Genomic DNA, 60948 nt, shown 5'->3' with positions numbered 1-60948 from the left:
ATTGGCAGACGTCACTATATGTCTTGTAGTTATACAGCAGATATACTATTGTACATCCCCTGGACGTTTTAATAGGGCTTGCAGATGCATTTCACTTTCAGTTTAAATGCATGTTATATCTGCGTCTCATTACCAGCTTTCCAGAATTTTCACTGTCAACTAAACCTTCACTGAACTCCTGGGACATGTGAGCTCGATGAAGCGTTTGCTTATGTTCTTTCTGTTATTGCACTCTGTCCTAGACAAATTTAAGATGTAATCATTTGAGCAATGTTGATCTGCAGAAACAGGATGTGACAGAGATAGGGATTTCCTGACACTGTGACTGCTTGCTCAGACGAGGTCTGTAGCATTTCCAGCCCAAACCAATCCATGATAGGCCCTAGGAGAAGTTAAGCACCACATGGTATCATTTGAAAAGCAATTGGATGCTTGGAATAACTTGAACGAAATGGAAAAAATAATAATAATTTCAACACAAATAGATATCTGTAGTTTTTATCTTTGGCCACATAAATATGCCACATGCCACATTTCATTTTTGTTCGTATTTATGAATAACTCATAGTCATACACTAAGACTTAGACATACCCTCTCACTAGTATTTCCTTTCCTAGAGCCACGGGAAAGAGAGTGTGAAAATTTTTTCCTGTTGTTTTAAAAGACAGTAATTTACATCTAATATCTAAATCTAATTTAAATATTACCAGGTGGAGAACAATTATCACAGTAAGGATATTATAGCTTTTGTGAATGAGATTAAGACAACAAAAACAGACCTGGGAGACAGCATAACAGCAAAGGTTCAATTGTATTTTGCAAAAGTACGTGTCGGGCAGGTGCTGTCTGTCTAGGAAGCTAGAGTCGGGTGTTACTGGGGGCAACTCTGCTTGCCTGCCCTCAGTCTGGTGTATATATAACTTGGTGTAATTTGTTGTTCAGCCCCCTTTACCCAGACGACCTGTTCCCCAGCCAGATCACTCCATTGTTTTTAATGAGTGGCTTAGCAGGCTAAGTCCCCGTGCCCGTGATCAGAGGGTTGCCAGTTCGAATCCTAACCTCAGTAGAACAACGACATGTCTGTGGGCCCTTGAGCAAGGCCCTTAACCCCCAGCTCCAGGGGCACAGCTTGATGGCTGACCCTGTGCTGTGACCCCTGAGGTATGAAGAGCAAGAGGTCAGCAAAGAGAAGAGTCCCTGTGTACCTGTAATCAAAGCTGTGCAATGGCCAATAAAGGATTATACTTAGAATGTTTTGCTAGAACGCCCAGCCATGTCCCATCAACAGGGATCAACACCATCGCAAATTTGATGGACATTTTGATCAAAGTCCTCAAAAACCAAGTTGTTCATCGGTTACGCCTAATTGCAAATGGCATTTAGTTAGATATCACCTTGCAGCAGGCAAATACAATTCGAATTACGGCTTTGCAGAGACATTTCGAAGGGCAGGTGCTTAAAGGTTAAAGAAGAGGCACTCAATACTCAATAGCTCACTCACAGGTTCACGTTAAATTATTCTGGCCAAACGGGCACCCTCACATGTGCCTGTATTGGACTATATTTAGATTACACACTTGGATTACGTTCGTGCTTCTTTACAGCAAACCTCTGAATACCATATTTACTGTCCTGAAAAACTGGGAAACTTGTTTGCCTGTGAACGAGGCATCGCGTGCAGACACCTGCAACCTCAGCAGCCGCAGGATCCCTACTGATGTTTCATTTCTGCAAAGCATAAACTGTGACATCCTGTGCATGTGCCAGCGCATCGCTGTGTCTCTGCTGGGGGGTGGGGTAGCTTTCACTCCTCAGCTGTTAATAATTCAGCATAACTTATTTAACGTTACATGTTCTAAACTGCACTAAAATATCATCCATCCACCCCTCCATCCAGCACACACCCGCAGGGTACACTAAAATTAATTTGCTTTAAAATTCACTAATAATCAGTAGCAGATTCAGGGAGCCATTCTGCAGGGCCCCAATATCTAACATTGGGAGCCTGTTCTGCAAAATCTACCAAGGGGAACCCCCCCCCCCCCCACACACACACACACATCCCACCCCAGGGCCAGAAAAATCTACCAAGCAGTTGGAGGGCCCAAGGTGACATTTGGTTATGGGTCCAGAAAGTCTATATATAACCCCAGTAATAATAATAATAATAATAATAATACATAACTTTTTAAAAAATGCAGAGGAAGAAGAGCAAACAGGATTTTATTGGATTTATCACAGACTTTGATAGTGCTGTCTGAGAGACTATATAGATTATTACTGCAATTTCTGCAAAGAGAATAAAAAGTGGTTAAACATTCAGCATTAATCGTTTGTGCCTGAGTATGTCAAATCCTGCCTTAGATTGTTCTGTGACATTCTGAAGTGAACTCAAGTCTGACGGCCAGAGAAAAGCAGCCGCTGTAGCGTCTGAAGGCCAGGGGAAAGCATCCACTGCAGAGTCTGACTGCCAGGGGAAAGCAGCCGCTGTAGAGTCTGACTGCCAGGGGAAAGCAGCCGCTGTAGCGTCTGAAGGCCAGGGGAAAGCAGCCGCAACAGAGTCTGAAGGCCAGGGGAAAGCAGCCGCTGTAGCGTCTGAAGGCCAGGGGAAAGCATCCACTGCAGAGTCTGACTGCCAGGGGAAAGCAGCCGCTGTAGCGTCTGAAGGCCAGGGGAAAGCAGCCGCTGTAGAGTCTGAAGGCCAGGGGAAAGCAGCCGCTACAGAGTCTGAAGGCCAGGGGAAAGCAGCCGCTACAGAGTCTGACTGCCAGGGGAAAGCAGCTGCTGCAGAGTCTGAAGGCCAGGGGAAAGCAGCCACTACAGAGTCTGAAGGCCAGGGGAAAGCATCCACTGCAGAGTCTGACTGCCAGGGGAAAGCAGCCGCTGTAGCGTCTGACTGCCAGGGGAAAGCAGCCGCTGTAGCGTCTGACTGCCAGGGGAAAGCAGCCGCTGTAGAGTCTGAAGGCCAGGGGAAAGCATCCACTGCAGAGTCTGACTGCCAGGGGAAAGCAGCCGCTGTAGCGTCTGACTGCCAGGGGAAAGCAGCCGCTGTAGAGTCTGAAGGCCAGGGGAAAGCAGCCGCTACAGAGTCTGAAGGCCAGGGGAAAGCATCCACTGCAGAGTCTGACTGCCAGGGGAAAGCAGCCGCTGTAGCGTCTGAAGGCCAGGGGAAAGCAGCCGCTGTAGAGTCTGAAGGCCAGGGGAAAGCAGCCGCTACAGAGTCTGACTGCCAGGGGAAAGCAGCCGCTACAGAGTCTGACTGCCAGGGGAAAGCAGCTGCTGCAGAGTCTGAAGGCCAGGAGAATGCATCCACTGCAGAGTCTGAAGGCCAGGGGAAAGCAGCCGCTACAGAGTCTGAAGGCCAGGGGAAAGCAGCCACTGCAGAGTCTGACTGCCAGGGGAAAGCAGCCGGTACAAAGTCTAACTAGTCTGACAAAGAAGCAGTTCTATTCATCCATCCATTTTCTGAAACCACTTATCTTATTCAGTGTGGTGGGGGGTCCGGAGCCCATCCTGGAGGCTACAGGCACAAAGCAGGGAACAACCCTGGATGGGGCACCAGCCCATCACAGGGCACACTTCAGCATGCACACAGCTTGGGGAAGATGGCGTTTGCCAGTGTTGTGCCTAGGCAGTGCATACTCACGTAATGTGTGACAGGTGGTGGGAGGGCAGCAGTTCATGGCTGGGGGGCATATTGTCCTTGATGATCCACTGTGCTGTCTTCAGTCTCCATTTACTGGTGACACTGATGTTCGGGGGCTCTGTACCAATGATGTAGAGGTTTTTAACCATTCCCTGTAAAGCCTTGTGGTTGCAGAGCAGTTGTCATGCATTTGGGCTTCCTTTGCAAGATCAGAAGTATGAACAGTCCACAGCATTACAAATTTTCATATGGAATTTTTCCTGCGTTCCCTAACCCCCTTTTGAAGTTTTATTGCTAGTGCTTGTTCATTTTATATTTTATTTAAACAGGAATAGTGGACAATAAAACATTAGCCTTGTATAACAGGGACAGATGCATTGTACCAGGTTTTACCAAACATCGCTATTTACCACCCACAGTCCCTGAGTAGGTAAATGAAACAATAAATCAGAAACAGAGTAAGATGTAAACGATGTACACAATACAGGTCATAAAACCATCTGCCATTACAACCCCATATCCTATACATTGATAATGTAAAGTGCAGGTCACAATTTAACATTCTAATACAGACACTTCACACACCCACATCCACACCAACTCATCATTGTGTGTCTGCTTTGGTAATACCCACCTCTTTGTTAAACTAGAATAAGATACAAAATTTGTAAATGAGATAAGGTCAGTTAGAAATTTATTCCATTGATAGCTGAAAGAGAGAAAGATTATTTACCAAGAGGTTTTATGTTGTATGAGGTGATTTAGGTTTTATGTTGTGTTTATGTTGAGGTGATTGAGTGGCTGGTATTATTTTCTCAGAGCAGAGTATAAAGCATTTTCTCAAAGGAGGTGTTTGATGGTGTTGAAGTCGCCTGCATCATGTGACCTCAAGATGTCTGCAAAACATATACAGTCTGCTTTATAAGGACTCCAGATTATTATCAATGCCTCACAAGCACTCACACGGAAACTCTACATTTTCATGAACTAGCTGGAGATCCAGCTGAGAACTTGGCCTGAACTGTGTCATGGTCTAAGTGGTTTCCCAGGCAACTATCTGCTGTCCTCAGAGGTCACAGAAGGTGGAAAAAAGTAACAGTGAGTAATTTGCCAAACCACTGATTAAAAAAATGTGGCTTCCTGCTGCTTATCAAGAAAGTGAGAGACAAATCTTTAACACACAAAGGCAGAAAATGAGCTGATATTAAACATTTGCAGCACATCATTGTAAATGACCGTATATTTAATGATATCCACAAAAATACAAGAAATGTTATGTGGGAAATAATGATTTTCTACTTATAAAATGCTCTGACCAGCTTTTACAAATCTCATTTGCTTGATAGTTGTTTGATATGTATGATGCAGCTGATGAATAAGCCAGGCCCCCCAATTCTGGTCCAGAAGGTCCACAGTTTACACAGATTGTCCTACTCAAACATCATAATCCGCTAATTGACAGGTTTTTTAGATGGGTCTGAGAAGGGAAATCTGAAAACTGCGTTGCAAACTGACCATCTAGGACCGCAATTGGGGAACCCTCTGACAATCCTCTCCTTTCCTGGATTCACACAAGTCCTTTGAAGGCGCCGGAAAAAAACCCACTGTAAGTATTTGATGACACCTAGTGGATACTTTTGTATTTGTTTATTTTGAGAAAGGTGGACGTCAGCGTTCAAGCATGAAATACTTCGTAACGCATCGTAAAGAATTGCTTATACAGCTGATCAACATACTGAAAGGAAAAAGATGATTTCCCCTTTAGGAGAGACTGTTCCACACTTTGACATATTTATCAGCAAAACAAATATACATTTTAAATACTACAGATTTAACGTGGGATTGATGGTGGGTGTTTCAGAAAAAAAATCTTACACTGAGTTGATTGTAAGCCAATATGTTTTTACATGTGTTAGAGGCGACACGTGTGTCTCACGATCAATGCGTGAGACTTGAGAGCCTTGTGAATCTTACAGGAATGGGGATGTACCTTATTTTAACGCCTTTAGTGAAAAGTACATCAGTCCAGAATGCACCACCGGACTAATGGGGTTATTGACCGGAACAGACATATAATCCAAGGACTGGAACAGAAGAATCGAGGGCACCAACCAAGAGAAGCTTGATGTGAAAACTGGTTCTGATAGAGGTACAGTGGCTGAATGGGTTGAGGTTCAAACCCATTGAACCCATCTCTACTCTGTGTGTGTAGACTTTGCATGATCTTCCTCTGCCAAGCCGCTTTCCTCCAAGTACTCCGGGTTTCTCCTGCAGTCTAAAGACATGAAGTTACGCTGATTTACGATCATTTACAACAATGAATTAAATATTTATATTTTAGTTAGATTAAACATTGTATTAAAGTTGAAGCACATTTTATTTCACATTCAGTAAGACATTCAAGAGAAATACAAATTGCTTTTATTTGTACTGGACTCTTTAAAAATGATGAATATTTGGTGTCCTTTCATTGGCGTCGGGTACCGTTGCTCACCTGTGATTGGTTCTGCCCTTTCCCTGGTTTGTACAGACCGTAAGCTGATTGGATAACGGAATGTCATCAAACGTTAGGCTTCCTGCTCGCTGCCCCAAAGTTTCGTAGAAGAGCCATGACGGTGAATTCGTAATGATAAAGACGCAGGAAGTTTTTCCTTAGGCATAGCCGGTTAATTAAACCAAAATGCCATATAAGTGCTCTTGGTGTCTGATCGCGGTCATTTATGTTACTTTTCCTGCAAACTGCGAATTTCCGACCTTAGCGCACCTCAGACCGCAAGCCAGCGATGAGACCCAGACGAAAGCGGTGACCGACCTGGTCAAGCGGCTACTCGGGAGCAGGGGTTCGGAGTTCATCTTGCTAGTCAACAGGTCGCTGGCCAAGGATGATCTGGACGTATGCGAACTGCGGTCTGCAGAAGGCGGCAAGATCGCGGCCACGGGCAGCTCGGGGGTGGCCGTCGCTGCGGGCGTCTATAGCTACCTGAAGTACTTCTGCAACTGTCATGTGTCATGGTCCGGCAGTCAGCTGAGCCTCCCGAGTCCGCTGCCCTCAGTGTCCGGGGTGCTCAGACTCAGCACTCCCCACAAGTAGGTACTACGCAAAAACTAAAGGCGTGCTAGCTGGGAATCTGACGTTGCAGGTATAACACAAGAAAAGAAATACAACCCAATACACTTTCTGTGTCTGCTATTTAGAGTAAGGTGCTTTGATTGCAATTATGGTGCTACACCGCGAACAAGCATTTGGTAGCCTTTGTCACTTGCAGTTTATGTAGTGGCAAAGATATTCTAGTGATGTCATACATTTTTAGGAGAAACTTTAATGAATTAACGGCCTGTGCCAAAAGTTTACAAATTCAAGAACCCAAGAAAGTGTATGTTTTCCAAAAATCTGTTAGTGTTTTCTGTTAATGTATTTTTGAGCAGGAGCTATCCCTCTAAAATATTTAATGTTTTTGCAATATCTAAGAGTCAAAAATTATACTGCCAAATAAGACATGCAGACCAAGACATTTTGGCCAATTCTATGCTTCCAACTTGGTGGAAGTTGGAACAGCCTGGGGAAGGGCCTTCCTCTTCCAGGAAAGGAAGGTCCATGAAGACATGGTTGGGTGAGTTTGGGGTAGAAGAACTTGACTGGCCCACACATAACCCTGACCTCAACCCCATCTAGCACCTTTGAGGTGAACCTGGAATGGAGGTTGTGAGTCAGGCCGTCAAGTCCAACAGCAGTGCCTGACCTCACAAATGCTCTTCTGGATGAATGGGCGAAGAGTCCCACAGACACACTCCAAAATCTTGTGGAAAGCCTTCTCAGATGAGTGGCAGCTGTTATAGCTGGAAAGACCGGGGAGAGGGGGAGGGGCAACTCCTATGTATTTAGTATCGGGTATCAAAAAAGTTCCTGTAGGTTTAATGGCAAGGTGTCCATATAGTTATATCTACCAACAGAGTCTATAAAATAAGATGGTGGTATTGCAGTTAGTTATGCCAACAGACACAAAGCAGTTCTGACAAATCACTTGCTTTTGCTCAATATTGTGTGGAAAGAGGAACACGAATGTTTTTTCGATACAATGTCTTTTTGTGACCAGTCCCCTACACTTATTTTTGTTTAATTTCTCACAAACGGTATATGAGTGAGTCACACGGCAGACGACAATGGTTATGATTGCCTCACAGAGCGCATGCAGCACTCGTGCAAAGGTGGTAAACTTTACAGCTCAGCTCTCGCTTTGCAATGACAGAACAGTACAGTGTCTGCATAATTGCCGACGCAGCACTGATCCGCCAGTCAGTCAGTCTCCGCTCCCTTCCTCTCTCACTCATGAATAAGAATCCGATACTAAAACTCCTGTGCTTGAGGCAATAACTCATCCCCAACCTGGATGAGAAATCCACCCTTTTCTGCTTGAGAATCAGGATCTCAGTCATGATTTCAATTAAGGAAAATATTTAGCAACAATGAATCAGGTCAATAACATTTCTTTTGTTCTGTCTGTCTGTTTGGCTGTGTGTGTTTCATATAAGATTTTGCCAGACTAGTTGAAAGGGTGTTTCATGGAGCATTTCACCTTTTTAAAGCAACTAATTCTTTGGTACAAAGTTTTCATAATGCTCCTCTCAGCTCCATTGCTGTTGTCTAACGTAGTGTTTTGTTTTTTTCTGAGCACAAAAGAGACATTTCTGAAGTGCCACCTTAAATATTCATTGTTATCTGCGGGGATGGACAGTAATCGATGAGGTGTGATTGTACTTGATTTTTCGTTGTACTCCAAGCCTGCATTGCTCATTTGTTTTTGCCTTTGTTTCATCAGGTTCAGGTATTACCAGAATGTCTGCACCCAGAGTTACTCCTCTGTGTGGTGGGACTGGCGCCGATGGGAGCAGGAGATCGACTGGATGGCACTCAATGGCGTCAACCTGCCCCTGGCCTTTACCGGGCAGGAAGCTTTGTGGCAAGAGGTCTATTAACTATGTTACAAAATCAAATACTGTAAATGACTGTAAAGTGTGATATTTTATTTGTAGCCATTGTGTGGATTATGAGAAGATCTGTGTGCTTTGTGTTTTGATATTTTTGATGGTTTGAGTGGTACCAGGTGTTGAGAGTGAAATTTCTCCCCGGCCCAGGTGTACCTTGGGCTTGGCCTTAACCAGACAGACATTGACAGCTTCTTCACCGGCCCTGCGTTCCTGGCCTGGAACCGCATGGGTAACCTCGTTCGGTGGGGTGGCCCGCTCTCCTCTTCTTGGCACATCAAGCAGCTCTACCTCCAAGTACTGACCCAGTGTTTCCTTCAGTGGCTTTATTACTCATGTTAGAAAAAAATGACTCATTTTTGATTTTTGCTCCATCCTTTTGCTCCAGTATCGAATCCTACAGCGAATGAGAGCACTAGGAATGATGCCGGTTTTGCCTGCATTCTCAGGGATTGTGCCAGAAGCTATTACTAGGTAATGTTGAGCATATATGTACAGTGTCCTTCAGGTGAAAATCTCTGTGCCATTGTACTGACTGTATTTCAGCATATGCTTTTAGAAACATGATTTGATAATCAGTTTATAGTGCGTAAACAAATCTAGACTCTCCTGTGCCGTTTTCTCAATGACCTTGCTGGCTTTCATCTCTCTGTCTTTTTGCTTGGTTCCAGACTGTTTCCTCAGGCAAATGTGACCAAGTTAGGTCCTTGGAGCAACTTCAACTGTAGTTATTCCTGCGCCTACGTCCTGGAGCCCAGTGACCCCCTTTTTGAGCGCATCGGTTCTTTGTTCTTGTCCAAATTGCTGGCAGAGTTCGGGACAGACCACATATACAACACGGACACCTTTAATGAGATGACTCCTGGGTCCTCAGACCCCGTCTACCTGTCTGCAATGAGTCGTTCTGTATTTGCCTCTATGACCTCAGGTAAAAATGATACCTTCATTATTATCTTACAGTCAATGGGACTATAATTTGGCTATAGTTTTGACACTATACCCCAACACCCTTTTATTACCTGTCGCTTGAACTTGGGTTGGTAGTCGTCCCTTCAGCATTTGCAGCTTTCTTAGCCTTTCTGTAGAAATTAACGCTACTTTTCTCATCACTTCATTTTTTCCCCACAGTTGATTCCCAAGCCATTTGGCTAATGCAAGGTTGGCTCTTTGTTAACAACCCTACATTTTGGAAGCAGGAGCAGATTAAGGCACTTCTGCATGGTGTTCCCATTGGCAGGATGATAGTCCTGGACTTGTTTGCTGAATCCATGCCGGTCTTCTCATCAACCAGCTCCTTTTATGGCCAGCCATTTATATGGTGCATGCTGCACAACTTTGGGGGCAATAGTGGCCTCTTCGGTACAGTGGAGAACATCAACATGGGCCCTTTTGAGGCTCTCCGCTACCCCAACTCCACTCTGGTTGGACTGGGCATGGCTCCAGAGGGCATCGAGCAGAACCCAGTGGTCTATGAGCTGATGAGTGAGCTGGCCTGGCATTGGGAGCCCATCGACCTATACAAGTGGGCCTCGCTATATGCAGCCCGTCGCTATGGCGTCAGTCACGAAAACCTGACTGACTCCTGGAAGCTGCTCTTCCGCAGCGTGTACAACTGCACTGTGCTGAAGTACAAGAACCACAATCACAGTCCACTTGTCCGCCGGCCCTCCATGCACATGAATACTGATGTGTGGTACGATCCCAGGGATCTCTACGAAGCTTGGAGGCTGATGTACTCGTCTGCTCAGTCTCTGATGTCTGTGGAGACCTTCAGGTATGACCTAGTGGATGTCACCAGACAGGCCCTACAGCTTCTAACCACACAATTATATCTGGAGATCAAGGATGCCTTCCAGAAGCAGAATCTGCCCAAGCTACTCACCGCTGGGGGACTTCTGGTGTCCGACCTCCTACCGGAGCTGGACCGACTTCTCTCCAGTGAGAGTCACTTCCTGCTTGGGTTGTGGCTGGAGCAAGCCCGCGCCCTCGCCCAGGACAAACACGAGGCAGAACAATATGAGGTGAATGCTCGGAATCAGATCACTCTTTGGGGACCTGAGGGAAACATTTTGGACTATGCCAGCAAGGAGTGGGGAGGTCTGATGGAGGACTACTACACTCAACGCTGGAGTCTTTTCGTCAACACCCTCGTTCAGTGTCTGGACAGAGGGAAGCCCTTCAACCAGGATGCATTCAATCAGGCTGTCTTTCAAGTGGAGAAAAATTTTACCACCAACCAGAAGAAGTACCCCTCTAAACCGCGAGGAGATACCTATGACATCGTCACCAGGATATTCCTGAAATACTACCCAAAGGCTTTGAAAAGACTCAATTGACTGGATTCCGTGTTGGAGTTAAGTATCCACTGGTCTTTTTATATGTGGTATCTCCAGCGGTCCAAATTCTGTGGAAAAAATTGTATTCTCAATGAACCATTTTGTTTCATAGTAACACTTCATACTAAATATCCCCTGAAGTGTCTGGCTTCTGTTGGGAAGCTTTGTATACATTTATACTGGAAATATGAGAGTGCAAAAGTAGAAATGTTTACTGCCAGTCATACTGTTGACAGTCATGAACTGGTCTGTGATAAGGGATTTAATACCTCTGCAGCTGGGCACTAATTTTATACTTGGTACTTTGGCACTAGAAGTATCTTACGTGGCAAATGTCATGAAATATGTATATTTTATATTTGGTTTCTTAGCAGTTTACGTTGACATTGACGATGTCTGCGATACCATTTTTCCTTTTCTCAACACAAGGTGGCGCCCTGTGACCTCAAGTCCATATTCATATTTCTCGTTTCTGTAAATTACTTAGTTACACATGATTTCACTTCTCTGCAAATTAGCAATAGTTTTATAGCTGAAACGGAGTATTTTGTGTATGGTCACTTTGATATGATATGTGATACTAAATTTCATTTATTTTGATTCTTGGAAAAGTAGTTGATTTTTCTGTACATAAAAAAAATCTATTTTTAATTTATTTTGATTTTCTTAAGATTCTTGGGTAAATGACTATTTCTGACCAGTATTCTGTGACTGCTGAATTTAGAAACAATGTACAGTGTAAATGAACAGTGTTGTACAGTTGCTGCAGAACGTGTTTATGCTGTACGTTAAAAGTGGTCTTTTTTGAATTCATTTCAGTTTCTTTTTATATAGCACCTTTCATAACAGTTGCCCCAAGGTGCTGTCATGGGTGTGTTGTGATATGTTCCTGCATCCTTTATGCAAATTCATTTTTAAAACTTTGAAAAGGGGAAATAAAGTACAGACGCTCCTCTACTTACGAACATTCAGACATACGAACGAAGAGAACTGTAAGTCCAAATTATGTTCACTGTGCTCCTGTTTCCTGTCCGCAACATCAGTTTTTTTCTGGGTGTCACTTCCGCCTAGTACGACTTCTGGCCGCTACTCCCGCCGCGCAGCAGCGTAGCGTGCGTACTCAAAGCATCCTAGTTCTTAGTACTTGCGTATACCCTTAAAATGATGTTGAATAATGATTTATGAACATTTCAAGTTACGAACGGTTGTTCAGAACGTATCTCGTTCGTAAGTAGAAGAGCGTCTGTAATGAAAAAAAGTTTGACGCTCGTAAATGGAGAGGAAGGAGCAGTAAGTATGTATGATTATTGGTTGTTGCTGAAGGTTTCATGAATGATTGTGACAAAAGCACCATGGGTTATCTGCTTTGGCGCCTGTAAATCCATGCCTGGGAAAGAAGTTTGGATTGAATTTATTAACTGTTCTATTTAAATGGTGTATAACAATATCAAGGTCACACAGTTTGTTCTTTCAGAAATGAAATATTCTATTGACTGTCCCCCTTGATATTTAGTACGCTGCTCATATAGAAAGCCAGCAATGTAGCCAGAAAGCCAGCAATTTTTTATATTTCAAACATGACTGATTTTTTTGTAGGATCAAACTTCCTGATGTATTTTTGTATTTTAATAAATCGTTATTGTTAATGACACTGTGTTGTGCATCTGTGCAAATACATGTAATGCGGAATGATGAAAGTTAATTATATTGTATTTGTAGAAATGAAATTGTCGGATCTCCCCGGTCTCCATGGCACCCGACCCCTATGGTTCCCCCTGCAGGTGGTGGACCCAAAGGAGGCCGGACCCATGTTACACCTTTGAGCTTCTGCCCCAGGCCTGGCTCCAGAGCGAGGGTCTCCCTAATCCAGGTGGGGTAATGTGGGCCTTATTATCGCTCATCATGGGGGTCTCCCTGGGGCAGCATTTTAGGCATGTCCAACTAGGAAGCGACCCCGGGGCAGACCCAGGACACGGTGGAGAGACTATCTCTCTCGGCTGGGCTGGGAACGCTGTGATATTCCCCTGGAGGAGGTGGCTGGGGAGAGGGAGGACTGGGCATCCCTGCTTAGACTGCTGCCCCCGTGACCCGACCCTGGATAAGTGGCAGAAAATGGATGGATGGATGGAAATTCCAAGCAACATATTTAATAGCTAAGACTGGCTTCCGTACTTTATTTTTTTATAGCAATGATTATATTTACTTTTATTTCTAAATTACATACCTGACTATAAACCACTCTCCCAAATACCAATACTATTATAATTGCTTGTTTAGAATCATTGAGTCTGCGTATGTACCAGCAAACTTCTCATTTTAATTTGAACCTATTTTTCTTAGGCAAAATATCCGATGAATTATTCTAATTAGCCTGGGATTGGATGATCCTCCTTAAGGTCACTGGCTAAGGAGCTTAGCAGTTATATAAGTAAAGCTGAAGCATGTTTCTCTCCTCTATTGTTCAAATGACACGGTTGGTTGAACAGAAACGGTCAGTGTTCTGCCTCCAACCTGCAAATGACGTTTCTGAGGAACAGCCGTTGTCTTATTAGGTATTGATGAGGACTTATACGTTTTATGGTAGAAGCACTGCATGGCGGGCAGAGTGATGTCACCACTGGGCCAAAGTCCCCCTCCCCAGATGATCCAGGGACTGGCTGAACCTCCTGTCTGAAATGTATGCCGCTGTCTGCTGGATAAATGCATGTGAATCTGACTCGGATTAAAAGACAGAGAGGCAGATGAATGCTATATTACCTGCTAAAACCTGTGAACAATACCGAAGTGATAGAGGTGATCCTGAAGAACAATATAAATAGCATATGTGTGAATTTGTTTGTGCTTTTCATTCATAAAAGTTTTCTACAGTTATGTAGGGAGTGAATGGAAAATATGTGCCCTTGAGAGGTAAAGTGGACTAGCTCACAAAAAAGTTTTGAGAAAATGAGCTCCAAAGTTGAAATTAAAAAAAAAATCAGTGCACATATACCCTACAATTGATATATATCATAGGCAGCACAGAGGTATGACTTAGATAATAACTTATCCAATTGAAAATATACAATAAAAAGGGGGTAGGGGTCAAAAATGTGGGATAGCCCACTTTACCTCTCAAGGGCACATATATTCAATTGTATAAAAACCCCTTTTGCCACAATGGAAACGTGCAGCTCATTATAGGTTCTGGAGAAATGTTTAAGGGCAGTGGCTGTAGCAGGAGGCTTGAAGGACATGGGGGGGTGAAAAGCAATAGGACAGAATGGCTAAGAGGCACGTCCACGGAAATCCTTGCTCAGTTGAATGGCATAAGAGAAAATAAAAGTACAAGAAAGCCGGTTAGAGGTGGGTGCATCAGACCTTTAAAAGACAAAGAAATCTATGATGTAAAAAAAAAGTTTTATTTTAGAATTCAATACAGCTAACAAAGTGGCCAGTTGGGTTCTATAGACACAAGTACAGAACCACCTAAACTGCAAAGTACACAACAGGACCTACTTCTGTCACAGTAAATATGGACTTTTGTTCTAGCCAAGAAACATGTCAGATACTGTTTAACCAGTGTCAATAAAAAATATCCACATAAAATTAAAAATTAACGTGACATGACTTTAAAAACATAAATGGCCTCTAGCTCAGTGTGCCCCGGTCTGGTCCTTGGGGACTGGAGACAGTCCATATATTTTCTCCATTCATTTCAAGGGAGCAAAAATATGGACTGTCTGACAGGGAGCTGGGAGGGAGCAGAATCGTGGGCTGTCTGTGAGTCCCCCAGGACCGGGTTGGGAAACACTGTGCTACTGAGGACACTGAGGACATTTATGTTTCTGAAGGCATGTCACTGGTTAATTTTTAATTTTATGTGTATCTTTTTTTTTTTTAATTGAAACTTGTTAAACTGTATCTGATATGTTTCTTGGCTGGACCAATGGCCCATTATCCAGGCGATGTTGCCTTATGAACTAATTATTTTTCTGTTCATAAATATCTTACCATCACTAGCTTTGATGGTATGGGGGCAGGCGGGCATTATTGCTGTCCATATATCTGTCATGCAGCAGTTGGAATCAGCAAACAAATACACAACCAAATTACACAGAATTATTTTTAATTATAGCAAAAATAAAATATTGTTGTACTACCTGAATATCATTTCTTTTCTGTGAGCAGTTGAACATTCCCTCATTTCTGTCATGTGACCCACACTGAGCCAGATTCTCACAGCCAATGCCTGCAATGACATGTGGTGCAGCTTCAGTTCCTATGGTGACATACCATATAACCAAGGGGAGAGGTGAGGCAGGATACCTCTGAAAGTTACTCTAGCTGTGATATTCGCTCACACACCCTACAGGAATTTTGGGGAAGTCAGTTCTCAATTGTGTCACAACTGCTACTCATTCTCTTGTACGTACAGTTATGTATCGTCTTTGTACCAAAACAATAACAGAGAAAAGGGTTGGATACAACTATGGGATGAAAGAAGAGATACTGAAGAAAATGTTCATTTTTCTCTTGTTTATTTTTATTTTTGTGTGCAGTCCTTCGTGCATTCACACAAAGCATTGTACATTTCAAACATATATAAATTACTGTGCGTTACAAGTAAACAGAAATTACAGGATGTAGATATAAATGACATGGGTAGAATGAAAGGAGCCTTTCTGTCATTTGACTAAATAACGTAAACCTGCGACTGCCGGCAAAAGACAAAAACACGCGGGAAATGACTCTAAAGTCCATGGCTCCCTGCTCTCATTAGTCCTCCCAGAGGTCCTTGGTGCTCGGTGGTCCTGCGTGGGCCTGCTGGCTCTTGTCGGGGAAAGTGAAGAATTCTGGAGCATTACGGTCAACATGCAGACCTTTGTCACTGAAGTAGGACTGTAGCGCTCGTAGGAACTGCAGAGGGATATAAGGTAGAGTTTACAATCAGCCCCAGAGGAACTAAAAACGTAAGTGATTATAATTCCAAAAGCAAACAGATCACCCACCCTTAAAAAAACTATAAAAAATGCATAAAGACTATAATAAAAACAAATACAAAAGCTTTTGTATCTGCTTTTGACTCTTTTAAAGTCCACTGTTACAGGTGTTTTGTAGTCCACGCCCTCCCCCCAAGGCAGAAGGTGTGGATCCTCAGACTGACCAGCTCCCTGTTCTTGGCTAAATCCAACGACCACGCTTTCCTCTCCTGATAGGGCCGGCCCCTGGTGGCCATTAGCAAGCAGCTGATCCATAACATAGGCAGAACGTGCGTCCGCAGCTTCATCGTGGACAGCTTTCAAGATGTTCAAAACATATCTTATACACATATCTTATAAAGTTTGCTTTTGGTCAACGTAATATTTTGAAATACTAATAACAATACGTAGTTATTCAAAGTAAAAAATGTTCAAAAGAGTATCTAAAACATTTAGAAATGAAAAACTCAATACAATTTTCCACTGTTCATCACACGCATTCATCTTGTCATGAAAATTCTCCTACCTCCAATATTTCGGTCTTATGCTCAAAAGGATGAGAAGCCAATGAAGGACATGAGATAAGAGAAGAGTGTGGCGATCTTTTATAGTCAGGCTATGGCCATGAAAATTTTATCCTCCCATTTTATGCGATATATTGTTACGAGCTGCAAACGCCAGTTTTTTTTTTTGTCAAAAACTCAAAAGGGTAAAGTGTGCGTGTTTGTTTGTATTTATAGAAATATACGTTTCAAAATGACAATGCATACTGCTAAATTGTAGTTGAATACTTGTAAATTTTAATGACCTAATTGTATGTTCATATGATGTATTTATGTTTTAGTTACATGAAATGTTTTTGATTATTACGCCTTTGGAAATATTTCTATATAATACATGGATGCGCACGGTGACTGTAGGCAGCGTTGTAGTCTAACACCTTCAAGTTTTGAGGGTTTAATCCTTGATCCGCTGTGCCTGCAGAGATGGTTTCCCTTCTCATGTAGTACGAAGGTAAGATACTCCTGTTAGCTCCCGCAGTTATAAGAATTTAATTTATTAAGTAGATGTCTCTAAATTACCCATAGTATATAGTTTCGGGTGCATGTATCTACCCTGGGATGGACAGGTATCCGGTCTAAGGGATTTTCCCATCCATTGTTAGAAAATAGCGACGTCAAACTCATGCCGACATGGAACTCTTTTCCATATCAGAAAATTAAGCATCTCATGCAGCAGTGCGAATCCATCCATCCAATTTCCATAACTGCGGTCCCACTGACTGATGACATTAATACAATTTTCACAAATTTAAAAAGCTGCACTATCTCCTGCGAGAAATAATAAGATTCTGAAAATATAAAGACGCATTTCATTGTAAATATAAGAGTAAAAGTTTAAATTCAGTTTACTGTTTAAAAATTAATAACACAACCCGTAGACTCAATTCTATCGCACGGCGTTAACATGCATCACAATCACAGTCCTGTATCGACGGAAATTTGGAGTCACGAAGTCAACCAGGCGTTTGATATAAAATCTACACAAACACTGGGTAGCCATGCAATCTCCACCGACGGATATGTAGACACGGTAATCTCAAATAATAAGTATCACATCGCAAGAGACTACATTTCCCGAAAGTGTCTACATTGTCACGTGGAACAGCATGTGAACCAATGGATAGGCAGGATGTAGCCCAATGGTTGGTAGTTGGTAGTTGAGTCTGTTCGCACTCCTGAACAGCAGGTGGCGATGGGCGCCCGTGAGCCGTCTATGTGACCAACATCGAGTCCATGGTAGAAGAAGACGGTGTGTCAGTCGTTAGGAATAGTGCGAGAGACAGTGGTAGTGTAAAGAATTGACGTTTTAAACATCCTGTTAGTTATGTTGTATGTTTAATTGTTTCTGGTATACACTTTATGGTGCGGTAGCATAGCATTGGGGCTTTTAACGCATTGAATATTTTTTTGTTTCTTAATGAGCTAGCTATTTAGCTCTTTAGCTAGCTTAGATGACTAGGCTGGATCTCAAGAGATCGAAGAACACTGCCCAGTTAAATACTTAATAAAAAGGTAGTTACCTAAAACATTTGGGTTTACAGAGGTTCGATTTTCATAAAACACGTTGTGAAGTGTGAAATTCATGTTATTTTTAGTGAACAGTAAAGCTTTTACGTTTCTTTTTAAAGAAACTCGGAGTTCCTGAAGGACTAGATATGGATTGACACTGTCAACGTACAAAATTTTGTATATTACGAATTAATCAAACGCCAAGTCACTTACAATTAACAGTGTTAATATAAGCCTCTTCTGTTTTTCCCCTTTGTTTTACTGAACATAACACAAAGTTCAAACCAAAAATAATGTATACTGTGACTGGTAAATATGTTACAGGTAACCTTTGTAAATTGGCTATTTAGTCCAGAACTATTTATATGCCCGTACTGCGTTTGAAAGTTGTTGCATTATGATGAAGTTTGTTTTGCGCGACTGAAAACTATGCACAATGTTGGACTAAGATTCAGTTAAAGTTGAGCTGGTTTTTTGTCCCTGATCTCCAGGCAGCTACGCTGTTGACACCAGCAGACCAGCATGTCTGTGTTCAGCACTGGCATCCTTGTGCTTACCACTCCGCTTCACACCTTGCCACTGCGCATCGCGCCCGTCCTAAGCTCGGCTGCTCAGGTGGTGGAGCGCATCCTCTATGTGCATCTGCATCCTGGGCTCAACCTGGGTAGCGTGAGTCAAGCCAGACCAGCCTATATTCCTGCTGTGGCAGATGTGTCCAGCCTCATCACAAGACTCTACAGCAATGCAGCAGACGTTTGTGGACATCTGGATGTTCGAGTGCTGCTGACGAACATTAGGGCCCAGCAGTGTCTGTTAGGACCAGGGGGAGCCAGTAACCCCTTCCCTTCCCCACAGACCCTCTCGCACTCCCCAGAGGTGGTGTTGACTGATTTTGCCTTGCAGGACCCAAACCAGTCCTCAGTGGTGGCCCAGTGCCTGCAGAAGTATGCAGGACACTGCTATACCTGCAGCCCAGGGCTGGCTTCGGTGCTCCTGCACTCCCAGCTGGAGTCTCTGGTGAATGAAGTGGAGCAGGGAGACGCTGAGACGGCACAGGCTGAGCCCCTGCAGACCTACAGCGACGTGGTGGTGGGAGGCACCTTCGACCGGCTTCACGGGGCACACAGGACGCTGCTCAATGTCTCTTGCCTGTTGACCAATAGGCGCTTCTTGATTGGGGTGTGTGACCAGGACCTGCTGAAAAGTAAGTGTCACGGTGGTGCACATGGAGATGGTGCTATTCTCTAAATGGTCATCATTATGACTGCATTGGAAAATTAGACATACGGGTAGTGGAAATGAGTAAAGGTATATACTGTCTTTGTATTCTAATCTAGGTTAAACCCTATACTTTCAGATCTCGAGGGTTCATTAGTGCCACTTCATCTATTATTACTGAGTTTCTTTTTTGCTCATTTATATGACTTTAGCTGTTTTGGAGTTAACTAACTCACCTCCAGAGCATATGATACTACTGGTTGTTAAGGTCTCACCATTATTGGAGTCATACAAGTCACAAAGTAACAAAGTGTGGAGAGTCACCCTGTAATAATCTGTGTTCCAGACAAGGTGTTGAAGGAGCTGATCGAGCCCTATTCTCGGCGGATATGGAGGCTCCGCGAGTTCCTACAAGATATCAAGCCCTCGCTGCAGTACGAAATTGTGCCCCTCTCTGACCCGTTCGGCCCCTCTGTCACTGACCCCCAGCTTCAGTGCATCGTGGTGAGTGAGGAGACCAGGAAAGGGGGTGATGCCGTCAACAAAAAGCGCCAGGAGAACGTGAGTAATGACTGATGGCGTAGCGGCTGGCCACGATAGCTGGGGTTTTTTCTAATTTTGTAAGCTCAAGCCACTTCTAATTGGGACTGAATAAATTACTAGTCAAATATTTTTTGCACAGACTGAGATTTTCTGTATTTGCATGTTACTTGCTTTACATTTACTAAAAATACACTCAGTATTCTTTGCTAACAAATTTACAGCATGTTCACCATTTGAGTAGCTTTATTAGCAGGATAATGTCATACCTTTGATTTGTCAAAGTAACAACCTCTAGCAGTTATAACGGCAGAGAAAATTCAAGGCATTCTTTGTACTATGGACATTTAATACTGCCTAACTAGGACAGCCTAGAATTTGATTATCCCATCACCACACACCCAGTTAATAGGATGTCAGATGTGCTGTTACATAATTGTTCCATGTTATAAAGGAAATTTGTTTTATTTGACTTATATGTTCATGTATAGTTGTTCTATCAACTTTCCAATGCTTAACAATAATAAAAATCACTGGCTACCTTCATAAGCTGTAATAATACTCATGTTTTCCTACCTGATTTGTTTTGTCTGATTTTATTGTTCTGTGAGTATTTGAAATGTTTGATTTTAGCCCAGTTTATTGCATATAGAACAGGCTAATTAGTTCATTAGTTGCTTTGTCTTGCTTGTTAGCTTGATAGTGATGTAGTTCTCTCTGTGGTTGATGTTCCAGGGTCTCCCCACCTTGGTGTTGCACGAGATTCAGCTGCTCAAAGATGCTCACCACAGCGAGATAGAGGAGGAGAAAATTAGCTCGTCCAGCTTGCGTTGTCGTCTCCTGGGCACTGTCCTTAACGCTCCTGAGGTACTAACATCTTATGTAAACAGATAGAGGGTAGCTGGGTTACTGCTTTTTTAACCCAATGGGGTCGACGGCATCGTCAGCGATGCTGCGTATCTTTCTCGTGTGTTTCAGTTCGTAACTCGCTGTAATCTTATTGAAGAAATATGAAAAAAACCTCTGACTAGATCCATAATTTGTCGTCTTTTCAAAACGTCCATTGTTGGAAGTATTAAAGTTTTTAAAATTAGGTTAAATCTTTTAAAAAGGGGGCGTGTAGAACCGCTTTCACCTGAAGATTGCTATTTGCATTATAAATAGCTGCATTACCGTGTATTCAAATCGCATTCGCATGGTAATTTGATGAACAATGCAACGGTGAAACGCGATCCAGGTACATCCCCATTAGCACCATAAAAGGGGGGGAGGGGAGTGGCCAGGTGAGAATGGCTCATGCATACACATGAGAGCTCCTACATATTCAATGGAAGGAGGCCAGAAATAGTGACATGAGTTAGGTTTCTCTTATTTATTTATCCAACTGAATGTTGCAACTACACCATTTAGTCATCTTCATGTAGCCAAGACTTTGGTGGTCAGATATTTATACTTTGATGTCAAATTACAAACTTCACATAAATCTGACGTATTTACAAAGTACGCTAAGATTAAGATGAGTTTAATGCCAAAACAAATATATAGCAAATAATTTATTTGCCATGAATTAAGTTTATGATATTGAATTAAAAGCTGTGACCATGCCCCAGTCAGTGAATGTGTGTTCCCTACCCCTAAACCCCAGAGAGTGAAAATGTAATTTCAGTTTGTCACCAGGTTTTTGTGTGTGAAGAGCCTCGCAAACAGCTTTTAAATTGTGGAAGTTATTTACTGATTGCAGAAGATATTTACTTTAACATTAAATCAAGCTTTCAGCTTTTTTTTTTCTTTTGAAGAGACTTTTGACTTGTTTGCTGAAGAAGCAGTATACAGAAAAAAGCTGAAATTGAACATCACAATGGTAGAAAGGTGGTGTGTGTTGGGTGGGGTGTTGGGTGTAGTTTGGAGCAGAATGGTGGAGCAGCAGTACTAGTTTGCATGTGTTAAAGTGGAGAATAATCCACAGCTGGAACTCGCAGCCAGTTCATTGGTTGATGATTTCATCAGGGACACAAAACCAGCGTAAGGCAGAGAAAGATGGACTTAGAGGGTAGAGACTGACTGGTACCTTGCAGATTCTGGATTGTTGAGGTGGATTGTTGCCCACTAGCAGCTTTTAACTAGCTATTAAGGAACTTGGGTTCCTCAGGGTACAATGGAAGATTTTTCATAGCATTTAAAGGAAGAAGGGCAAGAAGATGAGATGATTTATTTTTACAGAGGGAATGTGAGGCCATACCAAGGAGAAGGCCGGTGTATAGGAGGATAAGTGGATGAGAGAGGAAGTGAAGAGAAAGAGGAGGAGGCGCAGGCTGGAAAGGGCAAAAAGATTTCTGGTGCAAAGGGCATGTTCCAGTGCAGACTCTGCTGGGCTGATATTTTCACATACAATGTGGATCAGACCTTTCGGACCTGTTGAATATTTCTGTATATCACTTCATGAGGACTCAGACTTAAAATTCCCTCTATGTTGCATGTTCCAAATCACCAGAAATATGTTCCAAGTTACCACATAACACACATAAGTGAAAAGAATAACTTTTATTATATGATTCCACTGATCCTTCATCTACTTTTGAATGTCATTGCTTGCTTCAGTTAAACACTGTGTACTGTATGCATGTTTATTGAAGAAACTGTGATGTCATTCACCCAGTTCTAAGATAAATAGCCTTAGGAAGAGAACTTGTGCTTTTTATTGTCTTTGCGATGAGCCGGAAGGACGGTCAAGGCGCGCCATGACCTTTTCTTTCTCGCTGGAAGTGTGCATGCGTCACACCAGCGGCCATTCACATACCGTCAATGGGGCTGCATCACATGCTTTTTGGTTTTTTTTAAAAAGCATATGTGATTCATCAGATTCTCCTGGTTCTTCAAGGCCACAGTTACCTCCTGTTTCTGGACGAGTTAGAGAACACAAATGCTGGCTGTAACTTATTCGATTCAGTTCTCACTTAAGAAGAGTCCATTTAAGAAATGAATTCCGCTGCCTCATCCTTTGAGGTACAGCAGTTACTATGCTCTTTCAGTGGCAGTAGCACCATACCCAGCCTAGTTCTGGACAGCTGGGATTTAGCTAAAGGTTTTATTGATGAAAAATAACTACGGATTGTCTTCGTCCAGCCCTTTATCTTGCATTGCCTTGTGATTTATACCACCTGTACATATACCCACTTTTTGTCTCTCATGTTGCATCTTGGGCCTGCAGGAACAATGCCCTGCTCCACTCTACACGTTTTTATGGATGGTATGATAGTAAAGAACCACCTGACTTTAAAATGTGGACGAGGCCCATTAAAAACAGCAAACCAATAACACTTCACCTGGTCCCTTAAGTAAAGCTAATCTGGCCTGAACCGAAGAAGAAGCCATTCAGTTAGATTCTGAATAATCCTATTAAGGGATGTATAGCAATGCAGGTCAGTTGGGGTTTATTAACAGGCTTACTTGTGGCCCAGTGCTGGTGAACGTGTACCAGGACCACCTGCCAACTCACAATATACCGGTGGTTCCAGAAATATTTGAACAGTGGTCACTCTGACCCAAAGGCACAAGTTATTTGCTCAGATTATTTAACCATCTATTTTAATGCCGCATGCGTGTTGCAGTCACATTGAGTGTCAAAGTAGCTTTCTGAGATTCTGTCTTGTATACCACTCTGGGGTCATTTTCCCTTTCCTTTCCCTTCCCTTTGTTTTCTTGAAGGACAAGCCGTACCTTCCTCCCAACCCCTACGTAATTGGGCTGACGGGGGGCAGTGGCAGTGGGAAGAGCTCCATCGCCTGTCGTCTGGAGGCACTGGGTGCTGTCCGCATTGATAGCGACCAGTTGGGCCACGAGACCTACTGCCCCGGGACAGCAGCATACCAGAAGGTGGTGATGGAGTTTGGGACAGGTGCACGAAATTCTTTGACTTCTTTATGAGCAAATCGGTATACGCACATCGTGGCCCATTTCGTAAAGTATAATGAACTTATTGCTTTCGGAACACTAGGAGTATAAATGTTTCAAAGGTCACTGTGTTACTCAAATGTTCTGGCTTTTATGCATTTTGGTCATTTTTGCGCTATGTCCCCATTATAATTCTCAATGATGGACTGCTTTTCCCTGGTTAGATATTCTCAATGATGGACTGCTTTTCCCTGGTTAGATATTCTCAATGATGGACTACTTTTCCCTGGTTAGATATTCTCAATGATGGACTACTTTTCCCTGGTTAGATATTCTCAATAATGGACTGCTTTTCCCTGGTTTAGATATTCTCAATGAAGATAAAACCATAAATAGGCGATGCCTTGGCAGGAAGGTCTTTGGAAACAAGGTAGTTGATTGGCCCTTTAAGATGTTTAAATCTATTGACGTGATTTTCTGGCTCCCATCTGATAAAGTGTTGGTGTTACAGGACCGATTGAAAGCCCTCACTGACATTGTGTGGCCTGAGATAGCGCTTCTGGTGAAGCAGAAGATCCAGCAGGCTAGAGTGGAGGGTGTGTACATGGCTGTTTTTTCACGCACGTGCCCGTATTGGTGTTCTGGGTAGATAAGCTTGTGCTCTGCCTGCCTGCTTGATGTTTTCCCCTACGTTTCCCCCAGATAAGCAGGTGTGTGTGGTGGATGCCGCAGTGCTGTTGGAGGCTGGCTGGACAGACATGGTGCATGAGGTCTGGGTGGCCATGATCCCTGAGGAGGAGGTAACTACTGAGCTTATTTTGATCTAGCATGTTGTTGGATTTGTGCAAAGTTTTGTCCTGGCCCTTTACTCCTGCTGCTTGTCAGTGTCGCTGAATTCTCCCTCAGGCAGTGTCCCGGATCACAGCACGGGACGGGGTGAGCGTGGAGGATGCCCGCCGGCGGCTGCAGAGCCAGTGGCCGACCGTCCAGCAGGTGGCGCATGCCAATGTTGTGCTGTGTACTCTTTGGGAGCCTGATATCACGCAAAAGCAGGTAGGGACACCCTGATGTTGCTTTGTGTTCTCTTTGCCACACATACATGTGACCCATCACCACGAAATGAGTCTTAAGTCACACTGGTAGAATTACACCCATAAGACTCATTTCGTGGTGATGGGTCACATATGTTGCTGATATATTTTCCTGAATATTGTGAAATGTTGTTTATTAATTGTGGGGCAGCAAAGTTGGATTCCATCCTTGTGTACTTGTGGCTACTTGGGGCAGATAGAAATATAGAAAGGAAGGTAAATCGTAAAGTATTGTAACCTCTTTATCACAGGGTTTAAACCAAAAATAGTCTCAATTTTAATTAAGATGAATGGAAGTGTGCAGAGAAGCCCCTAGAGTTTCATGGTTGTACATTGATGTTAATCTGAATTGATTGGTGCCTTTTGAGCTCATGTTTGCGGGGGTTAATCTTTCATAGGTCCAGAAGGCCTGGGATCTCCTCCAGGAACGCCTCAGCCAGAGGGGCAAAGTCCGCCCTACACCCCCGGTGCTGTGAATTCATCCTGGTTCAGTCCAGCCCCTTTTCCTGAGCCCGGTCACATGTTGATGACAACTCAGTGCATATTCAACAGCATGAGGACCACGTGTGACTTCAGCATCAGTGCTGTCTGCAAGAAGACATGCGTCCACCGCATGGCATCACGGCTTTTTGTGTTCCTTCCTGTTATAATTCCTGATTTTCTTAGCAGGCTTTGAACGTCACGCATTTATACTGTTGAAAGTCTTGGACCTTGATTTAAGGTGGGTTAAGAGCCGAACTCTTCTGGTCACTGCGTCGGCTCTCCTTCAAGCTGCAGCCCGAATGGCTTGTGACAATGTGCCTGAACTTCAAAAGAGCTGATTAGTTTTCCTCTTTTTAATCAATAACCTGGAGGATTACCGTGCTTCAGGTTGACCATTGTTGTTCAGTTGTATTTTGTTATCCATTGTTTTCCCCCTTCTCTACAGTTTATATTTGAAAGAACATATATGTTACAACACGTCTACATCATGCTAAAAACACTTAAAATGTTTGGTAAATGTGAATGGTATATTGAATGTATTGCGTTACTTTTAGGTTGTATAACTGAACTGTATATGAGATTCAAATTCAGACCAGATATGACTGATCATATCTGGTCTTTGTAAATAACTATAATTTTAAAAGGATTACTTATTTCCGAAGAATACAGTACTAAATAAATTTAAGCTATTCTCCCATGGCTGATGTGGATTTGTCATTGCAGCCAGTGAGATTTACCTGCATGCAGCATCAGCAAATCCACAAACTTCCTACCATGGTCACTTCCTGATTATACTGCATACAGCGGAATATGGTGGAGAGCATTTTGAAATCTTGACAATAAAACTGGATGAGTGGCTTAGGGTTCCCATGATATATTTTGCAGGCTGCCGGTTTGTAAGTCAAAGTTTCTTTTCCAAATTCACATTAGGATGTGTATTTGTGCCAAATCCAAAAACACATTTGCAGTGCTCTTGGATTTATGCAACGCATGCGGCAGGTAATGCACCCAAGGTTTCTACAGTGAAATGCATGAAGGTGCTAACAGCTCTTTGAAGGGAATCCATCACGCATTCGTATACAAGTTTTCCCCACCTAGCTACCTCCAAGTCTGGTTCATTCTGTCTCCTTTGGGAACACCACTTCCTGACATCATTTAAGTGTTTATCATAACATTTTTAAAAGATCAGCTTAGGAAATAAGCTACTCTGCATGCAGGAGTGGACTAATTTCTCTGGGGGGGCCCTAAGCTGGCCCTTTGAGCTACTTTTTTGGAGCCGAGAGAGAAATGAGAGGGGTTTAAAAACGATGCAACGTCAATAATATGCTAATCAAAGCATGGGATGCTGGCAGAAAAACATACCGATGAAAGTGGGGGCAGGAGTGCCATCTGTAAAATGCCCTGATTGGGGGGAGGGGGCATCACATGGCCGGATCAATCGGCCATATTTAAGGTGTTTATTAGCGCCCGTTCTTGCCAGGGACCTACACCATAGCCAAGGACAGCACTTCTCAACCCAGTCCTCTGGGACCCCCAGACGGTCCATGCTTTTGCTCCCTCCCAGATCCTTGCCACACCTTCCACATTTTTGCTCCCAGCTCCACAAGGACAGGTATGAGAAACACTGGCCTAGGATAGACTATGCCTTACTCCACCCCTGAGCCTACGGCTAGTTTTGAATTTTATCATACCTTCATTAAATTTTGTTCTCTTCGAGTCTGTTTACAATGTGTCCACCGCTCCAGCAGGATAGTATCAAAAACCGTTTCCTTCTTCTGTTACACTACTTTGTGCCATTTCACTTTGCAGTGAAACAATCAGTACCACTAGAATCTAGCGTGTGGAGAAAGATGAGCAGCATGATGGCTCAAAATAGGAACAGTCCATTACAGCTGGGATTGCGGGGGGTCAACTTTGTCCTGAACACTCGCTAAAAAAAGCAAACAACATGTTTAAATGACCATATTATATCCATAAATGTAACTCCTGGAAATTTCGTCTTCATGGGGCCCCTAGTTTTCAGTTGCTTTATGGCAAATCCCCCCAGGTCTTTACACAGAGCAAGAAAAAGGAGCAACCAAACAACAATCTCTGTGAAAGTTGCTCTTCAGAGTTGCACTACTTCCTTTCTTCAGCAAAAATAAGACATGCCTCTCGCTTTTTATATAGTATTTTTATTATGTGCACAATTATATTTAGAATAAAATGTATTACTAGTTACTAAATTACCAGAATATCACTGTTCTAAAACACACATAAAATTAATACAAATAAAAGTTATACAAATTCAAAATACTAAAGTCACCCTTAAACAATGTTGTGTCATTGGTTAAGCCAATCAAAGAACCAAGTACTCCATGCAAGTCTGGTGAGCGAGACCCCTATCTGAGCTCCACATTGGTGTGTCACAGTGCATGGTCAATCAAAACAATACAATTCGCAGCCTAGGTGACTGACGTGACTCATAATATAAATCAGCTTCTAGCTGAGGGAAGATTTTTAAATGTAAAAAGGCTACTGAACACCCATATCTGTTGGCATTCGGTACAAAGGGATGTAGGGAACCCCGTAATACTTAATGTTATGATATTCGGGTATTTCCATACCTTGCCTATTTCTCTACTGTGAGCCTGGCTGAGCTTGTGGCTACCCCCAGGCTGTTAGTGGCTCTACAGGTATACGTCCCAGAATCCTCCAGGGTCAGACTGCAAAGGACCAGGGTGCAGCTGCCATCGTCCCTCGACTCCATGTGCACCCTGGGAGATTCCGTTAATGGAGTCCCCTCCAGCAGCCACTGCACCTCAGGTTCAGGGTACCCTGTGTGGAGAACGGACACAATGCACATTATCCAACTGTGACAGGCTGCTTTTCTAGTAGGTGTAATAATCTGTGCTACACTTCCCGGTTTGCATTTACATTAAAGCTTATAATGGAACTGCTCCAATGGCCAATCATATGCATCCACTTTTATAAGCAGATACTACACTTTGTCAAGAACTAAGAATTACTTTCTATATCCTTTAAAACAACAGCTCTCGATTTCAGCAGATGCCAAATAACACAGATATCTGCAAAATACTGGGCTAAGGAATCTTAGTGCTGTGACCTGCCACCATTCTCCCATGAGAAATTCCGGAGTTTAGCGCTTTGAGTGTGACAGAAAACTGCAGCCATTCACTAGAGGATCATACCTGCTAACTGGGACTGCAATGGCACATGGATTAAATTGCTCTCTCACATAAAGGATTGTTACCATTAGCAACCTCGGTGTCTTTCTTCAGGGTCCCATGCTACATCGCAGGGCATGTCACACCCTGAAGCTGCTGCCAAACATGCCTGAATTACCCGTATCTCAGAGGACAATTGGAGATTATCTAGCCAAGGTAGTAGCTTGTCCAGCATTTAAGCCTTACTATAAGCAAAGTGGGCCGTTAATTGCTTAAACAAGAAGCATTCCTACGCCAAAGCACCTGCCCTCAACAATACTTTGCATGCCTCATGTGTTCAGGTATCATTTTGTCAAATGAAAGTGTAGCAATACCACGTTTGGCCAGCAGAGGGAAGGAGTACCATACCATTAATGTGGCATGAAAGGCAGACATCGGTGCAGGGTGCAGAGGTCAGGTCTACCAGCATCTGGGAGAACTGCGGCATCTGCTGCAGCTGCTCCTCCAGCGCCTGCAGAGCCAGATGCGTTTCCTGCTTTCGGGTTAAATCTAAGGGAAGCCAGGAGATCAGCATACATTTTACCAGATTTTCAGATGTCTAAAAAACATTTTTGTTTAAAAAAAAATAAAATAAAAAATCCAATTGATGTGAAAACAGGATGCAAATACTAAAATTCAGCAATTTGAGGGAATTAAATATGATAAATAAATAAAAAATTCTGATTAATCTGTTATAAACTGTGAATGTACAATCTCCACATCTTGCACACCAGAAAATCTATGAATGAATACAGTTCTGGCCAGGATACAGTCAAATGTACGAAACACACGGCCGTCAAGTGATAGACCAGGGCTTCTCAACCATTTTTTGCCCAAGGAAATTCACATGGTCCAGATTCAATTGTAGCCTGAGCCGTGTCTGCCAGCTAGTGTACACTGTGATAGACGGACAAGCCCCACCTCTCTCAGGGCTGGTGGGGGAGTCAGACCCATCCGACTTGGACAGCAAGGCCATTCTCTTCAGAGCCAGTAGGGCTTTCCCTGTTTTCTAAAAGGGCAAATGCAGGGATGGATCATTAAGTCAGAATAACCAACCTGTGTTTAGACAGCATTCGAAACCCATCTCCATTAAAAAGTGAGGTTAATGGCAATGAACCTTCCACTTCTGCTTGGCCAAGAATCTCTTCATTTTCTCTTTGGAGAGAGATTTCACAGTACTGGGCACTGCGGAGCTGAAGTCTTTCATCCATGGGTGGTCCAGCGCCTGCTCACATGACATCCGCTGCCTGAGTGACAGTCAGATGCAACAAGCCCCAAAGATGTGTTCATCAGATATGAATTACCATATTAAATAACCATGAACTGCATCTTAATTTTATCTGTGTGTGGAGCCTGATGCTACATCAAATGCTAGTTTGAAGGCATTGGATGGGCTTTTAGTGGATGAACAAGTGTTCAGACTGAGCTGACCAGCATAAACACAGCTGTTTGACCAGCACATGGGTTCCCAGTTATGTTACTGGTGGGCTGCAGTTAGCCGCTCCAGCTCCCTTTAAATTAGCAACATCAACATTGAGATTATCTGCTTCCGAAAACTGAAGCAATTTCAAGGCAATCTGGTGTTTACATGTAATAAAAAGTGATGCACAGGACAAAAGAACAGAGAATGTTTAAAGCTATATATCTGGGTTGAACGTGTATGTTTGGTCAGAAAAACAAACAGGAAAACACTATCATTACAACATATGCAAAATAATGACAACAGAGAATTTGTTCTATTCTACATAAAGTTGCTGATATCTTCTTGGATGTCTAGATGAATCACTTCAGTTCCCAAACATCTCCTCAGGGGCACCATAACCATTTCATGCATGTTGAATTTTACCACTTAGTCTTACATAACCTCATTAAATTAATTAGCTAAATAACTCAACGAAGCATCGATTAGCCAGACATGGTATGCTAGTGGTGGAGTCCAAAAATCCATGGGTGCATTGGATGGTTGTCACAAATAGTGGGGTGACTTCAGGAGAGGTTTTGAAAATCGTTAAGCTGACATACTTTGAGTGTATATTATCCTGCCACGGACAGACAGGCGTTTCCTTGCTCAGATTTAGGTTCTCAGAGCTGCACTGTGTTAGGGGCAACACTAGTTAGACGAGACATGACTGACCTTTTGTTTTTCTTGAGCAGTTTGCTGATGAAGTCCTTAGCCTGATCGGTAATCTCCTCAAAGCTCTCTTCATCAAACTCCCACTTCGCCCCAGTGACCAGTGCCAGTGTTTCGGCGTCATTTTCGCCCTGAAAGGGCGACTCGCCACTCAGACTGCCAAGGGAGATGGGGAGATGGAACGATACCACAAGAATTCACTCCTACCAGCATTCATCTGGCCTATAAAATAGCTAATTCTGCTTTGGGGTTCAGGCAAACATGATTCACATAGAGCATCTTCTTTGAAGGCCATGCTTCTGTCTATCATTTTAAACCTTAATGTAGTTGAGTTTAACTGTAAAAATTAGCAAAAAAAAATGCATCCCATCTGATTTTATTACAATAAAAAGGTGAGAAAAATATTTAAGTGCTCAGTTTAACTCAATGACCTGTAGTTGGCAGAAACAAAAGGAAAACAATTGCTCTTTTTAGGTAAGTGCAAGCTGGCTGTGAAGGGCAGGCCACCTGTAGCAGCACCCAGGATGCTGGGGCTTAAGGACCCGCAGATGTGCTGAGGCTGGGTTTGAACCGGCAACCTTCTGATCACAGGCATGGAGGCTTAGCCCACTGAGCCACGCTGCCCAAAATAAACAGCCTAGCATAAGAATGGGATGCAAAGACTCTCAGACCTCAACCTGTTCCAGTTTCCTTCCCAATCTACTGTGGCTTTACTGGAAAACAGCAATGCACGGAAATCAAAGTTCATCAGCACTACAGTCCCATAAACTGACAAGACAATGGAGGATTGGCAACAAAATGTGTGCAAATGATTTACTTTTGTCTGTTCATTACATCTTCCCATTTAGAAAATAACTATAGATGAACATATGAACCTGCCCAGGCCCTTACAGAATGTAGCAGATGACCCCGATGCTCCACATATCAGAGGCCAGGCCTACTGGGTCAAAACTGATCACCTCTGGGGCCACAAACTCAGGTGTTCCATGCATCACCTTCAGGGGAGTTTTGGGGTCTGTGAAATGAAAGGTTAAGTGGACAATTTAAGGCAATCCAAACCACTCACCAGTGCTATTAGTTAAATGATATGTACACATGCCCAAAGGTTCTTTATGTAACGAGACATGACTGACCTTTTGTCTTTAACTAGGAAAAATCTCTCTAGCATAAGAGCAAAATTCAGATAGAGCTCTGTTGCATTATAAATAGTGCTGAATTGATGTCTTTGGCTTTCCCACCAGGCAGAATAGTGTGGCTGTCACACAGCTGTAGTACTGACTTCCTGTACTTACCCAGCTTGCTGGCCAGTCCAAAGTCAATGATCTTAATGCTGGTGCCGGTGCTGTCGACGCACACAATGTTCTCAGGCTTGAGGTCCAGGTGCACAATGTTCTGCTGGTGCATGTGCTGGACGCCCTCCAGGATCTGCTGCATGTACTGCATGCAGGTGGACTCCGTGTGCTCAAAGCTGTCATCCACAATTCGCTGGAACAGCTCGCCACCAGCAATGCTGTAGACATGGGGTAAAGCTCTCAGGGCACAGAATACATGAGCTTATTCCGACCTAGGAATGGCCTCCCATTTAAAAAGACCAATTTTATCACATAATACACGCCATTCAAGTGTTAATCATGCAAGACTAGTTGACTAAATATGAAGCAGTACGCATATGCTTTTCACTTTACAGTGAGCACCATAAATATTTGGACAAAGTTTTTCAATGTTTAAGTTCTGTACATCACCACAATAATTTTTAAAAGAAACAAGTCAGATGCAGTTGAACTGCAGACTTTCAGCTTTAATTCAGTGGGTAGAACAAAAACATTGTATAAAAATGTGGGGAAACTAAAGTAATCTTTCTACACAATCCCCTCCTTTCAGGGGCTCATAAGTAATTGGACAAATTAATATAACTGCAAATAAAACGTTCAGTTCTAATACTTAGTTGAAAACCCTTTGCAGGCAATGACTGCCTAAAGTCTTGAACTCATGCACATGACCAGACGCTGGGTTTCCTCCTTTTTAATGCTCTGCCAGGCCGTTACTGCAGCAGCTTTCAGTTGCTGTTTGTTTGAGGGTCTTTCTGTCTGTAGCTTAGTCTTTAGCAAGTGAAATGCATGCGCAATGGGGCTGAGATCAGGTGACTGACTTGGCCATTCAAGAAAGTTCCACTTCTCTGCTTTAATAAAATCCTGGGTTGCTTTTGCTCTATGTTTTGGGTCATCTGTATTATGAAATGTCACCCAGTCAATCTGAGCAGACATGATGTCTCTGAACCTTTGACCGCATGTTGTATGTTCACAACTCAATCTTCCAAGTGCAAACAAGTCACCTCAAATCAACTCCAGGACTTTATCTGCGTAACTGATAATGAAAGAATGGAGGAATTGCCCACACCTGTCCATGAAATAGCTTTTAAGTGAATTGTCCAATTACTTTTGGCTCCTTTAAAAAGAGGGTGGCACATGTTAACGAGCTGAAACTTCTAAACCCTTCGTCCAATTTGAACGTGAATACTCTAAAATGAAATCTGACAGTCTGCATTTTATGTCCATGCCCATTGTATAACTTCAATTGGAATATATTTCAGTAAACAGGTAAAATAGTAAAACTTGTGTCAATGTCCAAATATATATGGACCTAACTGTATATACATCTACCCCGTGATCTTCCAAAACAGGGTCATAGCAAGATACAGTAGGAGCCAATTCCAGGAAGCACAGTAAACTAGGCAGGGACCACGCAAGATAGGATATAATGAATGAGTGAATCAATGAACATCATTAGCGCATTTCAAGACACCCAAAGCACCTTTCAGACCCAATGAGGGGGCATTTGAAACACCACCACTGTGCAACATCCACCTGAATGATATGACAGCAGCCATTCTGCGCCAGTACGCTCACAACACAGTAGCTAAGGCGCTGAAGGGGCAGGAGAGAATTCACCAGTTAGATGTAGGGGATGTTCAGGAGGCCAGATATGACAAAGGCCACAGTGAGAAATTTTTAGCCAGGACATTGCAGTATCACCCCGACTCTTTCAAAGGAGGCCCAGGGATCTTTTATGACCTCAGAGAGTCCGGACCTCGGTTTATCATCTCATCTGAATGACAGCACCATTTTTACAGTGCCGTGCCTCTGTCACTGCACTGGGATCCACAAAGATCACAGGGCGCGCTAACCTGTTGACCAGCAGCAACCCAGCTTTCTTAGCTGGTCTCCCATCCAAGTACTGGGCAGACCCAAACCTGCTTAGGCTAGGTAATCCCTCTGAAGCTAACTGCGGGTGGTGTGGTGCCAAGTCCATCATGGCTGCATTTCCAGAGACAGGAGTTCACCTAACTGTACTTCATGTATCATGCGAGATGACTGGAGTGGCCAGAGTCACCTACACACAGACAAGGAGAAGATAAAGCACATACATACAGAACCAGCATCGCAGTGCTGTTACAGTCCCAAACTCAGGAGGCCACCACACTTTCCACTGAAGCCCCCCCTCTCTACATACCATAATGAGCACCGATTTCAGGATATGAAATCAATGTTTTTCAGTCTATTAGAAAGTAATAACAAAAAAACGCCTTCACTCACAACTCCATCACCATGACCATCTCGGAGCGGCTCTCATAGGCACCCAGGCACTGCACCAGCTTGGGGTGATGCAGGTAGTTCATGAGCTCAATCTCCTTGCGTGCGGCCTCCCTGTCCTTTTTCAAGCGGGCCTTGTAGAACTTCCCAGCACACACCTGGGCCGTCTCCTTCTGGATCAGCCGGAAAACTTGGCCAAACTTCCCGCTGCAGTGAGGAGGACAGACAACTTAGAACTTCTGCGTATTTCCTTCATGCTAACACGACAAAAACATACAGCGGCCACACCACTGAAAAGTTACATTTATTAACTAATCGATTTAAGCATTAATGTTAATGCTTTCGGAAACATGCATTTATCTAAAGATAAGCTAATTTGCAAATTTTACACTTGGTCCAATTGTACAGTTAGATATTGAAAGGCACTCATTCTGAGAAACTGGCACAGGCAACCTTGTTTTCCCAACTATTAAGTCACGCAAAATTATGGCTTAAAATTTAAATGTAAGAAATTTTACATAGAAAGCACAATATACTGAGATAAAGCCCACTGAACAAAACAGATACTATTCAAGATTCTCAAGCTACCTTTTGTATAGAGTATTGCTTTTCAGTCCATTCTGGTGGTCATGGTTAGATGCCTATCAGGAAAATTCCACTGACAAGAAGCTGCCTGTATAGGTGTAAGGGTAGCATAAACACCCTGTATGGTTAAATACCACACTGCTGACAAAATATCCTTGCTTCCCGGTATAACTGGTCTCAATTCTGGGTCCCCTGACAAAATCTCACCGTAGGGTCACCCAGTTTTATTACCAATTCTATTGCTGACCCCTCAGAATCTCCCAGAGGATCCATGCCCTGATATCACCTCTGACTGATCCTTTACTTTGCCAAAAAATGTTGTTTTCTTTTAATAGAAATGCATACCATTGTGAATTAATTCAGCAGATGACAGCCATAAGCTCACAGAAAGAGGCAAGGATTAGCACACATCAAGACACATCCAAGTTAGACCATCCAGGCCATAGTTTCCACACCAGCAACTTAAAGGCTAGATAAGCGCATAGTTTGGGAGCACCTAAAAAGTGACAGGAATAAATGACTCTTATTGAGTCCCCCATCCTTCGATAGTGCTGGACACAGGGCAATACTTACACTCCCAGCCTCTCCATCACAGTGTAGTGGTCGGACACTTTGTGCTTCTCGTCGATGGCGACATCCACGTGTGACTGAACCTTCTCCTGTGGCTCCCCTTGAGCAAACATGAAATGGAGGCATTGTTAGTAGGCAAGCGCACTGGGCAGCAAGCTTGGCTACAAGGCAGCTTTGGTGCCCCCGACACAACAAGAAGAAAACCATCAATAAACCTCACTGGAATACTGGTTCTCTGAGAAGTTACTGAAGGAGGATCAGACTAGCAGATGACCGACAGAGATGCATACCAACATGGGATAAGCCACTGGAGCACACCCCATTCCGAGCATTCATCTTGCAAAGACGGCATGACAATCCAAGCATCTTTCACAACCACACATAGATAATAGGAGCATTTTACCTGTGGTGTCCATCTTGATAGTGTCAGACTCTTGGCTAGGTTCACTGACCCCTGCTCTGTTGTAGGCCCTCACACGGAAGCGGTATTTCCTGTTGGGCTCCAATCCTGTCTGCACCCGGTATGAAGTACTTGTACAGCAGCCAGTCAGCTCGGTCCAGTCTCCAGGATGCTCTGAGCTTTCCGTCCTTACTTCCACCACATAACCAGTGACTGCAGCACCCCCATCATAACTAGGGCCTGACCAGGACAAGACTAGAGAGCTGGAAGAGAGCTGGGACACAAGTGGAGAAGATGCAGGGGGCTGGGGGTGGTCTGGATGAGAATAGGGGGTGGGGGGTGGTGGGGATTCCAAATGAAAATCATGGCAAAAACGCCACCTACACTACAAACCTTGGCATACATCTTAGAATCCAGCAATTGTATATGTGTTTGATGGTCAAACTAGCTACATGTTTATCCTGCTCACGTAAAAACAGCTGATAGTACGTAACCCAAAGCAGATTATCAGGATGGTCATCATACTGTAGGACACACTCACCTACAACGCTGAGGGAGACTCTGTGTTGGATGGAGTTTCTCTGGTTACGCACCACAATTGTATAGCTTCCGGCATCGACTAGGTCGGCCTCAGAAATCACTAGTTCACTTCCTTGATTACTGCTCTCCATCTTGATTCGAGGTCCGCTTACAACCTTTAGATAAAGACATGCACATATACTGACGTCATTCCTTATATCCTGGCAGACAGACATGGCGATCTGGTGTACTGTGCAGGTACATCATGTAAACCACAAGGTGAAACAACAGCACCTGATGTTTGTTGTGCATCCAGCAGCAGGCCACGGGGAAGCTGCTTTTGAAGGTACACTGCAGCCGTACCGCTTCTCCGATCCTGACCTCCACGGACTGCGGGGTTTTCTCAAAGCTCAGCAGAGGTACTGAAGGAGATCAAGACCGGGAAAGATCACAGCAGAGCAAGAGCACACTCGATTATTGTATGTGCTACACATCAGGGAATTAGACCTGAATGCAGTGAGAATTTCCCAGCTCTCACATGTCAACATAGTATCATGAAGGTTTCATCATTGCTGTTCAGAATGGGACATAACACAGTACTGTTTAAGATTACATTAGGATTACATTAGGATTACATTAGGATTACGTAAATATTCTTCTTTCTGCAATTGATATAGTTTCAACCATGATTAATGAATCAATAGCTAGCAAACTTGAACTTATCTCTCTGTCAAACGGCATCACAAGGGTGGTGGTATTTCTAACTGGTTTAGATTCTGAGAAACAAGATGCAAGACATGTCCACAACTCACGTTGAATCCACAGCTGGAACTGGGGATATATTAAATATTAAAAACTGAATATAATGAATTGCACCTGCAGAATATGTACTTTTGGCGCTGAAGCTTAATCTGGAATTCCGGAACCCTATGTTTACAGCACAGCTGTGTAAGGATCACATTCAGTGCAGCTTAATGGAAACCTCTTCAATATCTTGACGTTGGAAAGCTCTTGTCAGGACATTCAGCAGAAACAAAGGGCCATGTATCACAGCCAAGTTAACCTCGCAGATTCCCAGGAAACCTCATATGGGGAGCAGTAAGTGTGTGAAATGCAACATGCTTTCCTTCAATGTTACAAGTCAGCATTAATTGTAGACTCTCATTTAACTGAATTTGCAGCTATTGCTCCTTTGGCAATCATTATGCAAATACAGAAGTTCTGTTTTACTTGTTTGACCTAAGGCTGTATTCTACTTGTTCATAATCACTTATTAGTGCTTAATGATTAGATAGGTAAAACTCTACCATAGCAACCAAAGCTACATTGATGAACGCAGTCTCTGCACAATAAAACGATCATTAAAACTGAAAACTGGTTTATCCTTCATATGGAAACTGGCACATTGTTTAAAATCAGTTTTACCACTCCACCCTCATATTTGGGATTTTAAGAACACATTGTGTGAGTCTGCACAGAATGACACAAAGGTCATATAAATTTTAACGTAACTACCCAAAAGCAGCCAAGAGTTACATGGGGACATGTAGATTTGTGGCAGATGTCAGTACCAATTAAACCATACAAAATTAAGCTACTGCTATAATCCAGACTTACTGGAGTGATATTATTTACTAAACCAGGCTGCCATAATACAGACAGGTAATTGATTTGGAGAATCCATTTATAAATGTAAGAGGGCTCTAAATATCTCAGCAGTGCTAAGGACAATACTCTAGAATGTAATTAATGACTAATGCTGGCTTCTCATTTAGCAGCATCTGGCCTGAATCAATCAAAATAAAAACAATAAAGACACATAAAGCCACCAGTTCCAAGACCTTCCTGTTGAGGATTAGAATGTTCCGAGTTGTCTCTCCTCCATTCTAGGAAGTCTCAGTAATTATGAGTTAACTCAGGGGTCTCTAACTCTCGTGAAGTAGTGTGTTAAACGAAAGGAAACCCTAAAATGTGCAGGGCTGTGGCTCTCCAGGACTTGAGTTGGAAACCCCCCCCCCCTCCCGAGTTGTTGTAAGGCTATCAAATGACTGAGGTGGAGCCTTGGGCTTTTCTGCTATGGCATCAATTAGCATGTCAAAGAAACTGTCCTTTCCGTGCAGGAGAAGCATTTCCAAAGACGGAGAGAGAGAGCTTCTGCCAACCTTCACCAGGCCTGGGCAAACATTTTGTAAAAATTTGCATGCTTTCCAACACATATCACAGCGCAGAATGCTATAAATGTTCTAGAACTGTAGCCTATGGTGGGTCAATGGAATCACCTGGAATCAGGAGAAGCTAAGGATGCATGGGGATGCATAGGTAAATCCGTTACTGTAACAGTGACTGTATCCTATCAACCATGCTAATGTCCACCAGTCTTCTCAATGCAAACCAAAGCTGTAGCCATCGCTTGTTTCCTATGAAGGATTCAAAGACCCCTGGGTAGTAGATTCTCACCAGCTGCTATTTAAAGGAGACGTCTTGCTGCTGGAGGGATGGGTGGCTCTAGCCCTGCTGTGGATCTCAGTAAGACTCTTCAAAAAGACAGCAGGAGAGGAGATCCCTATGATAAGCCTGACACTACAAAAGAAGCCAAGGTTTGATTTACTAGAGACGCATGCAGAAGTTTGTGACAAGATGTAAACCAGATGCCGAACAAACCTCGACTGCTATGAGCTCCAAAAACAAACACATGAGAATGTGAGGTATACCCCTCCCTTAGTTTCACAAGTACTATGGCTAATAGAGAAGGAAGACCACAGTGCTTTGTGTTACCCACTGGCAGTCTGAAGCCAAAGAAACTGAGATGCCATTTAGATACTTTACACTGAGCACAAAGACAAACCAGATGACTTCAGAAAACTGCAAAATTGCCATACTCATCAAAATCAATTCATTAAAACAGCATGTTCAGATGCTCAGTTTGCCTCCTACAAGGTAGCATACTGAGATTCCCGGTGTAAAAAGCCCCCCACTACAGCTGAGGAATTCATTCTTCCTGCAGCTATTGATATGATTTCAACCAAGTATACCTGAACTTCTCCCAGCGTTAAACAATATCATCACAAGGTACATTTACGACTGGTCAAGATATTTAATGAAAGAGCTTTTTGACAAGGCGAGAGATTCTGTCAGAGCAAGATGTCCAAGACTGTTTACTAATTACATCAGGTATGTTAGTCGATGATTTAGCAGGACACACCTGGACATTAAAAATGACCAAAGAATGGCGATCTCAACACGGTTTGCAGCACACACCAGGCTCACTACAAGCGTTGCAACTATTGCAGAGCTAGATGTGCAGTTCCTGCAAATAAAAGTCAAGATTCATTATTTTTTTCCAAGTTTGTTCTCCTTCCCTACACTGAAGTTTCTGCATTTGCTAACTTTTAGACAAAAACATTTGGACAAGTTTAATGATGTTTCATGCAAAGTTTAATGCAAATTGGCTAAAAGTAGATTGATTAAAATGTGGGCATTATTTCAGAAAATCCATGTTGTATTTGGTAAAACTTTACATTAACTGCATTTTCATAATGCATTTATACTGCGTTCATAGAACATTCAGTGCACCTTCATAATGCAAATGGGTCATCTAAACCCTTTCGGATGAAGCACTCTTAATACAGGCATAACTCTCAGCCTATCAGAGCCACAAAATATGAACTTTGAACTATGAATGTTTCATAGTTTTAATGTCTGGGTTGGATAATCTGGAATAATAAAATAATGAAAGCTATAGTTTTTGAGTCCCTACACTGCATTATAAATGTCATTCCCATGGGAACATGTGAACATATTAATAATAAAACGAAACTGAAAGTTGGCCACCATGTGATTTCCTTCTTGTTCCTGTTTTTTCACACCACAAACTACATTTTAAAGTGACACACGACAACATAAAATCACTTTTACGGCACCTTTCAAATGTTAGCTGTACATGTTTAAGATTATAGGATTATGCAATTCCTTGGATATACTTGCGCTTAGGGTTGGCTATCGTTTGTCCCCCCCCCCCCAGTACTGGTACTAAAATGGCTCTTTTGCCTGTGTCAAAATAGTGCCCGAACTGGTACTTTTAATAAACAAAAGCCGAAAACAAAGGTGAACATCAAGTAAAAGCACAAGACAAACAACGGCTGACATTTTTCATGAAGAATGTTTGAAATTTCTACTGCATATTTGAACTTAAAATTAAACAATAGGACTATATTAATGTATCACAACGGAGCGTGTAATGCCCGATAGCGATGGTATGCAGGGTGCAGTGATGCTTCTGTTGCCCGAGTACCAGAGGGCAAATATTTAAACAGGTCAGGCATTTAAGTGGCTAAGGCACTGTAATCTATGTTGCCATGTGGTTCGGTACAATCCGATCACATAGGAACTGCTGCCATCTTTGGCGCCAGACTTCGGTACTCAGCCCTACTTACGCTGCCGTTTCAGATCATTCATTCATTGCACGTCTTTCACTCCACATCTTAAAATATCACCAGTGTGTATAAAAAGTTATGCAAGAGCTTCCTGACTATCATCTACCAGAATCGTTTATGCAACGTGGAGTCTGGGTGAACCTGGACTCTGTCCCAAAACAAGGCACATGCAGGACTGCCCGGACACAAGGCAGGACACTCTTACACACATGCGGCCCAAAATTTAGGAACTTTCTTCCTCAAAAGTGATTTCTAAATCACTTTTTCTAAAGCAATCACTTAGGGATGTAGGAGGAACCTGGATATCCTGGCAAATTCTGGAGCTCCGGCATTTTACAGGAGCCTCTCTGATGCAAAAAATTCTACTAGGGGGACCCCTACTCAGCAATTTCTATCACGGTGGGTGAATGACCACCCCCCCCCCCCCCCAGCTCAGCATTTCTAGCTATCCCCTCCTAATCATGCACATGCTAGAACAATATAAGCAGGAAAACTAATTTTTGATACATGGGTCAAGTAAATCAGGCTTCAGGTATAAAAATGTTACTGCAGATGTATCTTAAAGGTTAAAAAAAGATTATGAAAAGTGATGGACTGGAAGTTTGAAGTTTAAAATGCTGAAATGAAGCATGTTTCTATTATATTTCATTTTACAGTTTAAGAAATCCCACACAGGAGGGACTGGTTGTTGAGAGGTTTGATTTTGTGAATTTCGCAATATGTTTGTCTAGTTCCTACGGATATATCCATACGACTGGGACTCTATGATCCATGCCGGATGTTCTGTGTCTGCCTGGGGGGTTGGGACAAAATTAAAAACAGGAAGAAATACTACAGGAAACTGTTTTAACACAAACCAGGCTTCAGGGAAGGAAGTTTATAGCACCGAGAAAAATGTAAATTGTGAAAAGAATGCAGAGAAGAGAGTAAAACTGTTAATCAGGAAGCCAATATTTCCATTAAATATGAAATATGAGAGAAGCTGCGGACATGTCTGCATAATGTCACTACTGCTGTCATAATGGCAACACCATCCAGTGTCAGAAAGATCACAAATATGGAGGGGAGAAGGGAGCTGAGTAGAGGGGGAGAATTCTGCACTAATATCGGCTTCAGAAGATTTACCCCCCCACCCTGCCCCCAGTGCTCTGATTCATACCAACTAAATCCAGCTGTCCCCCGCCTGCATGGTTCTTAAAAAAGGTGTTTCTCAGAAAACTTGAAAGTAGTTCCTGGGCTTGTGTGATCCACAACCAAAATTCACAAAGGACAAGCAACATTTTAATGAATGTCAAGTTGTTATAATTAATGTCATAATCGGGTAAATTAGTTAGAATGTTGGTTAATATACACAGTCACATATCTGCAACTGAACTTACACACCTCTGGAAAAACTCTGGAGAGAAAAGCTCAAATAAACCGTAAAATTAACCAGAACAAAAAAGCCTTAATATTTTTTTAAGTTTTACTATGTACTTCACAGCTAGAGGAAATAAAAAGATATTTTTCCCACCCACACCACATTGTGCTCTCAGTACCGTAGTAGTATCAAAATGAACAGACTATTTAAGTACCTGCTTCATGCATCTTTTCCATCCTGCCTTCAGGTACAGACGTCCTGGAAAGCGACCCGTTCCTCAACACCTCCCCAGGGCTGTCATCTTTATTCCTGCCCGAACACTTCAGCTCAATCTTGAAAGTGGACACATACGTCTTCTCCAGGCTGCAGCCGCTGCTCATATTCGTCTGTAGGAATGAGGCGAATCCTTTTGACACAGTAAAATATGGAGCACGTCCAGTCCTGCTATCATACACAACTGCTTCCTACTGCCCCCTTCCCCCGACTGTGCAGTTCTGCTCCGTCTGCAGCTCTCTAAATTGCCCATTCGCTTCCCGCTCTGCACAGCCCCTGTTCACCCTTCACCCTTCACAGCCCTTTCACACTATCTGCTCCACAGGCTGCTGCAGGGCTGCTTACACATTTATCGGTCATTTCGCAGAAGAAAAGCAAGTAAATAAACAGTGTGGTAAAATCTAAAGATCTTACAGACAGGCTGGCTTCTCCATACCTGCAATCTCTAGGTGCATGGTAGGACACTTCTGCTGTGCAAGGCTGTAGCCATGCAACACTTTCAGCAAGTGGGTGGGGGGGTGAGAAAAATGAACCCAAAGCTTTGCTCAAGTGACAGTTTAATGTTCTTCTATTAGCATCACGAGAAAGTCCACATTGCAGTGGTCACACTGATAAGCCCACGCACTAAAAGCTCCAGCATCAGAGGAGCTCTCATTAACACGACATTTAAGATTAATTAGTACTGAACCACTTCAAATCGCTACTTTAGAACCACACAATCTAAATTCAGGATGGGTGGGTGAGTGGAGACTATAATATTTGTTTATGGGGGTCTCGACCCACCAGTTCAGAAACACTGCTGTAGAATTTTGCCCTACCTTTCATAAAAGTCACAGCAGATTTACGAGAAAATTCTGAACAAGCCTGACAGGAAAGGGTAGTATAACCACATTCTGCTACACCAACTGCTCCCGTATTTCTTTCATTGTATGCAGGAATTTGGCTTGAGCATGGAAGGACGTCATGTCAGCACTTGTTTCCATACCAGACAACCTGCATTTGTGATTTTGGCCCCAAAAACCCAGCAATCATCACAAGCCTCTAGACTTGATGGAAAGAAAAAAAAAACTCCAGGTGACTATCTATCTTAGAGCTGCAATGCCAAAAACTGCAGATATATCCATTTGTAGATCCAGCTAAAATTTTAATTAGCCAGTATTATACTACATCTACAGCTGTTAACCCAATATTTGAGATTAATACAGTTAGAAATGCTTAATAAGATTATGATAGATCTGTCCAAATTTGCAAATACACACCTTAATTGCTTCACAATTTTAGATGTTTTGCGTTAGAAGCAAATTTTGAAAATGTTTGCATTTCAGAAGACCCTGAATGATTCGTTGAACTTAATACATTTGGCTGAACTTCATTTTTGAAGATTCCTTCAGACAAAGCTCAACCAATTGGTCACATCTAATTAAAAACACAGAGGGAATAAAATTCCAGCAAACCCTACAGTTTATGAGGTCTGACGTAAGTAACTAGTTTTAGATTCAGAGCTCACACTAGCAATTTAGTTAAAGGTCTAGCTTCCATGTTAAAAAAAACAGCATAACTGAACATTACAGCACTATTCTGTACTTCCATATTAGGGTTACATGTCAAGGACACATGACAAGAGGTTTCAAAAGACAAAGTGAGCAGAGATAACCTCGTCATCTATGGAAACTTAAGGAACCATTCTAAAGGGAATATACCAGGCAATTAGCAATTTCGCCTACTGCAATAAAGGACCATTCCACAGCAACTCATCCAGACTTCCCAGTTCATGTCATGGATTTCCTTGAAGAAAAAACTGTGAAAATTCCATTAAATTTATGGAACTCTGCAAAATTCTATAGCTCTACTACGAATAGCTTTTTTGATTATGAATTTTTAAAATTTGGCCCTCCACTTTTTTTTTTGCGATTCTTTGTATGTGTATTCTCAGGGTCAGCAATTGTGTATTTTTCACTGGACTGAAATTTGTACTGAACATCCAAGAAACCTTAAGGATAATTTGCAACATGTATCCATGTAAATAGTCGTTGTGGAATGTTTTAACCAAATTATTAAACATCAATGGAATGAAGAATTTTTAATTTTCAAAAAAATGATAACTCCACTGGTTTTCACTGTCTTGCAACCAGATTCTGCATAGTATTAATATAGATCTGTTGCATCTAGAAGTCATTTGGCACTGCATTGAAAAACTATGTGCCACAGATCTTTATAAATATCTGGCACCTGGAAGGTTTTGCCACCAGAAATATCCTAAGACACCGCAGAGAATGTAGACATTTATAAGAGGCCTAATCAGATCTCATATCAGCAGACCCCGGTGTGCCTGTCATTTTTATTATAACCAGTGCTCTCGTTAGAATAAACAAATTCTAACAATTACCAATTTTAGCCGTATAACTGACATTCAAACAACTAGATATTTTGCTGGATCAGTTCGGGATCTTACTCACAGAGTCACAGTCACTTCAAAAGTTAAAGCTTACATGCCGAGTTAAGTGGTTTTGCGTCACATTGGATACCGGAAAGGCCATAACACTGGAACTTATCAGAAGAAACAGCTGTTTAGAAATACAAAACAGGAAGACATTCTGAACAGGGGGAAATTTTAAGAAGAGGGTTAGAGCAAAGCAGGGAAATGCTTCTGTTCCTCGCTCAAAGTCCTGCTATATTCTCCACGATTCTGCTAGAGCAGTCTTATTTCTAACAGGAAAAAGCATTGCCCACCACTGACCATATATTACGCTGATAATTACCCTGAAACAGCCCACACAGCTTTGGGTAGGGATAATGCAAAGCGCTTTGAGACAATTTAATGTTGTACACATGTGCTGTCATGTTCCTCGCCTGAAGGATCAAATTTTAACAAAGCGATTATTTATGGTTCATGGCTATAACCATCATACATCGAGTGTTCAAAAGAATGCAAGCGTTTAAATGAAGGTACGTATAAATGCTGATAAAATAACAGCCTCATTACGTATATGAAGTAGCATAATTCACAAATGATTAGGGAATTAGAAATAATACCGGCATATTGGTATCCTATGTGAAGACGTATCCTCATTACTCGCCCAACTGGTGGCAGACTTAACGTTTCTGCTAAATTATAAATTATTCGTTGAATTAACCCACGTAAAATTCACTTTTAAATTAAGCACTGGATCAAAGTATTTGAAAGGATAACGTTCATACTTGTATTAAAACATCATTTCACAAGTTATTTCAATCTGGTTTATAAAAACATTTCAATGCCATATACACCTATACCGCTAATTCCCAGAAACACAGTGTATAAACTCACTTCTACGGAAAGAGGCTCCATCTTGTTTTTGCGTTGGCACCCAATCCCAAGTTAATTGCATTCAACCGACACTTTTGTTTTATAATTGGGGCAATTAGATATGATTCTGCAAATGAATGTACTTCAGAATATATTGAAGTAATATAATGTGTCAGATTGTACTTAGGTAGCTCTCAAACCCTAAGATTTGGTTTACCTTTGCTTGAATTTTTATTATTCAAGATTCACTGTTTAAATTATATGTAACCGAATGGATAAATAGCTATGCGTGTATCTTCCTATTAAGGCATATGTATTTTTCTGTACACTGCAAACTACATAATTAAGTAGCCATCTGGAACGAAATTGATATTTACTTGTTTTTCATTAAAGGGAAAATCTGTTACTGCTGTTCTTGATCGGTTTCCAGATAAAAGGTGATTCATATGCTTAGAATAAACCCAGGAGAAAGTCAGCTGTCTCTGTGGCCTGAGACAGTACCCATAGCTGGGGCGCCGTAAATGGATGGGGTGGGGGTAGGACGATTCCAAGAGCCCCTGAGGGACAGGGGCCCTACAACATTCCAAACATAATTGAATTGGTCTGGCTTGGGGGTCCAATATGATATGTTTTTATGGAGTCCAAAATGTATGCTCCCAATGCAATGGAAAAGTGCTTTACATGAACGCTGAATCACCCATTAGGCCACCCCAGTGCATGGTCTTAGTTATGGGGTATGTTAGTAGTAGTAAAAAAACAGTAACATTGTTATTATTTTAATCTTTGTTTACACCACATTTGCCAAACATATATGAATATTCATATAGGCTTTCTATACGTTTCACAATTTAAATAAAATTTTTAAATGCAAGTACACTTATTTTGTGCTATAGCGAGGTCTGACTGCTTTATACACAATGAAGTTCGTTTACAAACATTTTGAGGAAGCTAAACATTTTCTGTAAATTGTTTATCAAAACTGGTTAACCACCAATATAATATGTCAACGTTCACACAGTGATCAGGATTGTAGATTTAATAGGTCACATTATCTGTTGTTAACAGTTGTGGGAAATAATTACTGTCTGTACTGGCCAAAAGGTATTCAGATTCTATGGGAAAATATCTATATAGGCTAGAAAATGTATTCTTTATTTTTACCATGGTGAAACTAATATCAGTCCTTCATTTACTTCACACAGCATTGTATTTAATCTGTACAAACAACATTCCAGTGTTGTGAGATTGATGTTTTATTCGTGACTTGATGTTTGGTGATGGACATGTCTGGGCCTAAAATACTCAATGAATTACGACATGGACTGAATTCCTGTTCCTTGTTAAACATGCTTGAGGAACAATTTGTGACATTGAATTTTTATGAACAAGTGGCAGAAGAGCTGGATAGTGTAAACTATTGGAGATGTTTATTTTTATTTTGTGTCATGCTGGCAGTGGACGGATTTTCAAAGCTCCTGGTTGAAATCCCTTGGTCAGCTAGGCGATTACACTGTTGGGCCCTTGAGCAAGGCCCTCAAACCCCAGTTCCAGGGATAGTCTGACCCTGGTGTCTCACTTTGGATGAAAACATGAATAAAATGTAGATGATAAGACTGGAGAATCTCATCTTGTCACAGTGAATTTATCTTCCACCACAGGAAAGTTTCGGTGATGAGGTACAAAGGACAAAAGATAAGGTTGCAGCGCTGGGTTATCTCATAGCTTCAAGTCTCCTATGGCCATCTTTCAAAGAAGTAAGAAATATTTGTCAGTATACAAAGTCGCCCTTCCAGTCTCGTTTAAGAGAGATTCTCCCGAATAGCAAAAGCAAATGGAAGGAAAATTCAGAAGCACTTATGCTGCATTGATTAACTGTTTGTATTCCTGCCAATCATGGATAGCAACCCATGAATATTCCAGTTCCATATCTATTTGTATCCGCCATTCTACCTGCTTCCTTACAACACATATAATACCCAAGCAAACCGTTAAATAAAACATATCCACAAAACCCATAAATATACCAAAAGTGAGAAAACTTATACCTGTAATAGCATGAAATACACTTCAGAGGCATTGTACACTTTTGTTGCATAAGTTGCAGGTTTTAAAAATTACATTACTAAAATTACTTGATATTTTAAAGTGTGTAGTTTCATGTTTTTCTTAGAAAAGGTAGTGATTCCCCATTAAAATAAAATGATTTGGACAGAATCAGTACCCAGATATATTACTTTTGAGAAATGTGGCATCTGTAAGATTACATTCACAACCTTCTACACTGACCACTTTTTAGGCGTTTACACTTCTTGTGCCTTGTGCTTTCTGGGATAGTCATGAGAAATGGAGCACAGATAGAAGAATGGATTTACATTTGTCCCGGCCATATCAACTAAGCTTCTACTATTATAATATGAATAGATCTATTGCTGAAATAGAGGCAGCACTTGACTCACTTGCCAAATATATCCTTTACACCTTTGACAGGTACCATTGTAAAGAGATAATTGATGTTCCGTTTTAATGTTTTAATGTTATGGCTGATTGGTGTATACGTAGGGCCTTTACATAGCTAATACTGTGGAAGACACTGACACCTTGAGGCCAAACACCAAGAATCCAACACTGAGGTACAAACTACAAAACTACAAATCCCATAATTACTTGGAATAACGGAAGCAATTAACTTCCGGGAAAAACTGGAGTTCACGTGAAAGCAAATCGCACGTTAAATTATAAGGTAACTGTTGTTTATTTTATTTGTTAATGTTATGTATGGCTGAGGAGCAAGAACTTAGAAGGGTAAGTGGAAGCAAACAGTTTTAATTCCTCCTCGTATGTTTTTTTTCCATTATTGTAATTTCAGTTTTGGTGACCAAACATTGTTAGGTACCTTTCTTGCAGTATGTTCAAAATCTACAGATACTTCATCACACTAGATAGGAGGAAAATGCTTAGAGAAGGATTTCCTTAGTCATCTGTTTCTTTTCTGAAATGGTTTGCCTACTTCGTTTTAGCGACGGTGTTCAGGCTTCGGTCGTTTGATTTATCATAACATTTTATTATTTTTTTTTTGTTTCCCTTTTTTGTTGTTTACTGTTGACTATTCAGTCGAGTAGGTTTATAAATAGTCCTTGTCTGTCTGTCGGTCCCGGTGTTATTGCATGTAGGTTTCCTGACACCGCATGACTGGATTTGCACGTGCTGTGTTATTAATGGGCGCATAATTAACAATCCCTTTTATAGTCCAAACATGACGGATACTTTACTACAGCAAATAAGGGACCTGGAAGAAGAAGTCAAAAACTTAAAGACACAACTAAGACAGGAGACTTGTCCCAAGGCTGAAACAGAGGCAGCAGAATCGGGACCTGGAGGAAAGAATATCTGCGGCCAGGAAGGCAAGAGAAAGGGGAAGAAAGCTAGCCAGGCCCGGGAATTTGATTTCTCTCTGCATCCTCGACGCCATGTGGCCTTGCGGTTGGCCTACCTTGGCTGGGACTACCAAGGCTTTGCTGTGCAGGAGAATACAGACAACACAGTGGAGGCCAGGCTGTTTGAGGCTCTGCTCAAGACGCGGCTGATTCAGGACCGCCAGAGCTCCAACTATCACCGCTGTGGTCGCACCGATAAGGGAGTCAGTGCTTTCACGCAGGTCTGTCTCTCGATTTCTGCTTCATATCTTTGAACTTTGTATATGAAACACCAAACTTGTCCTGAAAGTGCACTCCTTCTGCGTCATTCCTGTGGTCAGGTAATTGCGATTTCTCTGGCCAGGAGGGTCCTAATCATATTAATTGGCAGTGCTTATTTCCACCTTTTCATACAAGATAGTGATTTTAACTGCGGGGTCTACTGTCCAGGGTAACTGTTGTGGCACATTCACATATACTGAAACTTGGAGTGGTATCATTTGAGTTCAGTTAGGAAGATCTCCAATGTATATGAAGATAAAAGTCATATATAGAAAAATTCCACCTTTCCTACTTTGTATGTGTACCATCTTTGGCAGCCAGATTAAAAGGTTAATCCTATATTTGCGTCCTGTTGGAAGACCTACTTCTGTGCTGAAACTTCATTTCGATTCCCTTTCTCATCAGACGTCTTTGTTCATGCTGCCCTTGAGCCCTTTTCTTTTTTTTTCAGGTTATTACAATCGACTTGCGCTCCACGCAGATTTGTGGTGGCATGGGGGTGATCCTTCCTGCCCAGTCCAGCAACAAACAGAAGCCCTGCACCGCAGAGCTGCCCTATGTAAAGATGCTAAACAGAGTTCTGCCCCCAGACATCAGAGTGTTGGACTGGGCTGCGGCGGAGACTGGCTTCAGTGCACGCTTCGACTGTCAGTTCAGAACCTACCGGTACTACTTTCCGCGTGGTGATCTGGACGTGGAGCTCATGGCCAAAGCGGCGAAACGGTAAAGCTCTCTCGGTTACACACACACACACACACACACACACACACACACACACACACACACACAGGCTGTGTTGAATGAGATTAATAAACTGTAAAGCAGATCAGAGATTGTCACAGTGAATAGGGTTGTTCTGTCCAGTTTTAAACTTTTGACAGCATGGAAATGATATTGGTCTTTGGAAGACCTGTAATCATATTGTGTCCTGCATTTCACTACAGGTATGAAGGTACCCATGACTTTCGCAACCTTTGCAAAATGGATGTAGGTAACGGGGTCCTCCAGTTCCAAAGGACCATCTTGTCAGCCTCAATCCAGCCGGCTCAGCCCTCTGGAGCAGTATCCAGTGACCCGCATGACATCCTCTTTTTTGAGATCAAAGGGCTAGCCTTCCTGTATCACCAGGTTGGTAGGTGTTGCTTGGAAACGCATTGTCACCCAGGCACATGACACAATCCGCTCCTTCAAATATGAAATAATGTGATGACTGTGGTGTACTGTGTGGTTTCGCAGGTACGGTGTATGATGGCTGTCCTGCTCCTGATTGGACAAAAGCTAGAGACGCCTGAAGTGATCGACCAACTATTGGATGTTGATAGACATCCCAGGAAACCCCAGTACAGGTGGGTTAAACATGGCATATCTGGAACAGATATACTGCTGCTCTGTATTGTTAAGCTGATTGTGTTTTGGGATGTCTGTGGAATCTCCATTTGAAGATGGAGTAATACAAGAATGATACAAGAAATGTGCCCATTCATCTGTGTGCTGCTTTAAGGGAGGTTAATTTTACTTTGCCAGCATGGCTGTGGACTTCCCGCTGGTGTTGTATGACTGCCACTTTGAGGGGCTGAACTGGCAAAGGGATCCTGATGAAATGAGCTATGTTCTCACCACGCTGCAGCAGCATTGGACCCAGATGGCTGTAAAGACCCACGTCATACGGGACATGATCCAGGGCCTCCAGAGTTCAGGTATTTGCGCAGGTTCTCCATGGAGGATTTTAAACATGTTTGCTGATTGGTGAATTTGCCCAAACACGATGTGTCCATTTGTGTACATTTCGCATACCTTGCTGCTGTATGCGCAAGAATTTCCTCCTGGGATCAGTAAAATTTCTTGTCTTAATGTTGCACAGAGTTTGAGGCAAACAGTGAAATATACATAATTAAAATGTGCATAGCTGAAAAGTCTGACCCAAGTCTAGGGTAGTCTCATATTCCATATGTATGTACACTGAATTCAAAAGGCCGTTTTGTTTCAAGTGCCTTGTCTAACAGTCAGACCCCTGCATTCTGGATGGTTGAGGGAGTCCCCTATATCCAGAAACTAGTTTGAAAAGGCACTGTATAGAGTGGAACACTATCGGGGACATAGCCATGTAGTGACATAATGGGTTTGAACCTCCCTCAGTTTATCGGACATTTCAGTTAGTGCTCAGACCCATAGCCAGATTATTTTCTGTTTCAGTTCTTACAGCAAATTCATCTCCGACCTGGCTTCTCATGGAAGGATCCAAGCAGCGCAGTTATCGCCCCCTTCTGGAGAGACCGTGCTGTGAAAGCTTGGAGTCCAGGATAGAGCACTTTGTCAAAAGAGGGAGGCTTGAACGTGACATGGATGACGATGGGGAAGAGTTTGTGCACCGGGGTAAAAAGACAAAATTCCAGGACGTTTCCTCTGGTCAGTCCAACACAGCCAATATGTCTGACCTTTGACCTTGCAGAGGGACTGCCTAGGATGATGCAAACCACGTTTTGATATTGACCTTTTAGTCCTGTTTCCAGAACACATTTGTCATTTTTAGTTTTAATGCAGAAAATGTGTATGTTTACCTGCTTTGACTGTGAGAACAAATTTTTGTGGTGGAACACTACATGTGATGTTCCATTTAATTAGTACATAATAAATCTGTGGAGTCTGGAATTGGATGGCTGATTACTATTAGAAAGTCCATAGGTATTAAGTGTGGACAGTGTACATAGTTGCAATGAAAGGAGGTGATGGGGGACTTTAGATTTTAAAAAGATTACGGATAGAAAAGCGTTTTTAAAGAACAAAACCTTGTCAAACGTGTAAAATCTTGCAGGAAAAGTACAATAACTTGGATTAGGCATCTTTAAATAGGAAAAGTTACACTTGTCACTTTGCATAACATGAAATTGTATAACTGCTGTGTTGTACTGAAAAGGTCATGCTTCTATTTTCACAAATATAAGTTAACATTTACAACACCCAGTGTTTACATTTAATCATTAAGCTAATATAAATTACTGAACCTATTTGATTGCTTCCTGGTCCATGAACTCTGTGTTTTGGTTTTCAGTTCAGTAGAGCTCTTAATTAGGTTTGATTTAATTAAACCAGCTACTTAGCTGCCTAATCGTTTTCCCAATCACCATTACCAACACTTTGGTTTAACACAACTGTAAAATGATTGTGGGTGACCTGGCATGGGCTCTAATGAACTGCCTAAACATGCATTAACCATGTGAATCTTTGAGCTCTTATGGAATAGAAAAGCTCCTGCCAGGTAAATGCACCATTATCTTTTTCGCTATATAGCTGGATTTTTTTTGAATGACTATTTTATCATCATTATTAAAAATATTGCTCCGGAAAGGAAATGCTGTGATTAGCCTCCAAGTTTAAGTTAAATTACAGAGAAATGAGAATGGTTAAGAGGTTTAACATAGGACTTTGCACATGAGAACACCAGCAAAATCTAGAACTTCACCCTGGAATTCATGGGTCTTGCTAAGGCATTCATTAACACTATCGGTTTAATAATAATAATAATAATGACGGATGCAAACCATGGAAAGCGGATATGGCAGCATCTGCCTTTTTAAGTAAATGTCAAAGACAACCAGTTTTATAAAATTACAACCGTTTATATCAACCGAATTGCGCGGCAGATGGAGTTACAGTGTTGGTTGTCACTTAAGCCAAGACAAATGATCGAGCCACTGCGGAAATTTCATTTGATGTCAATTGAAACCTTTTGGTATCAATTGAGATTAAATACCCTGCATCACCAACAAGTTTGCAGATGAACTTAAAGCCAGACGAAACATCCAATGAAATCCGTACTTTGAAACGATGTCAAACTTTATTTGTCAAATAGTTGTCACGGTACCAGTGTTGCCGACGTTGATCAGGTGGCTGGCGTGAGATTTTTTGATTCGAGACAAGTCTGCACACACATGCAAAGGCATTTACATTTATGAAACAGTTTTATTACCTTGTAAAAAGTCTGTATGGTTTGCAAACTACCCCAACGCTTTTGGTGAAGCTAATTTTAGGCTTCCAATGAAATATAGATTTGCCGTAAGATTTCTTTCGCGTGCGTGAGAGTCAGATGCCTGACAGTTGGCAACCCTGCGGTACGCCGTAGACTCATGTGTTCACCTTAAAACAACATTCCTTTCAGCATTATGGTGTAGTAATATACTGTCACAAGTAATAGCGAAAGCCATCTTTTAGTGCTCGCCAAGTGGACCGATTCTAGCGCTGCCAGTGGCAGATGCCGCCATGTTGGCTCCATGACGAGAAAGCTGTCATTAGCGGACGCCGCCATGTTGGCTCCGTGACGGGAAAGGTGTCATCAGCGGACGCCGCCATGTCGGCTCCATGACGGGAAAGGTGTCCTCGGCGGACGCCGCCATGTCGGCTCCATGACGGGATAGCTGTCCTTAGCGGACGCCGCCATGTCGGCGTCATGACGGGATATCTGTCCCCAGCGGACGCCGCCATGTTGGCTCCATGACGGGATATCTGTCCCCAACGGACGCCGCCATGTTGGCTCCATGACGGGAAAGGTGTCAGCAGTGACTGCCAGAGCGACTTCCGGTGAAACTAAACGCAGTTTACGCAGGGGAGAAGTGGACCATATGAAAGTAAGTGCGAGGTGCCTAGGTATCTAAATAAAATAATATAAAATGCAAGCAGCTTAGCTCGCAGTTCATTAATAAATGCAACTGCATACAGTCCAGAAAACGATCTCAAATTTACGTATTTAGGGGGTGATTTTGATGGTGGTTTGTTTACTTTAACATCTATTATATAGCTAAAAACTCCAGTTAAACCTGTTGAATTATGGAGCCAATTGTTATTACAAATCCGTAGTAAATTAATAGTTCCATTCAGCTCTGGATCGGATACCATGAACCAGGCTCATCTTGTCAGTACCTAAACTAAAAAAAAACTGCCGAGCCTTCAGCCCCATAACCTTGGAAGAAACCAGGTGCTCTGTACTGATTTTAAAGTACAGTACCGACATATGCTTCCTATGGCTTGACACTCGCTTTCTCTTCCACTAAACGCAGCTTCACGTTTCGGGGGATTGAGGGACCTGGTGGCTAATACGGCATTATGGGAGGAAGACTTATGTGGGTCTCAGTAAAGAGAAACAGATCGGAAAAGCCTGGATAGCAAGCAAGGACCTCATAGGTTGTGCGTGAAATTAATTTTATTCACGTTTTGCATTACTTTAAATGTGTGTATGCATATAAGCATATATACTTTCTAAGGCGCCCCGCCCCTCACGCGTGCCCCTCTTATCCTACATTAATGAAGTATAAGTAATATTCCGATGATTCGGGGAAATCATTATATTAGGCTTACCTTGAACATATTTTTTCCGAGCGTTGTAACTCAACATGAAAGGTGAAAATCTGTGCAGCAGGGACGTGCAGCCGGTAGGTGGGGTGGGGGTGTCTCAGTACCTGCCCCCTTTCCCCGAACGATTGAAACTGCTCCTTTTCGATCCGCAAAATGTAACGAGGGTCCTCCCGCCCAATCTGCAAATTATACCGATAGCAGACATAATGATTTTTCAATGCTACTTAAATATGTAAAGCAGTTTGGTAATATTTGCTTTATTCCTAAGATATTCTGACTGTGACACACAATATGCAAAGGTTTGGAAAGTCTGCTCATAAAGATCAGTACCTATGGTGAACTGTCTGCCTTGTACCTTGTACTTTGTACTATCTGGTAAGCTATAGACATCAGGCCCACAAAAACCCTGTACTTATTTACAGAAAAAGGATGGATATGTAGTAACCAGTGGGCCTATCCAATTGGTTGGGCAAAGCAAATGTCTAGGTGTTTTTCTCCTTCCTATCTACTCACAAATGAAAATTTTAGCAAAATTATAATATGATACTATTTTGGAAGAACAGTAACCATATTTAAAAGAGTTATGCACCTCCTCCCCGTTGTCCCAGAGAGCTCTACCAGAAACTTTAGACAACTGCAAGTAACTTTAGCTGACAGAGAAATAGGTGAGTCAGGTAGCTTAACATTATGTTCCAGGCGCCTCTGATGGCATCATGAGGACGCCGTCTGTGTGAATGTGTGTGCGCCCGCAGGATGTTTCTGGTGGGGCTGACGGGCGGAATAGCTTCGGGGAAGAGCACGGTGTCCTCGACACTGCGCGACCTTGGCTGTCCCATCATCGACGCCGACGTGGTGGCACGACAAGGTGAGCCGCCGGTTGACCTCAGAGCAGTTCGGCGTGGACTGACCGTCGTGGCGTTCGCCTGACCTCCTCTGCTCTGCCGTCCATCAGTGGTGCAGCCCAACAGCCCGGCCTACCGTAGTATTGTGCTGCATTTCGGCCCAGAGATCTTGCTCCCCAACGGTGAGATCGACCGGCAGAAGCTGGCCCAGATCGTCTTCTCTAACATAGAGAAGCGACGCATCCTCAACTCCATCACACACCCAGAGATCCACAAGGCCATGCTGAAGCGCATTTTGTTCTTCTTCTTCAGAGGTGACGGGGACCCTCTGTGCTTGATGTTTCCCCAGTATTGTCATTGTTTTAATGCCTCTGGAAGCAGCGGTGCTAACACCCGTCATCTCCTCACTCTTCCCCAGGGTACCGCTATGTGGTCCTGGACGTGCCACTGCTGTTCGAGACTCGCCGACTCACGCGCTTCCTTAACCACACGGTCGTGGTGTACTGGTAAGAGACTGACTCCATGTCTGCTGTGTAGACGCTGGTGTCGTGCTGTATGACGTCTGCATAATTTGTAAATGTGTGTGATCACATAATTGGACAGATTCTGTCCAGCTCAAGTAAGAACTAAGTGATTGGGAAAAAACCTGAACTCAACCTGAACTGTTTATGGTTTAGCTGTGGCATATTAGAACATGCTGCTTGTTACATGTGCGTTTTAGCAGAGGGATAGGTTTGGGTGTGGATGGTCGGGACATGTCCTACAGTATTGTGGGAGCACCATGTGTGTTTAGAGGGGTGAGGTATTTGGGGCTGATTTGGTCCCTACCACAGTTGGGTCATTCAGGTCCAGAGAGAAAAAGTCTAGAGCAGGATTTTGTTTCAACCAACCAGTTGCTCTGTGACTGCGACTCTATGCTCAACTGGTTGGTTGAAACAAAATCTTGGTCTGGATTTGTACTATCTGGATCTGAATGACCAAACTCTGGTCCCTACCCATGTTGAAACCAAACCTATGCCCTTGGTTTTTGGATTTTTTTTTTCCCCCACAAGATGTACCGTTCACGTGTACTCATGGCCCACTGCTGTTGTTTCAGCGACCCTGCCACTCAGCTGTCACGCCTCATGCATAGGGACAGCCTGAACCAGGAGGAGGCACAGCAGCGAATCGCAGCCCAGATGCCCCTGAATGAGAAGCGCGGACTGGCTAACCACGTCATCGAGAACTCAGGCAGTCGTGAGGACACCCATAGACAGGTCCTCAAATTGCACACCAAACTAGAGGACTCTATGGAATTCCTAGTGGTGAGGGGCCTAGCTATTGCTATTGCAGTTGGGCTGGGCGGCTTACTTCTGTATACCATGAAGCTACTGATATCATAGCATGAAGTCATTGTGACAACAATTGCTTCTTCACATTGCAGTACAGTGGAGTTTCTTAATTGTGCAAAATGCACTGAAATGCACCTTTTAATATAGTTTGTAATAAATGTAACTGTTAGATTTTCTATTTTTTGATGGACTCTTTTTAATCATTGTTTTAACACTATATGGGAAGATAACTTGTCAGATGCTGATAACTGACAAATTGTCAAAACCTACTGTTTATTGTTTCACTTTCTCAAGTTATTTAATGATTTGGGCTGTGCTTCACAAATGTAAATATATTATATGAGTTGTTTGGTATCTTATATAAGCTACTGAATTTACAAGGATATATATGTATGTACAATATTTCTTTCGTTGCTGGTGAAACCCTACAACAGCACACTGAAAGTCTATCTCCAATTTTGTGTTTGGGAGCAAAACAAATATTCACCACTAGATGGGAGTATCACAAACCTTTATTTCTTTGCATGTGGTTGGAAAACTGCAGTTGACTAGAATAAAAGAGAATAAGTTGTTTAATAAAATAATATCGTATTTGGACATGTGTTGACTGCTTCATAAATACAATAATTATATAAAATTTTGGTTAGTACAGTCATTTTCTCTCTAGTTTATTTCAATGACGAGACCACCTAGTTTATGATTTTTTAAATACATATTTAATACTTTAAAACCTCACAACTTGATACTGCTCATGTTAGAAAGTACGGATACATTTTATTTCATTTACTGATTTGATCTCTGTTTTCACAAAAATCTGCCATGTGTTAACGAAACTAATATATTTCTTTTTCCATGTAGTGCAGTCTAGTTGTAATTGGCTACTTGGACAATGTCCTAAATCTGGGGGCTGAACATTGTCAGGATTACTGGTTTAATCTAAAAGGTCCCTCTGCAGGGAAACATAGATAGGCATTTAATATCACAAAATGTTTTAATTTGTGCTGCAATTTTCAGATGATAACAGGATGCAAAATTACATTAACAGGTGATAGTATAGTACACAGCATCAACTAGAATTTGCTTTTCGGGTGTCTTTTGTGCCTGTCTAGTCTACCATCTATTACACAAGCTCATAGTATCTTTGCACAATTTCACTTTTTGAACTCTACTGATGCAGTGTGCTGTAGACCTACAAAACCGAAATGCACATCAAAAGAAATCAGAAGTGAGACTGCATTTTAACATTCAATCTTCAGCTTTGTTCCTACATACATCACTATGGTTTACTGCCCTGCTTAAATCAAGGTGTAGGGATTAAAGTCACATGATCCTTCGGTTTCATTAAGCATAAGCGTTTGGTTATGAATATGTAAAAGAGCACCTGCACACATTTGCTCTAGTGGTGCCGCTTGATTGTTGATGCGATGCTTTGATACAAATGCACTGATAAAGACCAGCATGAGTTTGTGCTTATTGCTTTATATTAAAGCTGCTCCCCACTTATCAATCATCACCCTTTGTAGAGTCAATTATTCCACTAATCTATGAGAAAATGAGTCATAGCATCAGCCCATCTGATCGCTATTTAGGCAAATCCCTTTCCGATGAATCTGATACAATCACATTGTGTAAAGGCTCCCAGTCTATCCCCTAACATTGTCCCATTCCAAATGACCTGCTTGTCATTTGTGGGCATCAAATTAGGACGAACTCATACTATGTACTTATAGATGTACTTATAGTGTATTAATACCATTTTCACTGTAGAACAGCATTATTCTGTGTAATTTCATGAGAGGGTTTTTGTGGTATATGTGTGCAGTATCTGGCATTAATATGGATTATGTGATATTCACATATACTGGACATCTATACACGTGCTGTATTAATAGACTGAAATTCTTTTTCTTTTGAAATTGTGATTGTTGCCCCACCCACCTGCCCCCCTGATGTGTGCGTGTGTGTTGTGACATTCACCTCATTACAGTGACTCCTAGTTACTAAAGACTGCAGTTCAACAGAGTAATACTTCTCCAGTGGTTAATTTGTTCTCCCTTCAATACTGTTTTCTTCCAGATCGTGAATATTAAGTTGGGTGTCCTTGGTTTAAGTCAGTGAAAAGTTATAGGTAAGATGACTATAGTGGGGGCCAGGGGGTAAATGGCAGACCTAATAGCGATCAAAGCACTAGGAGGCTAACCTATGTGTTCCATAAACAGGACAAATATATTTCAGAATTCAAATCTATAACCAAATAAAGACTGTGATAAGGATGGACTGGGAGTGATCTTAAACCCCAAGCTTATAGATGAAAGGTCCAGAGTGAGATTTATAGATTTACAGGATGTGATGCAGAAGCAGAAAGACAACCAGGACAGTTACAGAAGGTTATAGCTCTTAAAAGATGCACCGGATGAGAAATCCAGAAGGATGCATACGTTTAATAATTTCTTGATTTATGCATTTATTGTTTTAAGTGTCTTTTTGGTTAGGTGCGTTTTTATTCTCTGAATGTGGCACGTCTTGCCTGTGGATATGCATATGTGTTTCGGTCAGATGCTGCCTGCTATATCTGAGTCTTCTCGCAGGCGAGGGGTTCGGAGCTGGCCTGCAGTGTCAATCCCGGCTATGTGGTGCCACTGAGGGTCCGCGCTCCTATTTTTACCGAGGGACTGCAGACTTGATGCGAAGTGACGAGAGCTGCGAGGCGGCATGTGGGAGGACAACCAGAGGCCGTGCTCCCCCTTTCCTGCCGCCCCTGTGATCTCCATCTCACCCCATTCCCAGTGCAACCCTCTCGAAATCGCCTCCCAGGCTCCATCCGTAGTACGGTATTTGTCAGTGGCCTTTCGGCATGTGCCTCAAGGTGACAGCGCCACGATCTGTGTGTCAATGAAACTTCTACTGACAACCTTATATGCAACACTGAGAGAGACCGGTCAGGCTTGATGTTGGGCACCTGCTTGTTGGAATGGAGGGATAGAGGGAGCAGACTATCGCTAACATTTTGCCTGAGGAGGTAGATGAAAATGTGAGCAAAGCATCAGGGAAAAAAGAGTATACACCCAACTCTCCTGGATTTTTTGATGTGTAAGCTCAGTGCTCCAATCTGTGACAAAGCCTCCTTCACAGCTATAAATGACATAAGTCACAAGAGACTCTCTTAAGTTTCATCCAATATCAGATACTCCGGGAAGTCACTTAAACGGAGGCTGATTAGATAAGAGCAAGAGGCTGAGGGCAGCATTTTATTTTGACAGGGCTCGAGATACAGATAAGCCTACTATAAAAATGATGACAGCAATTGAGATGCTTTCGTCTTTCACCTTTGCCATATGGAGTTAGTTCCCCATTGTTCATAAAGTAATGCATTCATGCAGCTTGGTGGCACTAAATCTCATGTAATTTTGAGGCAGGTCATAGATCTGAACTTGTCAAGTTCATCATCGTCCATGGATAATGAATACATTACTGCCTACAGTAGTTTTTGCAAGTACCCTTTAGGATAAACAAAAAAAAAGAGAATTTACAAAAGCAAGACTAGACACTTTTACGTTTAGGTTTTAGCTGATGCTATCATTCAAAATGACTTTGATTGCGTTTCTCGAATCTTGGTGGCCAGAACGCCAAAGCTGAATGTTCCTTTATTTTAAGGTGATTTTAGGGTTTACGCTCATTTCCTGTCATCCTTCCCCGGCCTAGACAGACAGATCCTAACTGTTTGCCTGCAGAAACAAGCCGGACAATTTTTGTTTCTGCTGCTGGCAGATCGTATTCAGGGTCACATATCTCATTTCAGGGATAATATTTCAAGTGGTCCACAGAAAGGAGATTAAATTGGAAGAGCTTGCTTGATGTCTAGGATTTGGAGGGCTGAGGTGGGTGTTAAGGGGGATTGTATCGGAAATGTCGCCGGTGGTTGTTGATGGTTTTACTGACAAGACAAAGTGCTATAAAATAACAGCCCATACATTTATCTCTGTCCATCTCGCCCTGACATATGTACACACCCTGCAACTTTTCCAGGCATTACGCTCCGATATTATATAGCTAGATCTCCATGGACTCTTGTCCATTATTATGTTCTTTTTCCATTTCAATTAAAATCAAATGCCTAATTTCAAATAGTTCAAGTGTGAGACGCTATATTTAGGAATTTCCG

At 42.4% G+C, this 60948-nt stretch overlaps 5 protein-coding genes and 1 long non-coding RNA gene across 12 annotated transcripts; 4 read left to right on the top strand and 2 right to left on the bottom strand.

The window, feature by feature from the left end:
- Positions 1–5279: 5279 nt before the first annotated feature.
- Positions 5280–6599, bottom strand: LOC125742690 (uncharacterized). The gene is made up of 2 exons (XR_007398171.1): positions 6460–6599; positions 5280–5922 (listed from the first exon to the last, which is right to left on the bottom strand). It is a non-coding gene; the product is annotated as an uncharacterized LOC125742690 (long non-coding RNA).
- Positions 6195–12617, top strand: naglu (N-acetylglucosaminidase, alpha). Its single transcript, XM_049014928.1, has 6 exons — positions 6195–6734; positions 8465–8612; positions 8781–8927; positions 9019–9104; positions 9302–9558; positions 9759–12617. The coding sequence occupies exons 1-6, from the start codon at positions 6328–6330 to the stop codon at positions 10964–10966; spliced, it is 2253 nt and encodes a 750-aa protein (XP_048870885.1). The 5' UTR covers positions 6195–6327; the 3' UTR covers positions 10967–12617.
- Positions 12618–17673: 5056 nt separating this feature from the next.
- On the top strand, positions 17674–25916 carry coasy (CoA synthase). Its single transcript, XM_049015344.1, has 10 exons — positions 17674–17999; positions 18488–19200; positions 19561–19775; positions 20490–20621; positions 23460–23649; positions 24011–24075; positions 24157–24241; positions 24348–24445; positions 24552–24698; positions 25135–25916. Exons 2-10 carry the CDS (start codon positions 18519–18521, stop codon positions 25210–25212), a joined length of 1692 nt encoding a protein of 563 aa, XP_048871301.1. The 5' UTR covers positions 17674–17999; positions 18488–18518; the 3' UTR covers positions 25213–25916.
- A 1457-nt stretch (positions 25917–27373) lies between these two features.
- On the bottom strand, positions 27374–45721 carry LOC125742715 (myosin light chain kinase, smooth muscle-like). Of its 4 annotated transcripts, none has more exons than XM_049014965.1 (14): positions 45594–45721; positions 42228–42399; positions 36515–36642; positions 36243–36396; positions 35705–36016; positions 35305–35401; positions 34150–34353; positions 31849–32066; positions 31448–31571; positions 30560–30712; positions 29543–29672; positions 29347–29434; positions 28795–28935; positions 27374–28036 (listed from the first exon to the last, which is right to left on the bottom strand). In XM_049014965.1, exons 1-14 carry the CDS (start codon positions 45612–45614, stop codon positions 27831–27833), a joined length of 2148 nt encoding a protein of 715 aa, XP_048870922.1. In that variant the 5' UTR covers positions 45615–45721; the 3' UTR covers positions 27374–27830. The 4 variants fall into 4 exon arrangements, with proteins under 4 accessions (XP_048870922.1, XP_048870924.1, XP_048870925.1 ...); XM_049014967.1 differs by lacking the exon at positions 45594–45721 and adding an exon at positions 45320–45523; XM_049014968.1 differs by lacking the exon at positions 45594–45721 and adding an exon at positions 42723–42832.
- Positions 45722–48180: 2459 nt separating this feature from the next.
- Positions 48181–52224, top strand: pus3 (pseudouridylate synthase 3). 3 transcript variants are annotated; one of them, XM_049015276.1, is made up of 7 exons: positions 48181–48312; positions 48819–49227; positions 49719–49990; positions 50212–50395; positions 50504–50613; positions 50792–50964; positions 51461–52224. In XM_049015276.1, exons 2-7 carry the CDS (start codon positions 48826–48828, stop codon positions 51706–51708), a joined length of 1389 nt encoding a protein of 462 aa, XP_048871233.1. In that variant the 5' UTR covers positions 48181–48312; positions 48819–48825; the 3' UTR covers positions 51709–52224. The 3 variants fall into 3 exon arrangements, with proteins under 3 accessions (XP_048871233.1, XP_048871232.1, XP_048871231.1); XM_049015275.1 differs by having other exon boundaries at positions 48228–48374; XM_049015274.1 differs by having other exon boundaries at positions 48233–48374; positions 48847–49227.
- Positions 52225–53803: 1579 nt separating this feature from the next.
- dcakd (dephospho-CoA kinase domain containing) lies at positions 53804–57383 on the top strand. Of its 2 annotated transcripts, none has more exons than XM_049014972.1 (5): positions 53804–53889; positions 55366–55478; positions 55566–55769; positions 55874–55961; positions 56552–57383. In XM_049014972.1, exons 2-5 carry the CDS (start codon positions 55367–55369, stop codon positions 56835–56837), a joined length of 690 nt encoding a protein of 229 aa, XP_048870929.1. In that variant the 5' UTR covers positions 53804–53889; position 55366; the 3' UTR covers positions 56838–57383. The 2 variants fall into 2 exon arrangements, with proteins under 2 accessions (XP_048870929.1, XP_048870930.1); XM_049014973.1 differs by having other exon boundaries at positions 53838–55278.
- The last annotated feature ends 3565 nt before the right edge of the window (positions 57384–60948 follow it).

This window comes from Brienomyrus brachyistius, chromosome 5 (assembly GCF_023856365.1).
Source record: "Brienomyrus brachyistius isolate T26 chromosome 5, BBRACH_0.4, whole genome shotgun sequence".
Lineage (NCBI taxonomy): Eukaryota > Metazoa > Chordata > Actinopteri > Osteoglossiformes > Mormyridae > Brienomyrus > Brienomyrus brachyistius.
The sequence above is the reverse complement of the archived record's forward strand: the minus strand, read 5'-3'. Positions and strand labels throughout refer to the sequence as shown.

Coding starts and splice junctions, on each gene's coding strand:
- coasy (XM_049015344.1), top strand. CDS start 18,519: ATGTCTGTGTTCAGCACTGGCATCCTTGTGCTTACCACTCCGCTTCAC. Junction 24,242..24,347: donor CCAGCAGGCTAGAGTGGAGG/GTGTGTACATGG, acceptor CGTTTCCCCCAG/ATAAGCAGGTGTGTGTGGTG. Junction 24,699..25,134: donor CTGATATCACGCAAAAGCAG/GTAGGGACACCC, acceptor AATCTTTCATAG/GTCCAGAAGGCCTGGGATCT.
- LOC125742715 (XM_049014965.1), bottom strand. CDS start 45,614: ATGGAGCCTCTTTCCGTAGAA. Junction 35,402..35,704: donor TATCAAGATGGACACCACAG/GTAAAATGCTCC, acceptor TGTTTGCTCAAG/GGGAGCCACAGGAGAAGGTT. Junction 32,067..34,149: donor ATGGTCATGGTGATGGAGTT/GTGAGTGAAGGC, acceptor CCATGTCTACAG/CATTGCTGGTGGCGAGCTGT.
- dcakd (XM_049014972.1), top strand. CDS start 55,367: ATGTTTCTGGTGGGGCTGACGGGCGGAATAGCTTCGGGGAAGAGCACG. Junction 55,770..55,873: donor TTTGTTCTTCTTCTTCAGAG/GTGACGGGGACC, acceptor ACTCTTCCCCAG/GGTACCGCTATGTGGTCCTG. Junction 55,962..56,551: donor CACACGGTCGTGGTGTACTG/GTAAGAGACTGA, acceptor CTGTTGTTTCAG/CGACCCTGCCACTCAGCTGT.
- naglu (XM_049014928.1), top strand. CDS start 6,328: ATGCCATATAAGTGCTCTTGGTGTCTGATCGCGGTCATTTATGTTACT. Junction 8,928..9,018: donor TCAAGCAGCTCTACCTCCAA/GTACTGACCCAG, acceptor CTTTTGCTCCAG/TATCGAATCCTACAGCGAAT. Junction 9,105..9,301: donor GTGCCAGAAGCTATTACTAG/GTAATGTTGAGC, acceptor GCTTGGTTCCAG/ACTGTTTCCTCAGGCAAATG.
- pus3 (XM_049015274.1), top strand. CDS start 48,339: ATGTTATGTATGGCTGAGGAGCAAGAACTTAGAAGG. Junction 48,375..48,846: donor AGGAGCAAGAACTTAGAAGG/GTAAGTGGAAGC, acceptor ACTTTACTACAG/CAAATAAGGGACCTGGAAGA. Junction 50,396..50,503: donor TAGCCTTCCTGTATCACCAG/GTTGGTAGGTGT, acceptor GTGGTTTCGCAG/GTACGGTGTATGATGGCTGT.